The sequence below is a fragment of the Pantherophis guttatus genome, chromosome 2, assembly GCF_059756535.1.
Source record: "Pantherophis guttatus breed Tessera chromosome 2, ASM5975653v1, whole genome shotgun sequence".
NCBI lineage: Eukaryota > Metazoa > Chordata > Lepidosauria > Squamata > Colubridae > Pantherophis > Pantherophis guttatus.
Genome location: NC_142064.1, coordinates 271,343,834 through 271,415,922, shown reverse-complemented (window position 1 = coordinate 271,415,922; position 72,089 = coordinate 271,343,834). Strand labels below are relative to the sequence as shown.

The following is a 72,089-nucleotide window of genomic DNA, read 5'->3' as shown; positions in this document are numbered from 1 at the left end:
TAGAAATAGAGAAACACCCCCATAACATGAATAACAATAGCTGCAAGATCGGCATGGGCCCAATACTGGAAGATGGATGTCAGCCCACGCGAACTAGTAGTAATTCAGAAAATAATGAACTGTGCAGAATCAGATTGGTTTACTATGATACTGAAAGGGCGAGGGAACACAGATTACTATATATCTTGGAGTCAAGGGTGTAATTGGATGTCAAATCGAGCTGCAAATTGATGTATTTGATAAACATGTGTGGAAATTGGGATCGTAGAAACACCCAGGAGCATAGAAGAGTCCAAAGGCAGATGCATGAATAAATGTGATAAATGTATTTATTCATATAACAAAACATATTAACTATATACAAAGGCTGTCTTAATATCCATTAGGATAGGGGGCACACAGCGTGTGTGACTACCCCTATCAAAGATCGTGTCTCGTGGAGAACAAACGTAAAAGAGAACTTGGTGGAAAGGTTAGAGGGGGTTTTATACTCAGTGTAAGCCCCTCCTCTCCACATAGGCGTGGGGGCACTTTCTGCCTCCACTAGTGTCTGTATGATATATGTGCCAATGGCTTGCAAATACTTGACAGTTCCCCTCCTTGCGAGCCGATGGCATGCAAACATACAAATGCAATGCACAACAAATTTTACCCTGTGAGACATAACTTTTTACACAGATCTTTGTGCCTATCTGCTGGTAGAGGTTTTGTGAAAATATCAGCTGTTTGGTATTTGGTCTGACAATGTGATAAAGATATAAACCCCATCTCTACTAGTTGCCTAACATTTTGATAGCGGATATCAATATGTCTGGACCTTTTTCCCACCGCATAGGCTTTGGCAATGCCTATGGCCCCGGTGTTGTCTTCTATAATTTGGATGGGCAAAGTCGGTGGTGTCCAGATGCTAGAAATTAAGGGATCAAACCATATCAGGTCGTTCCCTGCCTCTGATAAGCATGCATATTCGGCCTCAGCGGTGGAGCACGAAACAAATTTCTGTTGCCCCACATGCCAATGGATGGGTGCCTCATTTAATAGTACCAAGAAGCCCGAAGTACTCCTACGTGTCTTGGTATCTCCGGCCCAGTCCGCATCCGCGAAGCATTTTAATTGGGCCTTGTCTCTATTCTCAGGTTCCAAGCGAAGCACGTAATCTGCTGTGGTCTTGAGATACCTTAATAGCTTTTTAATGGCCAACCAGTGGAACTGGGTAGGATGTTCTACTTGTCTAGATAGCAGGTTTACGGCCAGGGCAATATCTGGACGGCTCCAGTTACTTATATATAGTAATGAGCCGATCACTGACCTAAATAGAGTATTATTTTGGAACTCTGGGCTATCCTTGTGTGCCAATCCATAATAGTCGGTCTGCATTGGGATAGCCGTTGGCTTGCTATCTTCCATTTTACATTTCACCAAGAGTTCCTCTATCTTTTCCTTTTGGGAGAGAGCAAAACCTTTTGGTGTAGTGATGATTTGTACGCCTAGGTACTTGTCCACATATCCTAAAGACTTTAGAGTGAACTTTTTTTGTAGGGTCCTGGCAAATATAATACTTCCCCCCTTGTCAGGCCCTATATATAAAAGGTCATCGACATACACTAGGACTTTCTCCAGCCCCCCTTTGATATCCCTTGTGAAGGTACATTTATCAGCTGGAGATGGATGGAAACCCAGTGATTTGAGAGTTTTAGTCAGGCATTTGTACCACAGTCTGAGGGTACAAACTTTTCTTCAGAAGCCAGGTGTGGCCTTCCTGCCGTTGAAATCCAGGGGCACCTCTGACGTAAATTTCTTGTTTTAGATGTGCGTGTAAATAAGCAGTTTGCACATCAAATTGAAAAATGTGTTCCCCATGTGCTGCTGCGGTGACCAAAGCAGCCCTCACACTTTCCGCTCTCATGGTGGGGGAGTATGTTTCATCAAAGTCCTGCAAGTAGCGCTGTGCGTAGCCTTGTGCTACCAGCCGGGCCTTATAGAGGAGTTTGTTGTTGGGCATTGGCTTGACCTTGTAGACCCAACGGGTGCCAATTGCTTTCCTCTTTTTGGGGACTTCCATGGGGATGAAGACTTTCAATTTTTTGAGACTGTCCATTTCCCGTTCCATTGCCACCCTCCACCTGTGCTGTTCTTCCTCGGGAAGCTGGAGGACATCTGAGTACGTTTTGGGGGCCATGGTAACGCTGTTGACCGAGGCAACACAGCCAATGTCCAACCTTTTGGGTGGCACCCCTTTATTGGAGCGTTTTGACCGTCTGGGAAATTGCCACTCACCATCATCATTGTCATCCGGAGCATCCGTGTCAGAATTGGAGCTGCCGGATGTATCTTTCCAATCAAAATGGGGCAGGCCTCTGTCCCAGGCGCTGCGAAGATATGGTCGTTTAGGTGAGGCAGGAGGTGTGAAGTCACCCAGGGATTCCTTGTCTGAATCGTCAGAGTCAGGTAGGGATTTATCACCATCCTGATCTTCGCTGGTCATTTGTTTGGAGTTTGTTGGTTCATCCTCTTCAGGTGGTGCTGCTTGTTCAGTGTCGCTTCTAATAGGGGAATAACCGGGTTCATTGGAATGAATTTTTGACCAATTTGTCCCCTCCTCAAAGGAAGCTGATCTAGAGACAATGACAAGGTTATTTTTGTCTACAAACTTAGAGGCCTTGCTGCCGGTTGCATAACCTATTAATCTGAGCCTCCTTGATGCCTTGCCCCCCTTTCTTCTGAGGTGCTTGGGAATATGGACCCAGGCATAGGAACCGAAAATTCTCAAGTGTGAGAGGCTAGGTTTCCTTCCATGGACCAGGAAGTATGGGGTTTGGTTAATGGCACTACTCCACGTCCTGTTGACTAGATAATTAGCCATTTTGACCGCTTCTGCCCAAAAAACTTGGCTCATGTCAGTATCTGCAAGTAGGCAGTTCATGACATTCTGCAGTACGCCATTTCTCCTTTCTACAATGCCATTCTCAGATGGAGTTCGAGGGGATGGTTTAAAATGGAGGATACCTCTCTCCTTCATCCACTTTTCGAAAGTCTTGGATGTAAACTCAGTCCCCCTATCACTCTGCACCTGAGCGATGCACACCTTGTGTTGCGTTTGGATCTGGTTGTAAAGATATTTGAAGTTGGTAAAGACTTCAGTTTTGTCCTTTAAAATAAATATATGGCCATAACGAGAGTAATCATCTACTACCGTTAAAAAATAACGCCCCCTACCAAGGGAGGGTCTAAAAGGACCAACCAAATCCATGTGTACCAGCTGATAAGGGTACCTTGCACGACGGGAAGAGACCTGAGGTATAGCAGCAGTTTTAGATTTTGCTGCCTTACAGATGGCACATTCCAAATAGGTATTACAATTCTTTATCTTAAGCCCATCAGAAAAATCTTGCATTTTCTTAATAACCGGGAAGCTGGCATGGCCGAGCCTGCGGTGTAATATATGAGCACAATCCAAATGTAAAGGTTTACCCATGCATACTTTGTCAACCTTATGTATCTTTCCATTACAAGCCTTGGTCTGTTCAGTAATGAGAGTGGGCACTGGATTAATGGTCACTTTAGAGTTCCTCAGGGTTGGCTGAGGAGTTGTGACCTTAATGGGCTCAGCCTTAATGGCTTTGGATGTCCTAGGAGCTGGTTTAAAAGCTTCATTGGTTTTAGGTCCAGGGTCCTTGAGTTTGGACAACCTGGGCGCTGGCACAGAAGCTTTCTGCTCTATCTGGGCATTAGCTCCCTGAGCCCTCTTGTTAGGTTTCTTGTGCCTTTTGACCTTTGCTCTTGGGGAAAAATAAGGCAAATTGTTGATTTTTACAATATTGCCAACAACACCCCCATTTTCGAAAACATAACCTCCACCCTTCTCAAAAACCAGTTTTACATTTTTATCCTCAGTCAATTTTAAGATGCTTAAAAGGTTGTTCTTGACTGAGGGAACATACAGTGCCTCTGTGACATCTCCTATACCAGGCACATTGATCACGCCTTCCCCAGTTACCTCTGCCTTGTCTCCAGTGGCAACTTTTACTGAGGACTTGAGTGGGTGTAAAACCTTAAATCATTGCTTTGTGTTGGCTATATGCATTGATGCACCTGAATCAAGAAGCCACAGCCCCTCAGCATCCTTTACCTGGGAGGTGTGATTGTCACTAGTGACACTACAGAATTGGTATCCTTTATGACCACCTCCCCCTCTTCCACGGCCTCTTTTATTTTTATTGTGCTTAAGTCCGGCCGTGTTGGCCCTAGAGCGAGGGCACTCCCTTTTAAAGTGACCTTGTATGCCACAGTCAAAGCAGGTGGGAAGGGTATTAATCCTTTCACTTGTGTCCTGGCGCCTCCTCTGAGGCCTAGGCCTGTGATATGCCTCCTTCATTTCTTGTTGTTCCTCATCTCTGCGCCTTAAATCTTCCTCAATAAAGCGGCCAGAAAAGTATTCTATATTTCTTTGTTCCCTAGAAACCCCTTCTAGAGAAATAATAAAGGGACTCCAGGATTTGTCTAGGGAGTTCAACATCACACTAATTAAAGTGGATTCAGAAACAGGCTCCCCCCTCTGTATAAGCTCATCCCTCATGGCTTTAAGCGTTGCCAAATGTTCCCCCATTTTGACACCAGGTTTGAGTTTATAGTTGTGGAAAATTCTTGACAATCTGCTGGTTGCAGCCATATTGTCACTATGGAACAAATTATATAGGGCAGTCCAAACTTCCTGAACTGTGAGGCCGTCTGAAAGACTGGCATAAAGAGCTGTGTCTATAGAACTTAACAGGGTTGTGTAAGCTCTTTTATGCAGGAACTCAATTTCAGGGCTCCAAGGTAAAGGGGGTGGTTTTTTGATCATGTCCAGAGTATTTTCTCTTAAGAGAATTATCTGAATCTCTTTACACCATTTTTTAAAATTCTGACCACTTAAATGTAATTTTTAAAAATAATTTGGCAAAGTTACAAAATTATTGCCATTAAACTGCATGGGGAGTTGTTCAAATGGCTGAAAAGAGCCTGTTGTGAATGGCATTGGGATCCCTAAGCCTGGGATCGATTGCTTAGGTCTGGCTCCTTTTTGTAGTCCTTCTGTAGTTTGAAGCAACTGGGCACGTGCAGGAAATGGAGCATGCTCAAAAGCCTTTTCTTGTTGGAGCTCCGATCTCCCTCTCTGAGCTCTGAAGTCAGGTCTGGCTGGAGCTTCAGCATAGGCCCGAACATCGGCTGTGTGGTGGAGAAACCTTGGAGGAGTGGGAAGAAGGCCTGGAGATCTTTCTGGAGACTGGAGGCCCCTCAGATGAGGCCCATGGGCTGGATAGGCCTTGAAATGTCTCTGGATCTCCTCTTCTCCATCAGAGGAGCAGGATTGCAGCTCCGGATCATCCCAGTAGGACCGGAAAGGTGCGGAGGCCTCAGCCTGGGCCTCCGTGGAGCATTCAGTGAATGGTGAGCGCCTCTGCAGTGGGGGGTGGGAGGCTGCAGGTCCATCTGGGTTCCTCCGGAGGTGGGAGGTTGGATTTGGGGCCCTCCTTAAGTGGGCAGCTGGGTCTGGGGCCTCGGGGCGGCCGGTGGGTGGTTGCTCCATAAGTTCCAGGGCAGTGACCAGGGCCTCTATGGCCTCTTTGATGTTTGCCTTGGCAGGCGGGGCCTGGCAAGGGGCTTGTGGGTTCGGAGTGGTCCTCTGGGCTGCTGGAATGCTGAACTGACTGGCTGGCGTTGTAGGCCTGGGCTGTGGAGCTGGGGATGGCCTGGCTCGTGGTTCTGGCAAAGTGCCCAGGGGAGCAGCCATCTTGGAGTAAGTTGCCTCCGGAAGTGGCCTGGTGGCCATTTTGTTTGGCGGGAAACTGGGTGGGGGGGGAGTCTCTCTGGCGGCAGGCGCCATCTTGGAGAGATCAGGCAGGGGAGTCCTTACCGGGATGGCAGGCATCTCTGGTGCTGCCTCCTCAGGCCTCTTTCTGGCTGCTGCCCTTGTCTTCAGGAGGGAGGCGAGCGCTGCTCGGCAATCCTCTTCTGACATCTCAGCCACTTGCCTGTCCAGGCTTTCATCTGGTCCTTCTGCCCCCTCTTTGTCAGTGCTGAAGAAGCCTTCTCCAACATCGCTTGGCTCAGCCCCTGGGATCTCTTGCTGCATCTGGGTGGCCTCTGGCTGCCAGGGTGTAGCAGGATGGAAACCCCCTTCAATGTTTTCCATCGTTGCTTCAGACTGGGGCTGCTGTGAAGTTCTCCTCCGTTGAAGGCCTCTGGTCACAACAGGGGAGCTTCTCTCACAGGTTATTTTGGAGGGCATCTCGCCTTTTCAACAGCTCCTGGAGTGGAGTTCTGCTACCATTCCCTCTGCTACCATTCTGTGGAAATTGGGATCGTAGAAACACCCAGGAGCATAGAAGAGTCCAAAGGCAGATGCATGAATAAATGTGATAAATGTATTTATTCATATAACAAAACATATTAACTATATACAAAGGCTGTCTTGATATCCATTAGGATAGGGAGCACACAGCGTGTGTGACTACCCCTATCAAAGATCGTGTCTCATGGAGAACAAACGTAAAAGAGAGCTTGGTGGAAAGGTTAGAGGGGGTTTTATACTCAGTGTAAGCCCCTCCTCTCCATATAGGCGTGGGGGCACTTTCTGCCTCCACTAGTGTCTGTATGATATATGTGCCAATGGCTTGCAAATACTTGACAACATGTCACTTGGTATATCTAATAGGCTTTACTTGGCTAACCTATATATGTAATGGGACAATTTTATTCCTTTCTCTTGTTGTGATGTAGACGGCTATAGATTTAATGCTTGTTTCATGTATAATATATATAAAAAAATCCAAACCCATCCCATAGATGAAATACAACCACCATCCAGAAGCCAGACACGGCAGCATCACCAGCTGCTGCACCCCCCCCCTCCGATCCCCACACAAAGCAAAGTGACACACACCATGAACACATGACAAGTCCTCAAACTTGAAGCCAAACCTAAGCCCGGGATGCTGCATCACAGCCATCTGCTCAGGATATCACATCACAGAACTCAGAATGCCACAACACTAAAGCTCAGGATGCTACAACACAGCCAACTACCCAGGATGTTGCAGCACAATACTCAGGACATCATAACAATAGAGCTCAGGATACTACATAAGCCATTACCCAGGTCGTTAAAACACAAAAGACTAATAGGCACACAGCCAGGGCCTCACCCACACAGGATGCGACGAAACAGCTGACTGCAAACATCAACTCCATTAACTAATCAAGATGTAACAACACAGCCAACCAACCCACTTACAGCAACAAAGCCAGAACTCCCCACCTCCCCACCAGTATTAATAGAGAGACGGCAGCTCCGAGCACGCTTTGCTCACACAAGCACGAAGCCAAAAGCACCAGCCTGAAAATGACAAGTGAGACCTCATCGAAATGTCGCCAAGATACTCTCAATCTTACATGGGAAAAGACCCATACACACCAAAACTTGCATACACGACAAACCATTTTATACCAAATTTACATTTTGCTGATAAAGAAATGAAGGGAGACTAGTATAGATCTATTTCAAGCTTTTTAGCTTTCATCAGCTAGTCATCAGCTAGCGGCTGCTTGAGGGCTCCTGGATTGGAGCTGAAAGGGCAAAGGATATACTGGTTGTATCAGCAGTTTTTAAAATATATATAATGTTATACATCCTAATTATGACCATTTTTCTCTTAATCATACAGTATAGTCCGTAGAAAAAAAAGAAACTTGATATTATATAACATACATAAATCTTGTTTGCATAGTTATAACATAATTCTCTATACATTTAGCACTTTTATATATTTTAATTTGCAGTTATGTACAGTCTAATAATAATATTGCTTCCAAATATATTCTTCTATATAGTTTTATACCTGCATTCGTTTCTATCTTATTGACCCTCTTTCATCATTAATTTTCTAAACTTTGCATCTATTATCTAGCCAATAGGCCCCATATTTTAGTAATAGGCTGTTTCTCCTTTGTCTTTAATTTCCATCGTTAACCTGTCCATTTTGGCACATTCTAATATTTTCTTTATTACCATTTCCTCTGTCGGTATACTTCCGTTTTTCCAATTTTGTGCATATGTAATTCTGTTGCCACTGTTATTACATGTAACATTAAATATTGAATTACTCTTTTTTTTACATTTGGCCTCCAGCATTGCTGAATGGCAAATTATACCTTGCCTATGTTGTCACACACCACTACAATTATTTTACTTCATGTATTTTATTTCATGTGCTTTGAGCTTTTCTTTCTTCAGATTATAGAATTTGATTATATAATAATTATTAAATTATTATATTTCCAGGACTGAGTTGTACAAACTGATGCTGTGTCTTCTACAACAAGGAGACATTTTCTGACAGTGTGAACAATCAGCCAATGGAACAGCTTGCCTTCAGAAGTTGTGGGAACTTCATCTATAGCTATGTAGGACATCTCAGGGAGGAGGGGGACACTCATGGATAAGCAACAGATAATGTAAGCAAATATATTTGTAGGTAATGGATTTCCCTTCTCCTGCCCTTCTGCCATCTGCTTATCTTCAAGAGAACTAACGGGAGAAATAAAACAAGAAAACAAGAAAATGTGGGCTAGTTGGGAATCCCAGATGTTGGAAAGAAAACATCCGCCATTGGTACCTGAAGGACAAATCTATGCAGATTGTCCTGAGAAGAAAACAGGCTGCAGCTCAATAAGCCAAATTCTTATATCTCTGTACATCAGCTTGTTTAGATGATTCCATTTGTGTAAAAATCTCTTTCCTTATATTCTGTAGCTTCACCATTTCCTGAAGAATCCTCAGATCTACAACAACACCATAGAAGGAATGTATTTGGATAGAAATGGAGATTTGATGGCTGACTTTGACATTGTGAACTGGGTGTTGTTTCCTAATAAGTCGACCACCAGAGTGAAATTTGGGAGTCTAGACAGAGAAGGAACCATTGGAGTCAAATTCAGCATCAACAAGGAAGCCATCACGAGCCCTCAGTGGCTCAATCAGGTAGAGGAAGAGGTGTCCCATCTTTTTACCGTGTTTCCCTGAAAATAAGACATTCCCTGATAATAAGTCCATTCAGGTTTTTGAGCGCATGCACTAGAATAAGCCCCCCGCCCAAAAAAATAAGCCCTCCAAAAAAATATTTAAGCACATGCGCAGACAGTCCTCACCATTTCCTCTAGTTAGGGTTAGGGAGACAGAGCTGGAAATCAGCAAGAGGAGCCTCGTCTTGCTCCACACACCCCAAAATAATAAGACCTCCCCAAAAATAAGGCCAAGCGCTGATTTCAGGGTTCAAAAAATATAAGACAGGGTCTTATTTTGGGGGAAACACAGTAGTTTTGTCCATCATCTCAATCAGTGTACTCCACCATCCCAAACTATATGTAAGACCGACTGCCTTCAAATTCATGCTTCAGAATTATATTCTTTCATTTATAACAAGCAAAGGAAAAGATGCTTTATGACTTATACAGTAGAAGACTTTGGTCTGGGGACATTGAGGAAAAAAATGTGGAGATGGAGGGAAATGGAAGCCTGATTTAAGAGGAGGGGAGAAGTAAAATCAATTGAGTTACACATGTTCGCTCAAAACAGTAAAGTGCAGATAGAGCCCCTCCCAAAGTCCAATACATCACCAAGCCAATCTCGAAGTGTAAAGATACTATGAGATACTCAGGCTGAGGAGGTGTTAAATGCCGGTCTCCAAGGCAACGCTGCTGCTCTTCTCTGGAGACGAGATAAACTATGGGACCTGACAATCCCATTCCAACACTGTAATTCATTTCATAACTATCAGTTTTGCAGATGCTTCTGAATGCAAATTTTACTCACTTTCAGCCCTTGCCTCACTCCCACTGTGTGGAGCCTTGTCAGCCTGGATATTTCAAGGTGGTCCAGGAAGGAAAACCAATCTGTTGCTACAACTGCGTCCCTTGTGCAGAAGGGAGCATTTCCACCCAAGAAGGTGGGTGAATGGGAATCAAAACAGTTCTTGGGATAGGAGCAAAGGTTCCTGCAGATCTTTTCTAAGAAGATATTTCTAATTTGGGTATTGGAGTGGGAGGGAGTATTAATTGCCATCTCCTCCATTCCAGGATGGACTCAGGATAGACACATTTCTGCCTAACCATCTTCCTCCAAAGTATTCAAGGAGTAGGCAAGCATGATCTTTTTTTCCTGTGGAGTAGCTATTTGGGGGAATACATTGCTACCAGAGAGGAACCTCTCCTCATTATGGCGATTAGCGAGAAAGGTCAAACCAGACAACTTTATCTGCCCCTTTTTAATCATTAACCATTGGGATTTGGTGGGACAAAATGAAAGCAAAAATAGTTGAACAATATTGTTATTGAATTTCAATTTTATCCTCCAATTAATGGGTAGTGAGACAAATCAAACACCATTTTGGAAAACCAGAATATTCCAACCTTGTCAAATTAGACAAATTAGACATTCCAACCTTGTCTATTAGAAACCTTCCTACATGATGTAGATCAGGGGTGACAAACTCAAGGCCCATGGTAAATATTACATTTGTCCTCTATAGATGCAGACCACTGCACCAGATGTCCAGACAATCAGTATCAGAACAAGCATCGAGATCAATGTATTCTCAAAATTGTCACTTTTTTGTCCTATCAAGAATATTTGGGAATTATTCTTACTTTCTTTGCCCTATTCCTGATCTTAACCACAGTTTTAGTCTTGGGAATCTTCATTAAATTCCAAGAAACTCCAATTGTCAAAGCCAACAACCAGGACCTCTCCTATATCCTCCTGGTCTCCCTTCTTCTTTGCTTCTTGACTTCCTTTCTCTTCATTGGACGGCCAAGGAGAACCACCTGCCTTCTCCGACAAACAATTTTCAGCATCATCTTTTCAATTGCCGTGTCTTCCGTCTTGGCCAAAACAGTCATGGTGGTGCTGGCCTTCCTGGCCACAAAGCCAGGAAACAGAGTGAGAGGGTGGCTGGGCAAGAGTCTGACCAACACCATCATCATTTCTTGTTCCAGTGTCCAGGTTGTCATTTGTTTCACCTGGTTAGGAGTCTTTCCTTCATTCCCTGATTCTGACATGTATTCCCAGCCTAGAGAGATTGTTCTGCAGTGCAATGAAGGCTCTGTCACTATGTTTTATGTTGCCCTTGGTTACATGGGTTTTCAGGCTGCCATTTGCTTCGTAGTGGCCTTCCTGGCCAGGAATCTACCTGGGTCCTTCAACGAAGCCAAGCTGATCACCTTCAGCATGCTGGTCTTTTGCAGTGTCTGGATCTCCTTTGTGCCTACCTACCTCAGCACCAAAGGGAAATTCACGGTTGCTGTGCAGGTCTTCTCCATCTTGGCTTCCAGTGCTGGGCTGCTGGGTTGCATCTTCATCCCTAAGTGTTACATCATTTTGCTGAGGCCAGATCTGAATACAAAGGAACAACTGATGTTCAAAAGTGAAGTAAAAAAGTGATGCTGATGGATGTTCTGGGGATATAATTCCCACCCAATATAATTCTCACCCATTGGGTACTTTTCAGGAGAAAACACTATCAGGCTGCTTTTTGAAGTGATCTCCTGCTTAAGCCTAATTTCCATGTTTTTATGTTTCTGTGTCTGGTAGTATTATTTAGCATTTTGGGCTTCATTATTAGCCTTTAAGTGAGGATGTTAATTGAATTTTAGTCTGGCAGTGTTAACCTCCTTTCAGATTTTAGGAAAGCATGTTTTTCTTCTGTTTTTTGATGGGAAAAAGCAGCCTTTTCAACAACTGAATCTTAGTCAGTGTATTCTGAAAGTAATTGAATACACTTGCAAGTTTTAAGTAAGATACTAATCCATCTTGGAAAGAGCATGATGTAACCCATAAATTTACCTCATGTGGAAAGTAATTTCTAGTCAATATTTTCTATTGTTCACTTGTCAAATGTAATAAATGTCTTTCATTCTTTCATTGGTTTATTTCTGATGTATCACATGTACCAAATGTTTGTAACATTTGTTTCTGTACCCTATTAAAAGACTTGGACTTCCCCCATTCCATAAATGCTTTTCACTGTGCCTGCGATTTGTGTTTTTGGGTAGGGCTGAACCAGTGGTGGGATTCAAAATTTTTTACTACCAGTTCTGTGGATGTGGCTTGGTGGGCGTGGCTTGGTGGGCATGGCAGGGGAAGGATAGTGTAAAATCTCCATTCCCTCCCCACTCCAGGGGAAGGTTACTGCAAAATCCCCATTTCCTCCCGATCAGCTGGGACTCAGGAGGCAGAGAATAGATGGGGGCGGGGCCAGTCAGAGGTGGTATTTACTGGTTCTCCAAACTACTCAAAATTTCCCCTACTGGTTCTCCAGAACCGGTCAGAACCTGCTGAAACCCACCTCTGGGGTGAACAGCTTACTTTTACAAAAGGAAAAAGTGTTTTTTTAATCTCTCAGATTCAGAGAAATAAGGCCAAACAATTGGGGAAAATAAAGCTGCAACATAAATGGTCATCACCTTTCTTTTTAATCCAAAGGACATTAATTCACTAATAAAATATTTATAATTATTAAGATCTACCAAACAGGTAGAAGAAAGTATTTTTTCCCCTATAATCTGTCCTGTCTAACAATCAAAACTATAGATCAGAAGTTCATTTCTTTTTATTTGTGGGGTTCTTGGTGCTCCCTATGCGTGCTTGTTTTTTTGCAGATGTTTCATGTCCCAAATTAAGTAATATACAATAGAATACTTTATTGGCCAAGTGTGATTGGACACTCAAGGAATTTGTCTTAGGTGCATAGGCTCTCAGTGTACATAAGGAGAATAAAATACATTCATCAAGAATAAAAAGATCCAACACTTAGTGATAGTCAAGGTTACTAATAAGCTATCAAATTGTACTAGGAAACAAATAAAAACAATATAAATTGAAAGATACATGAGACATGGTTATAGTAATAAGTGGGAAAAGATAAATACTAGTAAGGAAGAGAATAATAATAGTAATACATTATTTGACAATGTTGTGGGAATTAGTTGTTAAGCAGAGTGATGGCATCCGGGGGGAGGAAAACATCATCAGGGCTGATAACTATCATGAGTGACTAACAATGATGATGTTATTAGTTTGGGTCATGAAACATCTGCAAGAAAGCAAGAAAGCTCAGAGGGAACCAAGGATCCCTCATTTCAATCCTGAACAACAAATATTCTCTATTGGCATTTTTTTTTATGAAGAAATGTATAAGAGGCTTCTAGTTATCAATTAATGTAGATCATTTCCTTTCTCTAATCAAAGAAGTTAATTTATCCATTTCAGGTATTCTACCAAATTCACCAGCCATTCCTCCAGAGTGGGTTGAGTGGGGGGGAGCCTTATCAGCAGAGAGTTGATACTAATAGACCCCACAATGGAACTAAGAGGCCAGGATTGTGTGGGAGATGGTGGTATGATGTTCCTGCTTGCAAAGAGAAGGGTGACAGGAGAGATTATGTAAGCAAAGCAATGAATTGACCAAGAAACCCTGATTGGCAGGATAGGAAATATGTAATTGAACGGATGGCTAAGCACTGAAGATACCTACACATTTTTTTTTTCCAAAATGAAATTGGAAAAGAGAATCTATTGCACAAGAAAGGAAATTTTTGGAAACATTCCAAATCTATGGATTCATGGATGGTATGCAAGGCCCAATAAAACACATTGAGGATGGAGATAATAATAAAATATTTACTTCTGACCAAAAAAAAGATGGTCAGGAATATTTTACGCCTCAAGCACAACAGCTCCCAAACCAACAAGTTTTACATACATTTTTGCAACAAGATACAAAGTAAAAACAAAGCTTTAAATTGTACAGCCTTCAGCCATAAAGTGATAAAGTAGGCATAATTCAGGATTCCCAGAATGCAAGATTCCCAGTCAATGATATGCTTGCCCTGCCTTTAACTCTATATCTACACTAATTTCATGTAGTTACAAAACAAAAAGGCAACTGAACATCCCATCTACATCAACTTCAGTCAGTCAGTCAGTCAGTCAGTCAGTCAGTCAGTCAGTCAGTCAGTCAGTCAGTCAGTTAGAATGCAGTTGTCAATTGTCCCATTGGGTTAGGCAGCAAAAGAAACTCCTGGGACATTTTTTTTACCAAGAGTATGCCATATTTTTTGGCATACTTACCTTTTTGGCATATTTACCTTAGTTTTTGGGAAGGAAAATAGAAAAAAAAAATCTTCCTCTGCCTACCAGGTATTCATCTGGCTAGCGTCCTTAGCCTGGTCAGCTTTAGCACACGTTAGTTCGCTGGTTGTGAGTGTGCACTGGGGCTGATAAACAGCTTAAAAAGCACAGCTGATTGTTAGAGGGAGCTCCAGTTAGTAAAGCAGGTGAAGCGTGGAAGCAGTAAGACAAGGCAGTAGCTTTGGCAAAATGGGTTGCCATTTTGGGCTCCGCGCCTCGCATTTTCAGCCTCCAAATGCTCCATTTGAGAGCCGTTCATGGCTGCGGGGATCGTAAAAAGGACATCACTGCCCATCGATACCCGAAAACATGGCTGTTCACCGCCCTGAGTCCTTCGGGAGTAGGGCGGTATACAAATTTAATAAAATGACAAAATGACAAAAATGTGCAGAAGCCAAAAATGGGGCATGCTGAAGCCTAAAACACGATGCACAGAGGCCGAAAACACAATGTGCACAGGCAGCGATCAGTGGCGATGTGTTTTAGCAATCCCTACAGCCTTGAATGGCTCTCAAACGGAGTGTTTGGAGGCTGAAAATAAGAGCCATTGTCTGTGGCAATCTCTGCAGCCAGGAAGAGGACGTGCTGAGGCTGAAGGGTGGGACTGGCTGGTGGGTGGGGCTACATTTGCAGTATAAGACGCACCCAAGTTATCAGCCTCTTTTCGGGGGGGGGAAGTGCATCTTATACACCGAAAAATAAGGTAACTTTACTGAAGATTCCATGTAGGTACAGGAGAAAAGCCAGTTCTAATGATTTCCTGTCAAAATAGCATAGGAAAACTTTCCCTTGCCCCCCTGGACCTCCCATTGTCCATTGTCCACCATGCATTTGCACTTTCTTTGTTTTGGGAACAGTCTGTCTGCCTGGGACTTCCCCGGTTGTTGACCCTTGAGATATTGGATCTGTCTCAGACTTCCAGTTGACACACTTGCATTCCAAATTTCCTTCCCAAGCCTCCCTTAGATTCCAAGGCCTTCCCTTCCCCCTCCTGTTATAGTTGTCTGGTTGCAAGCAAGGCCAGATCCGGAAGATGAAACTCAAATATTTTGGTCACCTAATGAGAAGGAAGGACTCACTGGAGAAGAGCCTAATGCTGGGAACGATTGAGGGCAAAAGGAGAAATGGATGACAGAGAACGAGGTGGCTAGATGGAGTCACTGAAGCAGTAGGGGTGAACTTAAATGGACTCCAGAGGATGGTAGAGGACAGGAAGACCTGGAGGAACATTGTCCCTGGGGTCACGATGGGTCACTTCACAACTAACAACAAAAAAACAAGACTGCGGAGCAAGTCAACCATGACAGCAGTATTGCAGGCTAACTCACTGCTCATTCAGCAGGAGTTCGATCCTGACTGGCTCAAGGATGACTCAGCCTTGCATCCTTCTGAGGTCAGTAAAAGGATTATTTGGAGCAAGATGGTGACTCTGTAAACCATGTTTCAGAAAAAAACTTTTTTTCCTGCCTCTGAAAGCCTCCACAAGAGTTTCAGAAAAAAAAGCCTCTGAAGCTCTGTTTGGGGGCTTCTTTTCTGAAGCTGCTTGGGGGCTTCTTTTCTGAAGCTTTGTTTCTGATGCTTTTTTCAGCCTCTGAAACCTCCATTTGAGAAGGGACGGGGCTACGTTCGGAGTATAAGAAGAACCCAGATTTTCACTCTCTTTTTTGGTGGAAAAAGGTGTGCCTTATACTCCAAAAAATACTGTACATAAATAAATAAAACAGGAGATCCTGACTGTTAGCTTTCAGTAAGTGAGTTTTTGGGAATTAAATGATTCCCAAGATTAAGCCTTTTACCAAAAATAGAAACAAGGCAAAGGGAAACTACAACGATCCCCAAATTTTTTTGATAGCAGAGGTTCAATCTTAGCTATGCTGTCATCTCAATTGATGTTTAAAGGGTGATCCACAGGAAATTTGTTGTATTTTTCAGTATTTGAAAAGAGCAAAATAGCATTTACCATAAAGCAGATGTCAGGATTCCAACCGATGCCCTAATTAAATGATGAGCCTCGAGCCAAGCTTCAAAAGAAATCCAATTATTTATTAGGAGCTTCACGTCAGCACGTTCCAAGTGAAGCCAACTCTTACCCCACGTAATTTACGTTCCAGCTCTGACCCTGTTTTCCCCCTCCCCCCAAGGTGTGTCATCAGTCACATTCTCCATCGAAGCAATTTTGCGGGTTGTAGATATCACTCCTCTCTGGCCACTGTGGATAAACACGGAGACAGCCTTAACAGAGATATGGCTGGAATGTGCTTTTGTTTTGACTGACATACTGCCTCACCGCAGCTACAGAGTTAGTTTTCCCATCCCCCTTGCCAATGGCAACTCAAGAGCAGGCCAGAGATGCTTTCTGAGTTGACAGCAGATTTTTCTTCCATGAGATTCACTGTTGGAGTGAAACTTTTGATGGAGTGGATGAAAGTGGACAAAGATACCTACAGGAAAGAAGGGGAGGGGAGGAAAGAGGAGGGGAGGGGAGTGAAGGGAAGGGAAGGGAAGGAAAGGAAAGGAAAGGAAAGGAAAGGAAAGGAAAGGAAAGGAAAGGAAAGGAAAGGAAAGGAAAGGAAAGGAAAGGAAAGGAAAGGAAAGGATGAGGTTTTATTGGAATCTCCTTTCCTGGATGGAACCATTTCTAGGGACAATCAAAATTCATGATTTGCAGGAGATATTTATGGAAGCAAAGTATTTAAGACTCAGGGTGAAATGCTACTCATTAGATTTTCATTTTGGCAGAGGGGTACAGATAGACTTTTCTACCTGTTGGATCAGTATGAAAGAACCAGAGATGTCTCATGTTGAGCATCTCTGTTTGAAGTTATATAGCAAGGGAGAAATTTCTTAGAAACTATTTGACTCTTTTCTTTGACTCTTCCAGGTAGAAAAAGGAGTGGATGGATGGATGGATGGATGGATGGACAGACGGACATATGGATATCTATTTGATTTGTATGCATTCAATTTCAGACAGATGCAGAGGACTTCCGGTTTTCTAGCCTTCGGCGACGACGGTGCCTTTTTAAGGACCGCCAGCCCCGCCGCCTGTAGAGCCGCCTCGCGATCGAGAAGCGGCTCGAAAACTCCGAAATCCAGAGGATTGAAGGAGGAGAGATAGCAGGGCACAGGTTGAGCCCCTGTAAGCCCCCAGGGAATCACTTCTGGGGAGGAAACAGGCGCGGCTCCCTCCCAACCTGTTGAGACTCCGGACGGCGTGGGACGATTCTGCCTTCAGCAGAACAAGCCGGCTGCAGCAAACATTTAAATTGAATGAAACCAACCTCAACAAGCAGCGGAAATATTAACTTGAACCCTGAAACTTGGAAATCGCAAGTATTAGCGCTTTGTTGACTTTTTAATTTAAGAGAAAATACGAGCGAGTGAAAGTGATTTGAAAAAATATGGCGCCCAGCACTAGAGTTAACGAGCTAGCGAGAGTGGATTTGTGAAGTCATCTTGCTTTGCTACATAGTTGCTACAAAGTTGCTCCGCTTGTAATAAAGAGAAACAAGAGAAGAGGGGGAAAAAAACTCTTTCTTTAAAATCTGAATTTGCTTTACTCCAGTTTCTACTTGATTAAACCTGGGGGATTTTTTTAGAGGTCTCTGTGGAGGTGGAAAAGGAAAAGGGACTTCCCTTTTCAGAAAATTTAGCTTACGTGGCAGGATGGCCTCAAAGAAGCAGGAAGGAAAGGCAGCAGGGGGGGATCCCCCACACACAAACATGAAACGCAGCTTCCCCCTGCTTAACAGACACAGACTCAGAAAAAAGATTTTGACTTTGAAAATTTAAAAGAATTTATTTCTCAGGCTTTGGATGACAAATTTCAAAAATCACACCAAGAAATAGATGATAAACTTCAAAAATCCCAACAGGAAATTATGCAGGAAATTAATGAAATTAAAGATATGGTGAAACAGGATTATGGCAAGGTGACTAAAAAAATATCGGATGTGGCGCCTGGCCTCGCAGAAGTTATTATTAAAGTGGATTCCAAAGTGGAAGATTTTAAATCAGAAGTCAATGTTAAGATTAAGGACAATGATCATAAAATTTTTGATGTTGATGAAAAAGTGCAGAGAGTTGAAAATGAAATTGTTATGTTGCAATTCAGGGCCATGGAATTTGCTATAAGGCTCAGAGGAATTAGAGAGGATGACCGGCAGGATTTGAGACAGATTTGTGCTGATGCCCTGGCTGTGTTATTAAAAATCAATCCTGAAGTGTTTTTTTACAAAATAGACAAAATTTACAGAGTGAATTCTTGGGTGGCCAGACAAAGACAATTGCCTAGAGATGTGGTGATATATTTTACAGACAGAACAATGAGAAATGACATCCTGCAAAAATCTTTTCTTTCTTCTGTGCAAGTGGGGGGAGCTGAAATTGGAGTTTTTAAAGAATTGCCACCTAAGATGCTGAAAGCCAGAAAAGATTTTGGTTTTCTAGTAAATGAATTGAAAAAACAAGATATACCATTTCGGTGGGATGCCCCAACTGGTATAATTTTGAAATACAATGGAGAAAGACATCGGTTGAATACTGTTGAGAAGGCGGAGTATTTTTATTCTGCTAATTTTAAAGAAAGAACACCATCTCTACGTACATCCACAGTGTTGGAGATTAAGGAGAGTGATAAGAAGCAACCCCAGCAAGAGATGCAAGAACAGTCAAAGCAGGTGGACTCAGAGGACATGCAAGGTGCTGTAGGAGGTTTTCTGGAGGAGCCCCTGCTAGAATCTTCTCCAATCCTGGACCCGGTCCGGATGGTTGAAGTCAAAGACCAGCGTATAACTCGTGCAAAATCTAAGCAACTTAAAGAAAAGCAACAACAGGAAAGACAATACAAAAAGGGAGCTAAGAGTACTGTACAAGAGACTGAAGCATGGGGGGAGCGAAACCGAAGATTATGGAAGACATTCGGTTATTCTGCTCGTTGCTTCAAAAAGATAAAGATGACAATTAAGTGCTTATCTTGGAACGTGAATGGGTTGAATTCATTACAGAAAAGGAAGAAGTTATTTGCATATTTGAGACAATTTAATAATGATATAATTTGCCTACAAGAAACCCACATTAGAACTCAAGATCAAAAATATTTGATAAACTCTAAATTAGGAACACTTTTTGTGGCTTCAACTTTGCAAAAAAAGAATGGTGTGGTTATTTATGTAAATAAAAGACTGACAGCTAAACTTATAGAAGCAGATGAAGATGGCAGGTTTTTAGCAATTGAATTGTTTACAGTGAACGGCCAAATTCTTTTGATTGGAATTTATGCTCCCAACCAACAACAGGATCATTTTTATAAAATGTTGCATACTAAAATACTGCAATGGGACTACAGATCTATTTTAATTATGGGAGATTGGAATGGAGTAATTGATTCTAAATTAGATAAAAAGAGCACGGCGAAATCCAGGATTAGACTACCACAGACTTTTTTTGATATGAAAGAGGACTTGGAATTAAAAGATATTTGGAGAATACATAATCCAAAAGAACTGGACTATACTTTTTTTTCTGATAGACACAGATCCTTCTCTAGGATTGACTTTATTTTGTTGTCAGATGATCTACTTGTTAAGACAAAAAGAACAAAGATTTTTCCAAGAACTTTGACTGACCATAGCCCAGTATGGATAGAATTTGAGATGGGTAAAATTGAAAGACGATCATGGAGATTAAATGAAAATTTATTCAGATATGAAAAAAATATAATAGAACTTAAGAAGCATTTGAAAAAAAATTTTGAAATGAATTTGAATAAGGGTACCCCACTTGAAATTGTGTGGGATGCGAGCAAAGCTTATATGAGAGGGGTACTCATTTACATGAATTCTGAACATAGACTGAATCGACAAAAGAAGAGATCTGAATTGGAAGTAGAAATAAAGAATAAAGAACAGCTACTTATTAAAAATCCAACAAATGAAAAAATACGTGGTGCTATAAAACTTTTGAAAGATCAATTTCAAATGCTTATGGCGAAACAAGTTGCAACAAATTTACAATATGCGAGGCATAATACATTTTGTAATGCCAATAAACCGGGCAGATGGTTGGCTTATACACTAAGGAAGAAGCAGAGTATACGGACTATTGGTAGTATTGATATTGGAGGGAAAAAAAATCTTTCAACAAAAATTAATTAAAGAAGCTTTTGTAGACTATTATACTAAACTATATGCCAAAGATGATGTGCAGAATGGACTTACAGAAAAATACTTAGATAATAAAAGAGTCACAAAAATTACTAATCAACAAAAGGAAAGAATGAATTATCCTATAACAGAGGAGGAGATAATAGTAGCAATTAAACAATTAAAAACAGCTAAAGCTCCTGGAACGGATGGTTTGACAGCAGTGTATTATAAAACTTTGCAAGCAGAAATGGTGGAACAACTTGGAGATTTATTTTGCAATATTCAACAAGGGGGTAAAATACCCCCATCATGGACAACAGCTTATATTTCTTTGATACCAAAAGAACAAGTAGATCCTAAAAAACCGGAGAATTATCGACCAATATCTCTTCTGAATACTGATTATAAAATTTATGCAAAAGTACTAGCCAACAGGTTGATGCCAGTAATTCAAGAGATGATTCATGATGATCAAGCAGGATTTATCGAGGGCAGATATATGAAGGACAATGTAAGGCAAGTAATAGATTTATTGGAATATCTTGAGAAGAATAAACAGATCCCTGCAGTGCTGGTCTTTCTGGATGCAGAGAAGGCCTTTGATAGAGTGGATTGGAATTTTCTACTAAAGACTTTAAAAAAGATGGACTTTGGGGATCAATTTATACAGGCGGTTTCAGCAATTTACCAAGAGCAAAAGGCACAGATTATTATTAATGGAAGTTTGACAACAGAGTTTAAAATTGAAAAAGGAACAAGACAGGGATGTCCGTTATCCCCATTGTTATTTATGTCAGATGTAAATGCCTTATTCTATAATGTGTAAATAGTATATGAATGGGATATCAGGGGTTAACTTATCATTCTATTCTTAATGTATTCATATTTCACCACTCCCTCATATAGCTCCACCCACTGTATATATAAGGAGCCACCTTCACCCTTTTCCTTGCTTCTATCTGTGAATATTCAGTGAATATAGAATGCCTATTGTAAATAAAAGGAAGTATATTTAAACCTTTAACTCTTACTATTATTATTGAGTCTGATCCTAAAAATATTGCAACAAGCTGGTAGCAGAGGATGGTTAATTGACTCAATAAAAACTTAAAAATGTCTAAGAAAGATAGGCCCAACACCAGGGCCTACAGCAAAGAAATAGAAACAGAACAAGAAATAATCAACGAATCCACAAACGCAATTTCGAGAGAATCCGAAGAATACATCACTGAAGACGAAGAAATAAGAGATGAAAATGATGACCAGGAAGAAATCGAAATAGAGAATAACGAACTCAGGTCAGAGATATTAAAACTATTAAAAAGCCACTCGGGGGGTTTTTATACAAAGAGGTTCTTTTTACAGATGCGGGCAGATGGCAGTTGAAGAATTTGCAGACACTGTTGGACGAAGGGATTAATTTAACTTGGTTACAATATAATCAATTACAATTGAGATGGAAAGAGGACCAAAAAACTGGTATTATGTTGCATGAGGAAGAATTGGTTAGACATATAAGAGAGAAAGGTCCAATGCATATTAAAAGGCTTTATAATGTTTTGCTAGAAAGGGATTCAGAAACTGAATTAGTTAAAGACTGTATGATTAAGTGGGCACAAAATTTTGAAGAACCAGTGAAGTTGGAAACATGGGAAAAAATTTGGGTCCAGAATGTTAAATTTACACAGTCGCAGAATTTGAGGGAAAATTTTTACAAAATGTTTTATAGATGGCATCTAGACCCTAAGAAATTGTCGTGTATGTATCCTAATGTTCAGCCAAAATGTTGGAGGTGTGATTGTACAGATGCTACATATTTTCATATTTGGTGGACCTGTAAGAAAGTTAAGGCTTTTTGGATAAAAATTTGGTGGGTTATGCAGAATGTTTTGAAGAAAAAAATTCAATTTTCTCCACAATTGTTCTTATTGGGTATAGCTAAGGGTTTTACAGTGGATGAAACAAAGTTGATTTTGTATATGATTACAGCAGCGAGATTGTTGATAGGTAAATATTGGAAAAATGCAGCTTTGCCCACCGTTCAAGAATGGACTTTGAAGATGGCCAGTTTCGCTGAGATGGCGAAGATTTCAGCATATTTAAAAGACCGCTCACAAGAGACTTATGAATGTGAATGGAAAAAATGGATAGATTATGTGCAGAACAAATATCAAACTAGGAAGTATCAAATAGCTTTTTATTGATAGTATTATATTACATTAAGATAGAAATATTTGAACTATGTGAAGATGAAAAATGATATGGGGGTTGGGGGGGTTTAAAGTTCAAGGGGTTTTTTTTTATATAAAGGGGATAATGATGGGGAACACTCTATGGAAGTCCGGGGGGGAGGGGAGGGATAGGGGGGGTTAGGGAGGATGGGATGGGGAGTTTGGGGTGGGTTAGGGGGGTGAAAACGGGGTGAAAATGTAATTGTAAAACTTTTACAATAAAAAAAAAAAAAAACTATTAAAAAGCCAGAAGAATGATGAAAGCCTCATCGCGAACCTCCAAGAAATGCTAAAGAACAGTGGAGCAGCGAGAGAGAAAAACATCACTAATGAGAAATCTAAAGACACAAAAATAGTGAGTAATACGACTGCAGAGAAAGTCATTACGAAGAAGAAAAAATGTGCTCCGGCGCGAAATTTTGAATGGCAGCCATCTTGGTTTCAACAGACCTCCGAGATGAGCGAAGCAGAGCCAATCAAAATGCTCAGTTCAAAATTTCTGGCGCGAAAAACGTTATCAGACAACGAAAATGAAAAAGAGGATTCAAACTCATCGGAAGAGTCAGAAACAGAAAGTGAAGATGACCCAACAAGATCCCAAGTAAAGTCAGCAATGAAAACGCTTTTTGCTGCATTTGGGCCAAAACTAAAAATTACCAAAGAGCCACCGAAGAAGCGAGCGAGCAAGCCGACACCTCAAGACCTGCCCGCTCCCATCCTGACTTCGAGAGCGACGACGCCCGAACCCAGAGAGCCTTGTCGATTCCGTCCTACACCACAGACCGAGGCAGATGCCAACGCCCCCAAAAGAAAAAGAAGAGCAGCCGCCGTCGTCAGAACTCCCAAGGCCGAACCAGAGACCGACTCGTCTGAAGAGGAGCGGAGCGAGCGAGCCGCAGTGGAGAGAACCTTCCACGACGACGCCGAAGAAGAAATGAACAACGCGCATGCGCGAAACTATGCAGACGGTCCGGGAAGACATGAACTGGCGAGAGAACCGCGCAGACTCGTTGCGAGCATCCCCATGCCGTTTTGCAATTTTCTACACTTGCGAGACCACGGACTACCTCAGGTTGTAAGTAATGGACAAAATAATGTGGGAAACTTACCCAGCGACTTCCCAAAACTAAGGGTTGATGGCATTAATTTGCAAGAATGGTATCAACAGCTCCAGGTTATATTTATGAAAGAAAATTTACTATTTTTTATCACTAGTCCCCCAAAAAGACCTTGGACTTTAAAAATAGATTGTTTACACCATAGGGCATTTTTCTTAATAATATCTAGTGTGTCTCCTGCAATGTATCATAGCATCAAACCAAACCTAACTGTTTCAGAAATTATTCAATGCATGTTTAATTTGTTTCACAGCGACAGTGTAGCCACCACCACAAGAATGTCTAAGGATTTCTTTTCATCTAGGGTGAAACCAGGGGTTTCTATAAGTGAGCATTTGATATCTTTAAACAAAATAAGAGCTGAACTGCATTTGAGGGGGGAGGTGATTTCAGACCAAACAATGAAAAGTGTTATTATCAATTCACTTGATTCATCATGGGATAGTTTTATGTCACATTTAGACACTATCAATCTAGGATATTTATCCATAGAAAGTCTATCCAACAAATTGATAGCAGAAGACAATTCAAGAAAAAATCGTACTAGCAATCACACAGAGCACAAACCTTTTAGGAAAGTAGCTTTCCAAGACAAATATAATGAAACACTTAAATGTCACAATTATGGATCCAGGGAACACAATAGAAGAGATTGTCCCAAAATTTCAAAGGAAAGACATAGGTCAGAATATAGGAACAAATATAATTATAGACAGTCTTCCATAGATAAACATAGATATAGAAGCCCACCAAATTACAGAGAAAATAGAGGGGGCAGAGAAAATTCAAAGGATAGAAAATCTGGTTCACTGAATGGACTAAATAAACAAGACAACGCTAAAATACAACAAAATGAGAACAACAATTGGCTTATTGATTCTGGAGCAACTAATCACACCACTAATAACAAAAATATATTGTCTTCATTTACAGAAGATAAATTTGTAATAAAGGTAGCTAACCAAGAAAAGGTTCAAGTATTAGGCAGAGGGAACGTAACCTTGCCTGGTCTAGGAAAAATAGAGGGGGTATTATTAATACCTGAAATACCTCATAACATACTAAGTGCCATAAAACTAAGTAGAGACTCTGACATTAATATAGTTTTCTCAAAGGGAAAAGCGACTTTAGAGAAGAATAAAATAAATGTAGGCACTGTGATGATTAAAGGAGGCCTACCTTATCTGATAACAAAGGAAGAATGGTTGCATAACATTGATTCAAATATAGAAGATTGTATTGAAGCAGATGATGAAAATATTAGCAACAGTGACAATGATGAATATAAAATATCTCATGATCATGCAGATGCACACAAAGAAAAAAAACCAAAAATAGGTAAGCCAATTCATGATGAGTGTGCTCACATCTTACATAGGAAGTTAGGACATGCCAGTTTTCCTGTAGTGCAAAAAATGATTGAACACGCAGAAGGTGTCAAAATAAAAAATTGTGAAAACTATTTGGAATGCTCAGTATGTAAATCTACAAAACTAAAAACTAGTCCCAGGCCAAGAAAATCTACTAGAACAACTAACAAAATTTTTGACTTAGTACACATGGACCAAGTTGGCCCATTAACTCCATCAATCACTTATAGAAAACGTTACTTCCTGACAATAGTAGACGATTATAGCCGCTATGGGTTTGTTTACACATTAAAACACAAAGATGAAACCTTTCAAAAATTTAAGGAATTTTACAAACGCATAGAAACACAACACAATATCAGAATAAAACAAATTATGACAGATAGGGGATGTGAATTCATGTCCAAAGAATTCTCCCAATGGTTAAAGGATAGAGGAATGCTACATTACACGTCCAGTCCATTTTCTGCGTTCCAGAACGGGATTGTAGAGAGGAAAAATTCCACTTTACAAACCATGATTAGGTGCACATTGGAGGATGCTGGCTTAAGCAAACAATTTTGGTCAGAAGCCTTACATTATTCAAATTACACACAAAATAGAACCTGGTCCAGTATTGTAAATAAGACACCATATGAAGTAATGTATAATAGGAAACCAAAATTAGCACACATGCACATATTTGGAGTCACTGCAGACGTACACATACCTAAACAGTTGAGAAGGAAGGGAGAAAACGTATCCAGAAGACTCAGATTTATGGGATATGAAACTGGCACCAAAGGGTACAGATTCATTGATAATAATAACAAATTTATAGTTTCCAGAACAGCTGTGTTCCATGAACAGGCCAACTGGTCTAAATTACATCTTAATGAAATATTTCCAAATAAATGCAAAGATACAAAATCTCATGAGGAAGGGACCATAGAAAAACAAAATATCAACAAATATAAAACCAAAACCAAAACTTGGACAAATAGCCAACACAAAATAAAGACAGACACACTAACAAAAAAGGAAGCAAGATATTTGCATGATAACAATAGCAAATCTGAAAGAGCCATTAGGAACAACAGAAATCAAACACCAAATAAATACAGAGATTACATAATGCATATGGATGGTGAACCGATAACACCTAATACATATGAGGAAGTGTTAAAACTTCCTCATGAAGAAAAAGAAAAATGGGAACTTGCTATGAAGAAAGAGATGGAAAGTTTACAAGGATTAAATGTATTTACACCTGCAATTGCACCTAAAGATAAAACAATTATTGGTACCAGGTGGATATATAAAATTAAGAACTTAGAAGGAGGCAATACTCTATACAAAGCTAGATTAGTTGCACAAGGTTATGCACAGAAATATCCGGAGGACTATACTGAAACGTATTCCCCCACAGTAAGAACTGAGAGTGTCAAAACAGCTCTAGTGGTAGCATCAGCACTCAACCTTGATGTATTTCAATATGACATACAGACTGCGTATCTACACGCGAAACTAGATAAGGAAATATATGTAAGAGCACCTCACAGTCAGTACACCAACAAAAATGAAATTTGGCTGTTAAACAAAAGTTTATACGGATTAAAACAATCAGGTAAAAGATGGTATGATTGTTTAGTAAAAGTACTTAAGACCATGGATTTCAATGCTACCACTGCTGATAACTGTTTCTTTGTCAAAAAGGGTGATGATTACACTGAATTTGTGTTGATTTATGTAGATGACATTTTGTATATAGGAAAACACAAAGAGAGAAGAGAAACTTTTGTAAATAAGTTAAATGAACATTTCTCGTTGAAATCTCTAGGTAAAGTGAACAAATATCTTGGTGTCCAAATTAATAAGACTAGAAAGGGATTCAAACTTACTCAGAGAGATAAGATTATAGAACTTTTAAATAAATGCAATTTAAACAATGCCAAACCTTGTGATACTCCTATGCAAACTGATTTTCTTAGAAATACTGATGAATCTTCTCCTGAATTCAAAGATAACACATTTTATAGATCAATCATAGGTTCACTTCTTTATATATCTAATTGGACTAGACCAGATATCGCCTTACCACTCAATTTATTATCCAGACACATCAGCAAACCAACAATGTATCACTGGGAAGCTGTTAAAAGGATTTTAAGATATCTGAAATGTACACTAGATTTTTGCTTAGTATTAGAACCTAGTGATAATAAAGAACCAAAGCTTACATGTTACGCAGATGCGGACTGGGCTGGCGACACATCATGCAGAAAAAGTACATCTGGTTATATTTTTTTCTTGAATGACTGTCCAGTTTACTGGTATACTGGTAAACAAGAACTAGTAGCCACTTCAACGACAGAAGCGGAATATGTTTGTTTATCCAAAGCTGCAAATAACCTTGTATGGTTTAATGATTTAATTTCAGATGTTTGGAAAAAACCTGCTTTGCCTTTTGTTATGCATGAAGACAATAAAGCAGCCATTGAAATATCTAGATCCGACGCCATTGGACAAAGGTCCAGGCATATAGATATAAAATTTAAACATGTGAGACAATTATCTCAGGATGGATTTATTAAAGCAGTGCATTGTGATACTTCAGAACAATTAGCTGACATATTGACAAAGCCTTTACCTTCTAAACAGCACAAATATTTAACTTCTAAATTGTATGTCTTGTATTGTCCTGAATCTGAATGTAATTGGTGTTGCATAACGAATCGGCATTTAGAGGGGGATTTGTCAGATGTAAATGCCTTATTCTATAATGTGTAAATAGTATATGAATGGGATATCAGGGGTTAACTTATCCTTCTATTCTTAATGTATTCATATTTCACCACTCCCTCATATAGCTCCACCCACTGTATATATAAGGAGCCACCTTCACCCTTTTCCTTGCTTCTATCTGTGAATATTCAGTGAATATAGAATGCCTAATATAAATAAAAGGAAGTATATTTAAACCTTTAACTCTTACTATTATTATTGAGTCTGATCCTAAAAATATTGCAACAATTTATTTTAACACTAGAAGTCTTATTAAATACAATACGGGACTCTAATATCTTGAAAGATATAATGATAAGGCAAGAGGACTACAGAATAAAGGCATTTGCAGACGATCTGGTTGTTACCCTAACACAGCCAATGGAATCAATAATCCAGATGAATGACATTATACAAGACTATGGTAAAGTTTCAGGTTTTAGACTGAATCACAAAAAAACAAAGATGATAGTTAAAAATATGACACAAGATCAAAAACATGAGCTTGAAAGGAGGGCAGGTTTTGATATTGTACCAAAGGTAAAATATCTAGGAGTTCAGGTTGCAGAATCAAATATGAAACTGTTTCAAAATAATTATGAGGTGTTGTGGCGAGATGTGCAGAAAGATATGGAGACATGGAAAAAACTGCAGCTGTCTCTACTTGGAAGAATAGCAGCAGTTAAGATGAACATTTTGCCAAGATTTCTTTTTCTGTTTCAAATGATTCCGGTGCTTAAAAGCGATAAACAATTGAAAGAGTGGCAAAGTGGAGTGAATAAGTTTGTCTGGAATGAGAAAAAACTGAGAGTGAAATTGAAAATTATGCAAGATGTTCCAGAAAGGGGAGGTCTTAAACTTCCAAACCTACAATTATACTATGAAGCAGCAGCTTTGACTCAAGCAAGCGATTGGTTTGGAAGGAAAAAGACTGGAATATTGAATATAGAAAGTTTTGATCTTGAATTTGGATGGCAAGCCTACTTATTTTATGAGAACAAAGTGGACAAAGTATTTAAAAGCCATATACTTAGAGACTCTTTGATGAGGGTTTGGAAGAAGCACCGACTTAAATGGGATTACAAAATACCGCTATGGCTGGATCTTGGTCATATTATGTGGAATACAAATATAATGTCACTCGGGGGGGTTTTATATAAAGAGGTTCTTTTTACAGATGCGGGCAGATGGCAGTTGAAGACATTAGAGACACTGTTGGATGAAGGGATTAACTTAACTTGGTTACAATATAATCAACTCCAACTCAGATGGAAAGAGGACCAAAAAATTGGTATTATGTTGCATGAGGAAGAATTGGTTAGACATATAAAAGAGAAAGGTCCAATGCATATTAAAAGGCTTTATAATGTTTTGTTAGAAAGGGATTCAGAAACTGAATTGGTTAAAGATTGTATGATTAAGTGGGCACAAAATTTTGAAGAACCAGTGATGTTGGAAACATGGGAAAAAATTTGGGTTCAGAATGTTAAATTTACACAGTCGCAGAATTTGAGGGAAAATTTCTATAAAATGTTTTATAGATGGCATTTAGACCCCAAAAAACTGTTGTGTATGTACCCTAATGTTCAGCCAAAATGTTGGAGATGTGATAGTTTAGATGCTACATATTATCATGTTTGGTGGACTTGTAGGAAAGTTAAGGCTTTCTGGATAAAAATTTGGTGGGTCATGCAGAATGTTTTGAAGAAAAAAATTCAATTTTCTCCACAATTGTTTTTATTGGGTATAGTTAAGGGTTCTACACTGGGTGAAATAAAATTGATATTGTACATGATAACAGCAGCGAGATTGTTGATAGGTAAATACTGGAAAAATGAAGCTTTGCCCACTATCGAGGAATGGACTTTGAAGATGGCCAGTTTTGCAGAGATGGCGAAGATTTCAGCATATTTAAAAGACTGTTCACAAGAGACTTATGAATGGGAATGGAAAAAGTGGATAGATTATGTTCAGAACAAATATCAAACCAGGAAGTATCAAATAGTCTTTATCTGAAAATGTTATATTAAGATAGAAATATTTTAATGTAATGAAGATGAAAAACTACAAGGGGGAGGGAGGGGTTCAAGTTTTATACAAAGGTTTTTTTTTTCTTGATCTGAGCATATTGTGTGGAAGTCTGGGGGGAGGGGAGGGTTAGGGAGGGCTGGGGAGGATGAGGTTGGGAGGTTTGGGGTGGGTTGAGGGGGGGGAAAGGGGTGAAAATGTAATTGTAAAACTTTTGCAATAAAAAAATAAAATTCAGACAGATGCACAGCAGCTCACAATAAAAAAATTAAGTATACACCCTAAAACATAACTGTCTGAATAATAAGGAATGCACAGTAAGTCTACGGCCACATCAGCATCATAATATTCAAAAGTCCACAGTAAGAAAACAGTAAATTCATCACTCAAAAGCACAACTTTATAAAATAAACCAGTCACATATAATAGCATAAAAGAAAAACAACTGGAAATCAACCCAGCAGAATGATTGGGGTCCCAAATGCCCACAGAACAATTTGGTTGTGGATGCTTTCTGGGAATCCACTACATTGAGTTACATCGGGACTTTTTCAGTTGGATCCCAGTTCACCCTGCAGGGAGGACTTTGCAAAACTCCTACTTCCCCAGCTAATTATTAGAATGATAGTGATTTCTTTCTTGCCTTCTTGCTAAATGTCAAGGGATTCTTTTTCCCTCTGGAAATTGTCTGAAGGAAGTCAACAGACTCAGCAGCAAGACATTCAGCATCATGAAAGTTAGTGTATAAGTTGTCTTGTTACCCTGGAAAGCTGGACTGAGCTTCATGGACACCAGGAACTCTGCTTCTGCATTCGTCCATCATTGTGGAAATTCTCTCTGGACTTATTATATTAAAAAAGTCAGTCTTGCAGCAATCTGCTTTCAACGTCTCCAAATGCTTCTGCTCTCCTGATTCTGATATCAGATGCAAGGCAGGGGATTCCTTTGGCTAACCCAGAAATGAACCCACTGCTTCTGCTTCTGATGGAGCTTTTGTTACCCCAGGCAGCCTCTGGGATGCTCGGTACCAAGTGCTTCTTGACTTTGGGAAGGGATGCAAGAGACCCACTCAATCATTACAGGCCAGGAGATCATCTCATCGGTGGGCTCTTCTCTGCAACAAATATTCTACAATCTGAGCTGCAGAATTTCAGTTTGAGTCCTTCTAAAAAGGTTCATCAGTAAGTCTCATGATGTTGATTGATGTTATGTTACGTTGCCTTTGAGGAAAAATGGGGACGGAGGAAGGCAGTGAGGTTTTATTTTATTTTATTTTTTTTATTTTATTTAGTTTGTCAAATATGTACGAGAAAAGTGGTATACATATAGACATGAACACAGGAGATGAGTACAAATAAATGGGGATGGTAGGACAGGGATGGTAGGCACACTGGTGCGCTTATGCATGCCCCTGTACAGACTTCTTAGGAATGGAGTGAGGTCCACGGTAGACAATTTAAGGTTAAAGGTTTGAGGGTTTGTGGAAGTAACCACAGAGTCTGGTAGTGCATTCCAGGCATTGTCCACTCTGTCGCTGAAGTCGTATTTTTTGCAATCCTGCTTGGAGCAGTTTACCTTAAGTTTGTATCTATTGTTTGCCTGTGTATTATTGAGGTTGAAGCTGAAGTAGTCATTGACAGGTAGCAGACAATTTTGTTTACTATGCTTAGGTCAGACCGGCGTAGTTCTAGATTGTCCAAGCCCAAAATTTCAAGCCTGGTGGCATAAGATATTCTGTTGTAAGTAGAGGACTGGAGGACCCTTCTCGTGAAATACCTCTGGACTCACTCAATTGTAATAATGTCCGATATACAGTGTGGATTCCAGGCAGACAAGATGTATTCGAGAATTGGTCTGGCAAAGTTTTGTATGCCCTAGTTAACAATTCGATGTTAATAAGAAGTTTCGCAAAATTAGGTTAACAACTCTGTTCTGTCCCCGTCGCACGCAGACACACAAACAGACAGCCAGGATTTAATGAATCAAACAGTCAGGAATTCCTTTAAGATAACAGTCTTGGCAGCAAACCATGAACTACCTGCCAAGAGATTTTACTCACTAAGGGAGGTTTTTTTCTCCTCAGTCCGATATACCAAATTAATTCCTCAAAGCAAAGAATTGTCAAAGTCCAGTCTGAAGAAATCCAAAAAGAGATTCTAACAGGGTTCTAGAAACATGATATGACTTCCGAGCTTTTCAATTTGTCCGTCACAAGGCCTGAATAGCTGACACACACCCTTTTATCCCTTGTGGGGTGTGGTCCAGTGACTGGGCTCAATCTCTGGCCCGGCCACGCCTCTTTCTCTGCTGTGCACGCTTATCTTTCAGACGCTGTCTGGGATCCAGCCAATACTCATCCCCCTCGCTCTCTATCTGCAGCTGCTCCGAAGTGCCTTGCTCCTGGCATATTTCTTGGCCTTTGGAAGAAACTTGAGGCATTGCCAGAGAGGAGGGTCCTGGAGAGGGAGGCCTTGCCAAATCCTCTCCTTCACCTTCTGAGTCCTCTCCCTCTGTTAGGACAGGCTTGGGGGTTGAAGTCACAACAAACTCTTAATGCCTTTTTGGCAATGCTGTTACAGTGAGCTTAGATCGTTTGAGATGACTACTCCTAGGTCCTTAACAGAGTGAAGTTAATTAGTTAGTTAGATTGACAGTCACATCTGTATACAAACAGCATGAAGTGGAACACATTCAGCAGATGAAACTAAAGCAAGCTTTAATGCTCAGCACTCTTGTCCAACTGATCTCTACATGGACAACTTGCTTTCATCTTTCAAGGTGATTAGCTTGGGAGGTCATGGTTATGGTCTCAGCATGGCCATAAAGGAAAGGACAGGAGGCTCTAATTCAGTGGTTCTCAATCTTCCTAATGCCGCGACCCTTTAATACAGTTCCTCAGGTTGTGGTGACCCCCAACCATAAAATTATTCCTAAAACCATTGAAAATATGTGTTTTCCGATGGTCTTAGGTGACCCCTGTGAAAGGGTCGTTTGACCCCCAAAGGAGTCGCGAGCCACAGGTTGAGAACCACTGTTCTAATTGGTCAGTCCCTGTTAGGTGTTTTGTGCCAGCCATGGCAGTTTCTTAAAAGGCCACCAGATGGGAGCAAAGAGGGACTTTTGATCCCACTGGTGGGTCAAGGGTCTCCAGCTCCTGCAGCCTCATTGGTATGGGAGGAGCCATGGGCCCCTATAAGAACCCAGGCACAGGGACTGTTTTCCCTTCTCTTGTTCTAACTTCCTATAGGAATGATCCATGGGCTCAATCCAGGCATGGATGCTTCCATGCCACGGAACCCATTTTACTCTACTCTACTTTACTTCTAAATAAAAACTTAATTTGATTGCATCCTTGCATGCTGCCTTTTCTTGAAAGCACCCTCAATGAACCATCGATCTTTGTGAGATCCCTCACAAAGTGGGAGCAGAGGATGGTTTGAGGCAATGCTTCCAAGCCAGCAGAAGCAAGATGTCTGGAGGTTCCAGCAAGAACCCTTAAGAGATGGATGGCAGGAGATCCCCAATTGTGACCAGAAGTCTTCAATCAAGGATGGCAACCCTGCATCCAGTCCCTGATGCGAGCTTCAATCCAGAGGAGGGTACAGATGATCTCTATGCCCCCAGAGGACCCAGCGGAACACAAGGGACCCCTTCGCATACTTCCCTGCAGCTGCAAGCCACAGAGAAAGGCATGGAAGGCCAGCAGTCCACCCAGGACTGCCAGGACACCGGGGAGGCGGCCTGGGACCAGACCACCCCCAGTGTAGACCAGCTCACTGGCGAAGAATGCAGAGAGCTGCTACAAATGCTCCTAGCAGCCTGAGGGACGCCAGGAGCCCAGCCATGTGGGACACCAGTGCAGGGTGCCTCTGGACACTGGGTAAGTCTTTCCCCAGCATCCAGGAGGCCCCCCAACATGGTGCCGGCCACTCTGGGGGCCCCTGGGGCCCCAGAGCTTTTGGCGGGAAAATTCCCGCCAAATCGCAACCTGCAGCTTCCAGGTCCAACCGGAAGCAACATGGCGGCCCCCAGGCTACCTATTCCAGCGAGGCTTGGTGGGCCTCAGCTAGGCCACGAGGCCCAGCAACCGATGGCAGCCAGCCAAAGCAGCATGCAAACTGCTCACCCCACCTCCACAGGCAAGCCTCGAAGTCTGCCCAGCCACACCTGCTGCAGCAGGCATTAGGGCCACAATCCAAGTCCTGGTCGCGGCCCTGGAGGCCACGATGACCGCGACCTCAAGCTCGGGGGCAGCTAGCCTCCCTCACTACCTCCTGAAGAACAACGGGGGGGCATCCAGTCCGGAGCCCCCCAGCCATGACCCACGCCTCCAGAGAGTCCCAGAAGAACCCCTGGGGTCTCCAGCCTTCCCAACACCCCCACTGTCAGGATATGGTATAAGCCTAACAAGTTGTCCAGGCAATATATGTGTTCTATCACTTTAAATGTATTCTGTAACTTTAAGATGTAATGCTGAGTAATTGTACTGATGAGTCATTGTAATTGACTGCTAACTGACTGCTGACTGCAATTATTCTAATTGTACTGTTGAGTCGTTGCACTGCTGACTTCACTTATCCTAAGTGGATAATTACTAGTGTAAACTGTATATAAGGAGAGAGCCGAGCTATAGTCATTCTTGCTTGACTTGCTGCTTGACTTGTTGGTTGGAACTGTTACTGTCATGTGTGAAGAAGTGGATGGATCTGCTACCATCGTGATTTATTACCAGCATTGAATTGCTGTTTATTACCTACTACTGTCTGTATGGTAAGAGGATAACTGTAACTCTGTAACTTCGGACTGATTTGAATAGCTAAAGACTTGGATTCACTAAAAGACTATGCAATTGTTTTTCACTACAAAGTAAAAGCTTTGTTAAACCAGTTTGTATGTATGGTATTCATTGCTCTCAGTACCGTTTCTCTGTGCACTTACTCTGCTGGTTGGTAACACAACAATATCCTTAACACCCACCAAGGCAATGGAGGACTCACCTCGATGACTTCAGGGGGCCTCCAGCTGAGCCTCCCACCTCCCAAGATGGCTGCCTCCTCCAGAGTCTTCAGGCCCAGCGGTGGGCCCCTCCAGCTGATCCTCAGCATTTTTGGGCTTTTCCGGCCCCATCCTGCAGCCTTCGCCTCCTGGTAAGTGTTCCAGTACCAGGGGTTTTCCAGAAGACTCTTCAGAGCTCCACAGGCCTGAGCCCAGGCCTGGCCCTGAAGCACAGAGAGAGAGGTCCGCTCCCCTTGGCTCCTGGGCTGGAATGAATTCTGAGCATGCTCAGTTGGCCCCATCTGAAAAGGAGAAAAATAATCAGAGAAAAATACCTACACTTGCCAGCAGAGGGGTCCCTCTCCCATTTACTTCAATGGAATCATCCCAAAGGTACCAAGGACAGCAGAATGGACAGGTATTTTTTGCTCCTGTTTATTCCTTTTCTTCAGTACTCCCGAATAGCTTTCAAAAACTACATCTGGGGAGTGAAAATTTTAACATATAGAATAAAGAGATACAGGAATGTCTCTTAAAAGAGGGGACCCTAGAAATGGTTCTAGACACCCCCCCACCTTTCCCTTGGGAGCCTCAAGAAGAGTGGTACCACAGGAAAGCCTATACCACTCTACTGAACTCACTGGATGCTAAATTGTACCCCAGCATTCCAGATGGGCTCACAGCTGGTGAGATTTGGGGGTTGTTATATAGCCTATTCAATAGTGATAACTTGGGCTCTACCACAAGACTCACAACAGAGTTCTATAACACCAAGCTGAAATTTGGGGCGTGTGCAGCCTGATTGCGGATGCTGGGGTTGCGGAATCGTACTGGGCGAAGGCGGTACACTATGCCAACTACACCCTGAACAGCACCTGGAGCAGCATTGTGAACCAGACCCCATATTTTCTGGTCCATGGTAGGAAGCCAAGTTTGGGACACTTGCGTGTGTTTGGCTCCTACGCTTGGGTGCACATCCCCAAGCAGCTGCGGAAGAAGGGGAGATCCATCTCCCAAAGACTAAGGTTCTTGGACTATGCCCCTGGCTCCAAGACCTACCGGTTCCTGGGAGAAGGGAGCAGGACTGTGACCTCCCAATCTGCCTCCTTCGAAGAGGACTCCAATTGGACCCAGATCCACTCAAATGATCTGGGCCCATACATCAACTGGCACAGCAAAGCCACACCAACCATGACACTGCCTGAGACAACCACAGACCCTGCCACTGACGAGAGCGAGGAACAGGATGAAGAGGTCAGCCTACCTGGTCCAGATGGGGAGGATGAGCCATCCAGTCCTGAGGGGGAAGACACGCCATCTTCACCTGACTCTTCACTTCCAGCGACGCTTCAGAGGCCCATGATACCCAACGCCTGGGACCGAGGGCCTCCACATCCTGGTCGTGAACAGCCAGTCGGCAAGGAACCTGCAGAAGAAAAGGGCGGCGAGTGGCAGGAGGTCAGGAAAAAAAAAAGAGCCTTGGTAGTATAGTGGTCTAAGGCACCCTGTTATTAAGCTGGTTATTAAGACCAGCTACTGCAATTACTGCAGGTTCGAATCTCGCCAAGGCTCAAGGTTGACTCAGCCTTCCATCCTTTCTAAGGTAGGTAAATTGAGGACCCAGTTGTGGGGGCAATAAGCTGACTTTGTATAAATATACAAAAGAATGAAGGCTATTGCTTAGCGCATTGTAAGCCACCCTGAGTCTCCGGAGAAGGGCGGCATATAAATCAATTTTTTTTTTAAAAAAAGGTCAAAGCGGTCCAACAAGGGGGTCCCACCAAAGAGAATTGACATTGGGCACATCACATCCATCAACAGCATTGTGGTCACCCCAAAGACTTTCTCTGACATCCAAGAGCTGCCCATTGAAGAACAGGAAAAGTGGCAGCTCGCGATGGAACAGGAAATGGAGAGCCTGAGAAAGCTCAAGGTCTTCACCCCCTTCAAGGAGAAGGTCGTTGGCAAAAATTTGTTTCTTGCTCCACGGCCAAGGCAGAATATGCCAGCCTATCAGACACTGCAAATGACTTGATTTGGTTCAATGCTCTGATAACGAGCATCTGGGCACCTCCTACTCTGCCCATCCACATTCAGGAAGATAACATGGCCGCAATTGGAATCTCTGGGGCATACGCGGTGGGGTCTAGGTCCCACCACATAGACATCCGCTACAAGAATATCAGGCAGCTTGTCAGAATGGGGCTTATACATATCAAACACTGTAATACAACCAATCAGTTAACTGACCTATTCACAAAACCTGTGCCCATTGACCGACACAACCTTCTGTGTAAGCGTTTGTGTTTGGTCCTGTAAACAACATATCTGCATGTCTATGACACCTGCTCGCCCTCTCACTCATATTCGCCGTCACCTGTCATTGGCTGGCAAGAAGGGGAATTGTTAGGTGTTTTGTGCCAGCCATGGCACAAAAGGTCCTTAAAAGTTCCTTAAAAGGCCACCAGATGGGAGCAAAGAGGGACTTTTGATCCCACTGGTGGGTCAAGGGGCTCCAGCTCCCGCAGCCTCATTGGTAAGGGAGGAGCCATGGGCCCCTATAAGAACCCCTGCACAGGGACTGTTTTCCCAGCTCTTGTTCTAACTTCCTACAGGAATGATCCATGGGCTCAATCCAGGCATGGATGTTTCCATGCCAGGGAACCCATTTTACTCTACTCTACTTTACTTCTAAATAAAGACTTAATTTGATTGCATCCTTCCGTGCTGCCTTTTCTTGAAAGCACCCTCAATAAACCATCGATCTTTGTGAGATCCCTCACAGTCCCAATTCAGAGAAAAGGCTGATTTCTTTTCTGAGTCTTTCCTAGAAGATAGCTCTCTATCAGAGTCTCCTTTGGATGAGATGGGTGGCACATAAATCTATTATTATTATTATTATTATTATTATTATTATTATTATTATTATTATTATTATTATTATTATTATTATTATTATTATTATTATTATTATTATTATTATTATTATTATTATTATCTGGTGTTGCTACAGTAGCCAGGAAACTATAATGCTATTACAGAGTAGTAGTTTGGCATGCCTTGTAAATCTAATAAATTGAATGAATAAATTTTCCAGAAAGATAGAACCCACAATTCCAAAGACATCAGCAGTCAGCTCCTGGGTGCCTCCAGTCTTTCTCCCAAATTCTCTGCTATTGTTTTCTTCAATGATCCATGGATTTCTCCAAATTCGCCACAGCTAGTGGTTGATTCCCTGATGTGGACATGGGCATCTTCAGATGCTCCTTCTTGACTCACCTCTGGTTCCACTGATACCAAAGTGCTTTGAGCAGGCCCTCTGTTTTCTCTATCCACTCTCTCAAGCAAACAGGGATCGAGACCATTTACTCAAGAGAAAATGGGAAACCTGGTACTTCTGTTCAATTCTTAAATGCTTTCTTTTCTGCCCCAACTTCATTCACACATTCAGCCTAATACACACCCATACATGCACACTTTAAAAATATAACACATGCATAATGGCCCTTTGATGGAATCTCAAATCCTGGTTCCTACATGGTGAGGTCCATGCAGATTTCTGAGCTACATTTTCAGACATGGTTTGCCAAAATCTTTTCCTGGGATGTTTTTTGACTTCTCAAACTGAGGTTGAGCGAATAGTGCAACTGACAACAGTGCCCAGATTGTCTGGAGTTTGTCTGTTTTGACTTTCAAATAATCTGAGTAGAGAAGAGGAACTTTGGGGACAAAAACCTGTGCAGTCACAATAGCACATATGAAATGCATTAACAGAAGAACAGAGTTGGATGGGAAGAACTTGGAGGTCTTCTAGTCTAATCCCCATGCACAAGCAGGAGACCCTATACCCGTGATGGTGAACCTATGGCACGCGTGCCACAGGTGGTACACAGAGCCGTATCTGTGGGCATGTGACCATTGCCCTAGCTCAGCTCCAGCACGCATGCACGTGCCAGCCAGCTGATTTTCAGGCCTTCTGGGCCCACTGGAAATTGGGAAACGGGCTGTTTCTGGCCTCGGGAGGGCCTCCAAGAGGTAGGGGAGGCTGTTTTTACCCTCCCCAGGCTCCTAGAAAGCCTCTGGAGCCTGGGGAGAGCAAAAAACAGGCCTTGAGGGCCCACCATGCCATCATGTGCCAAAAGCAGGGGGAGCATTGGGAGGGTCGTACACACATGCATAGAGAGCAGGGTGAATTGAATTATGGGTGTGGGCACGCACACATGCGCCCCTGCGGTTCTCCTCCCGTTTTTGGCACCCGACAGCAAAAAGGTTAGCCATCACTGCCCTATAGCATTCCAGACAAATGGCTGTCCAATCACTTCTTAAAAACCTCCAGTGATGGAGCATCCACAACTTCGGGAAGGAAGCCCTTCCACCAGTTAATTGCTTTCACTGTCAGGAAATTTCTCCTTAGTTCTAGGTTGGTGATTTCACTGAATGTAACATCATGGCAAAATCCATGTATCTTTTCAGGAAAATAGGTGTGATGTACTGGAAAATTCTGTCCTTCCTTTTTGCCATTCAGGAAATCAACAAAGATCCTCTTCTCTTGCCCAACCTCACCCTGGGTTATAACCTCCATGACAACTTTCGAGACAGAATAATGACTTTGGATGGTCTGTTGGATTTGCTTTTGACTGGAGAGGCCAATGTTCCCAACTACAGCTGCGGAAGGAAGAGAAACATGCTGGTTCTACTGGAAGAGACCAACTCTGATATATCCATCCTTATGGCTGCCATGTTGGGCATCTACAAAATCCCACAGGTATAGAGCCAGTGAATGGCTGCAAGTTTATTCCAGAGCAGTTAAGGAGATTTTCTCCTTAGAAATGTTAATTAAGCATGGATTAAGATGAAGAATTAATCTTTATGTCATCTTTTAGTCTCCCAGAGAGACAAGAACAAATATTGATACAACCATAATTAACAGTTATAAATTGAGTACAAATATTAATTAGTAATATTTCATGTTGCTCAGATCTTGCACTATGCAGGCTCTAAGGAAGCATCAGCTTTTCAGAAAATGAGATCTGGATTTCTTCTTAACATCCATTGTTGACAGTTACGTTTTCTGCATTTCTGATCCCCTATTAAATCCACCAAGGTAGGCTGGAATCTTCCAGCCACTACCTAAACCCTGACATTATCTTTTCAGGATCTAATAGGTCTTCTTCTTCTGCCATATCCGTCATTGGACGTTGGTGATCATGTTGCCAATCCTATTTTTCTCAACAGCCACATGAAAAAGTGCTGCTGAGTTTTGTCCAAACCAGTCCGTTAGGTTTTGAAGCCACAATGTTCTTCTTCTGCCTGGACCTCGTTTGCCTTCAATCTTTCCCTGGAGGTTTAAGTGAAGGATGCCATATTTTCCTGGGTGTCGCATTATGTGTCCAAAATATTCTAACTTTCGCTGTTTAATGGCTTTGATGATTTTCTTTGGCTTTCCCAGGCGGCTTATCACCTCCTTATTTGTGATTTTTGTTAACCCAGTTTATACGTAACAGCCGTCTGTAAATCTACATTTCAAATGCTTCTCGTTTCTTCAACTGTCAGAGACGAACTCTCTACTCCATAGAGCAGGATAGTAAAAACCCCAAATAAAACATAAATCTCCTTTTCCCCCCCTCCAGATCAGCTACACGTTTATTTCACCGATCCTGAGTGATAAAACTCAGTTACCTTTTTTCTACCGGACCGTCCCCAAAGAAGGTGCTCAAAACCTGGGGATTGTTAAACTGCTGCTGTATTTTCGATGGACATTCATTGGTGTCTTTGCTGCAGACACTGATAACGGAGAACATTTCATTAGGACCTTCGTTCCTTTGCTGGCTCAGAATGGCATCTGTGTTGTTTTTTCACAAATCGTATTATTAAAAGATGAGAACTTCCAGCATCTGATTTCTGTTTTCAACCTGTGGGCCCAGATCAATGTATTTGTTTATTACTCAGAGTTTACATTCATCGAGGGAGTCATTATCCTAGAACACATGTTAAATTCCTTGCAAAAGCCTATTGAAGGGAAAGTTTGGATCACAACCGCTTTGTGGGATCTCACCATTGAATTATCTTATAATACTGTCTCTTTCAGATACACCCATATCATTTTTTCTTTTCTTATTCAGACCAGCCAAATGACCAAATTTGACAATTTCAAGGATTTCTATCTTTTTATCGAAGCATTTATGACTAAGAAATTTCACTGTTCATATGGGAAGCCTGCCTTGTCTGTGAAAGGCTGGACAAGGTGTACAGAGAAAGAGAACTTGGAGACTCTACCTCAGCAGGAGATTGAAAAGACCTTCTCTCTAGATAGCTCCTTAACTTACAATGCCATCCAGATTGTGGCACATGCCTTAAATGTGGTCAATTCACCCCGATCCCAGAGGACAAGGATGGAGAGAAAAAACAAGGTGGAAGTTGAAAACATTCAACCATGGCAGGTATTTCCTTATCAGTTCCGTGTATGTTGCTAAGGGTGACATCGAGATGGTGAACATCGTGAAACACTCTTTGAGAAATGTCATATACATTGAGAAAAAAATATCTTTTATGAATCATTTTCTTTCATAAGATCCCTTGTCCTCCTCTTTCTTTCTTTTTTTCTTTCTTTTTTTTTTTTTGGTTTTAAAAAACAAACTTCATTAGATTTAAAAAATATAAAATTATATAAAACATTCACAACCTTAAAATACAATCAACAGTATCAACAAACAACAAGTATATATAATGTAAATAAGTACAAATATACACAGTGACTTATTTCCTTTTTTCCCTTGATGACGGTGTATAATTATTACTTTTAATTTCTTACTAAATTTTGACTTTACCTTCTTTTCCATTAGTTTATCCACTCATACCAACTGTTCCATACCTTAAAATACTGTGAGTCTTCCTTATCTTTCAATTTCAACGTTAGTCTATCCATTTCTGCACATGTATAAATTTTTTGAATTATTTGCTGCTCTGTTGGCAATTGATCTGTTTTCCAGACTTGTGCTAGGGCTAACCTAGCTGCCGTAATTATATGTAATATTAGGTACTTTTTTCCTTTTCTAATGTTTTGTTTAAGCATTCCTAACAAAAAGATTTCTGGTTCTAACTCAATATCCTCCGCAATTATTTCTGATATCCAAATTTTTATTTTTATCCAATATTTCTTAATTTTTGGGCAAAGCCACCAGACATGATAGAAGGTTCCCTGTGCTTGCTTACATTTCCAACACGTTGGATTAAGATTTGCATACATCTTCGCCAATCTTGCAGGGGCTAGATACCATCTGTACCACATCTTGTAGTGGTTCTCCTTATATGCTACCGATTTTGTTATTTTATAGTTGGTTTCCCATACCCTTTCCCATTCTTCCAATTGTATGTTTTTACCAATATTCCTTGCCCAGGCTATCATTTGTCCTTTGACTAGATTTTCTGCTAGGTCGAATTCTAATAAGTATTTGTAAATCTTTGAAATCAAATTTCCATCTTTAGCTCCTAATAATTTGTCTAGTCGGTTGGGATTTATTTCAATTCGTCCTTCCTCACTATCTTTATTATATCTAGTTTGTATTTGTAGGTAGGGCCACCAATCTATTTCTATACCTTATTCCCTGAGCTCCTGCCATGTTTTTAATTTTCCAGGGGATCCAATAATTCTTTATATCTTATTAATTTATGGGGGGCTAATGTGTTGGGGTGCATTGCCGCCTCCAATGCAGATATCCAGCCGGAACCTTCATGTAGTGTTTATTTTTAATTTCAAACCAAGTACCAATCAGTGAATTTCTTATTATGTGATTTTTAAAACATTTATATGTTTTGTTCCTGGCATTCCACAAGAAGGAATGCCACCCCTTTAATAAATCATGGCCTCCCAATTTTAATAGTCTATAATTATCCAAATTGACCCACTCCTTAATCCATGTTAGACTCGCTGCCTTATAGTATTTTTCCCACGCTGGTAGGCCAAAACCCCCTCTAGTTCTATCATCCTGTAATATATTTAAATTTATTCTTGGTTTTTTTTCCCTCCCATACAAATTTTGATGTTATTTTATTCAGATTTGTAAAGAAGTTTTGTCTAATTTAACCGGGATAGTTTGAAATAAGTAAAGGAGCCTCGGGAGTATATTCATCTGGTTGGCCCCCACGGAAAGGGCTCTTAACTTGGGTGTCCTCCTGGATTCACGGCTGTCTTTAGAAGAGCACTTGACAGCCGTGACCGGGAGGATTTTTCATCAGGTCCGCCTGATCCGCCAGTTGCGTCCCTTTCTGGATCCGCACTCGTTATGCACGGTCACTCATGCCCTCGTTACCTCCCGTCTGGACTATTGTAACGCTCTCTACATGGGGCTCCCCTTGAGGAGCACTCGGAGGCTCCAACTGGCGCAGAGTGCGGCCGCGCGGATGGTGATGGGAGCGACGTGGCGCTCCCATGTAACGCCTCTCCTGCGCGAGCTGCACTGGCTCCAGGTGGTCTTCCGAGTGCGCTTCAAGGTTTTGGTTATCACCTTCAGAGCGCTCCATGGCTTAGGACCTGGCTATTTGCAGGACCGCCTGCTACCACCAATAGCCTCCCACCGGCCAGTACGCTCCCATAGAGAGGGGCTCCTCCAGGTGCCGTCGGCCAAACAATGTCGACTGGCGGCCCCCAGGGGGAGAGCCTTCTCTGTGGGGGCACCTACTATCTGGAACAAGCTCACCCCCTAGATACGGAGGATTCCGGATCTGCATACCTTCCATCGCGCGCTCAAGACGTTCCTATTCCATCAAGCTGGCCTGACCTAAACTTTTCCTCTTTTTAAATGGGAATTTTAAATTTGGTTTTAAATTATTGGGGTTTTAAAATGGTTCAGCCAAATTTATGTAATTTGTTTTATCTCCATTTTAAATTTTGTATTTATATGCTTTATTTTATGGCGGTTCACCGCCCTGAGTCCTTCGGGAGTAGGGCGGTATACAAATTTAATAAAATGAAAATGAAATGAAATGAAAAATCGCCCCAATTCTTCCTAGCAATGATAGTTTTAGTTTCCCCCATCTTTCTAAGTCATTTTTAATTTGTTGTATTAACTCTCCTTAATTATTATCTTTTATAGCCACATTCCTAGTTGTCAAATTAATACCTAGATATTTGTATCCTCTTAACTGCTTTTAATCCTGATTGTTTTTCTAACTCTTCTATTTGTTTTGCTGTAAAATTTTTAGTTAATATTTTGGTCTTATCTTTATTGACTTTTAAGCCTGCCACTTTACCAAATTTCTCTATTTCTTCTATTAATTTTAATTCTGTTTCTAGTGGATCTTCTATGAAGAATACAAGGTCATCAGCGAACGCTTGGACCTTGTACTCTTCTCCTTTAACCTTGAGTCCTTTTATATTTTTATTGAGTCTAATTCTTCTAAGTAAATTTTCTAGAGTTAGAATAAAAAGTAGTGGTGAAAGTGGGCACCCTTGTCGTACTCCTCTACTTATTTCAAAAAAATTTGTTAGTTCCCCATTGACTAAAATCCTTGCTCTCTGTTTTGTATATATGGAAACTATCATCTTTTCGAATTTCTCCCCAAATTTCATATTCTTTATTTGTTGTGTCATGAATCTCCAGTTGACCCGATCAAATGCCTTTTGTGCATCCAGAAAAATCAGGGCTACCTGTTTTTCTGGATGCACCTTATATTATTCTATTACATTGATCACAGTTCTTATGTTGTTTTTAATTTGTCTTGCCGGCAGGAATCCATTCTGGTCCGAATGTATTCTAAGGTTTAGTATTATCTTTAATCTGTTTGCCATCAAGTTCATAAAAATCTTATAATTGGAATTTAGTAAAGAAATTGGCCTATAATTTTTTATCTTTGTTGTATCTGCCCCTTCCTTCAGGATTAGCGAGATATATGCCTCCCTCCAAGAGTCTGGCAGGTTTGCCTCTCTCAGTGCCTCATTGTAAACCTCCAATAATATCCAATTTAGTGATTCCCCTAATCCTTTATATAATTCTATTGGTAACCCATCTGTTCTCAGAGTTTTATTGTTTTTTTGTTTCCTAATTGTTGCCTGTAGTTCCTCTATAGTAATCTCTCTATTGAATATCTCTTCCTCTTCTTCAGGTACCACTGGCATTCCCTCCTCTTTTTAATATTGATCTATTTCCTCTGTTGGCACCTTATCCTGTGTGTATAAATCTTGAAAAAATTGGGTTACTATCTCTTTCTTCTTTTCTAGATTCTGACATAACTTACCCTCTTTATCCTGCAGTTGATGAATATATATATATATATATATATATATATATATATATATATATATATATGTATGTATGTATGTATGTATGTATGTATGTATGTATGTATGTATGTATGTATATATATATATATATATATATATATATATGTATATGTATATGTATATATATATGTATGTATTTGTTTTCGTATTTGTCGATTTTCATGGGTACAGGTATGCAAGTCTTGGCGTATTCAGGTCTTTTCATATATATATATATTTGGTTTCTGAGGTTTTCGCGGGTGTTTCTATGTATCTTTGGTTATTCGGGTATTCTCCTGCGTAAAATTGAAAGTGTCTTGGCGATGTTTCGACGAAGTCTCATTTGTCATCTTCAGGCTCTTTTATATATAAAAGAGGCGATAGACATCACGATCTCTGGAATGTTTAAAAGTTTAAAAAAATTTATTTTAAAACTTGTGCTAAGCTTTCGTCAGCCCCTACCGACTTCGTCAGCATACAAAATCCCCATTGAGGAGCTGCTTGCTTTGATGTGATGCTGATCAATTTAGTCATTGCGCGTGTAACAGGCCCACACCCTTGCCTTCTCCCTGTAATTATCTTTTTTTTCTGCCTTAGTCATTTTTTATTTAAAATAAAAAAATTTAAACTTTTAAACGTTCCGGAGATCGTGATGTCTATCGCCTCTTCTATAACTATACCTGGAACTCTCATCTTTAGGACAATTCTTTATATATATATATAAAGTGTTTTTTTATAGAGACACCTGGTCTACCCCAACATGGGGGAGGGGGCATTCTGCTCCCTTTTGCCTTTCAGCCCTCAATCAGTTGCATTCACGACAAACCATTTTATACCAAATTTATATTTTGCTGATAAAGAAATGAAGGGAGACTAGTATAGATCTATTTCAAGATTTTTAGCTTTCATCAGCTAGCCATACCATTACGAACTTGGATTCCTGCATGTTAGGCAGTTGAATTAAACTTCTGAGCCACAACTTCTATATATTAATTATAACAAATTTATATTTTTGCTGATAAAGAAATAAAGGGAGACTAGCTGATGAGAACTAAATAGCTTGAAATAGATCTATACTAGTCTATCTTTTAAAAATATAAATTTGGTATAAAATGGTTTGTCGTGAACGCGGCTGCTTGAGGGCTTCTGGATTGGAGCTGAAAGGCGAAAGGATATACTGGTTGTATCAGTACCTTTTTAAATATATATAATGTTATACATCCTAACTACGACCATTTTTCTCTTAATCATACAGTATAGTCCGTAGAAAAAAAAGCAACTTGATATTATATAATATACTTATATCTATTGTTTCCATAGTTATAACATAATTCTCTATACATTTAGCACTCTTATATATTTTAATTTGCAGTTATGTACAGTCAAATTATAATATTGCTTGCAATACATATTCTTCTATATAGTTTTATACCTGTATTTGTTTCTCGCTTACTGACCCTCTTTCATCATTAATTTTCTAAGCTTTGCATCTATTATCTAGCCAATAGGCCCCATATTAAGTAATACGCTGTTTCTCCTTTGTCTTTAATTTCCATCGTTAACCTGTCCATGTTGGCACATTCTAATATTTTCTTTATTACCATTTCTTCTGTTGGTATACCTCCATTTTTCCAATTTTGTCCATACGTAATTCCGTTGCCGCTCTTATTACATGTAACATTACATATTGAATTACTCTTTCTTTTTACCTTTGGCCTCCAGCATTGCTGAATGGCAAATTATACCTTGGCTATGTTGTCACACACCACGACAATTATTTTATTCCATGAATTTTATTTCATGTGCTTTGAGCTTTTCTTTCTTCAGATTCAAGAATTTGATGCTTGTAGAAAGGGATTTTGGATTATCTCCCAATTTAATATAATGTAACACAACATTGTATTTAATATTAAAATTATCAGTGTATATTCTTGTAAAATCACCTGAAGAGTGATCAATATTCAAGCTTTCCCTCAGAATCAGTGTTCAAGCTTTCTTCAGATAACGAGGAGATGGAAGAGTCAATTATAAATATTGATATTTGCTTCCCAATTTCCGAAAGCCAATTCATAACACAGGAAGTTTATAAGAAGAGATTAGACCATTTGTCTGAAGTAGTGTAGGGTTTCCTGCCTAAGCAGGGGGTTGGACTAGAAGACCTCCAAGGTCCCTTCCAACTTTGTTAAATTATTATTATAATTATTAAATTATTATATTTCTAGGACTGAGTTGTACAAACTGATGCTGTGTCTTCTACAATAAGGAGACATTTTCTGACAGTGTGAACAATCAACAAATGGAACAACTTGCCTTCAGAAGTTGTGGGAACTTCATCATTGGAAGCCTTCAAGAAGAGATTGGACTGCCATTTGTCAAAAATGGTGTAGGGTCTCCTGCTTGGGCAGGGGGTTGGACTACATGACCTACAAGGTCCCTTCCAACTCTGTTAATCTATCTCTCTTGTGGAATCAAAACACAGGACCCAAAAGAAATAATCAAGGCTCACTGCGGTGTTTCTTATTCAATGTGCACAGGAGAAACTCTCCAAATAATGTTAAGATAAATCTCTGTAGACAAAACGATGTATCTATAGCTATGCAGGACATCTCAGGGAGGAGGGGGACACTCATGGATAAGCAACAGATAATGTAAGCAAATATATTTGTAGGTAATGGATTTCCCTTCTCCTGCCCTTCTGCCATCTGCTTATCTTCAAGAGAACTAACGGGAGAAATAAAACAAGAAAACAAGAAAATGTGGGCTAGTTGGGAATCCCAGATGTTGGAAAGAAAACATCCGCCATTGGTACCTGAAGGACAAATCTATGCAGATTGTCCTGAGAAGAAAACAGGCTGCAGCTCAATAAGCCAAATTCTTATATCTCTGTACATCAGCTTGTTTAGATGATTCCATTTGTGTAAAAATCTCTTTCCTTATATTCTGTAGCTTCACCATTTCCTGAAGAATCCTGAGATCTACAACAACACCATAGAAGGAATGTATTTGGATAGAAATGGAGATTTGATGGCTGACTTTGACATTGTGAACTGGGTGTTGTTTCCTAATAAGTCGACCACCAGAGTGAAATTTGGGAGTCTAGACAGAGAAGGAACCATTGGAGTCAAATTCAGCATCAACAAGGAAGCCATCACGAGCCCTCAGTGGCTCAATCAGGTAGAGGAAGAGGTGTCCCATCTCTTTAGTTTTGTCCGTCATCTCAATCAGTATTCCCCTCCATCCCAAACAATATGTAAATCTGACTGCCTTCAAATTCATGCTTCAGAATTATATTCTTTCATTTATAACCAGCAAAGGAAAAGATGCTTCACGACTTATACAATAGAAGACTTTGATCTGTGGAAAAAAAATGTGGGGATGGAGGGAAATGGAAGCAGGATTTAAGAGGAGGGGAGAATTAAAATCAATTGAGTTACACATGTTCATTTGGACATGTATACATTCAAGAATTTGACCTTATTTGGTAGAATATTGAAGAATTTCAGAATTCTAATTTCTCCTCCATATGATCTGTTTTTCCTTAAGTTTCTCTGGCAGCCTTCCAGAGACAGTCCTCCAAAATGAAAGCATATCTGACTATCATGCTTCCAATTTCCACAGTAACTTTCTAGAAAATTCTCTGGAGTGGCCACCACCACATTGCCCAGAGGAGAAACAGAATGGTCCACTTCTAGTCCATTTTGCACATACCTCTTTTGTTGGTCCCTGTAAGGTCCTGCCTCTCCAGTCCTCTCAAGAAAGCAGTACTCATGAAACAAAAGCCATTTCAAAAGGAAACTTTTATTGGAAGATTGTCATAGCAAGAGATCTAGGCAGGAATTAAGTTTCCTGCTCAAAACAGTAAAGTGCAGACAGAGCCCCTCCCAAAGCCCAATACATCACCAAGGTGATAAATGCCGGTCTCCAAGGCAACGCTGCTGCTCTTCTCTGGAGACGAGATAAGCTATGGGACCTGACAATCCCATTCCAACACTATAATTCATTTCATAACTAATCAGTTTTGCAGATGCTTCTGAATGCAAATTTTATTCGCTTTCAGCCCTTGCCTCACTCCCAGTGTGTGGAGCCTTGTCAACCTGGCTATTTCAAGGTGGTCCAGGAAGGAAAACCAATCTGTTGCTACAACTGCGTCCCTTGTGCAGAAGGGAGCATTTCCACCCAAGAAGGTGGGTGAATGGGAATCAAAACAGCCCTTGGGATAGGAGGCAAAGGTTCCTGCAGATCTTTTCTAAGAAGATATTTCTAATATCTTCTCAGTATTGGGGGGGGGAGGGATTATTAATTTAACTATCAGAATTAATTTCACCAAGGATACAACAATAATATAAGCTGGGAGAATTCATTGGAAGGAGAGGTTAAGTGTAGAAGAAGTCAAGCAGCTATCAAGAAGCATATGTGACTTTGTGAAGGATCAGTTGAAGTGACATGAAGCAGCCCGTTGTTTCACCATGACAAACAGAATGATGTTGCTTCTACAATATGAAGCTCTCCATTGAGATAAATTAATCTCCAATGTCAGGGTTCCAAGTAACACCCCCAATGAAAGAAAACTCCAAGGCTTGACTTTCCCCAAAGTTACATGTTATTGAAGATGTCATATTGGCACATCTGGGAAAACCCAAATCTGAAAGCTTCCAGGTTTTCCTCACCCAAAGGAAAGTTCAAGTCCCTGCCCAACACCCACAAGTCGGTCAAACGGCCCAATCCAAACACCATGCTGACTGGAAATGCCTCCTGGGTCTAAACCTCCAGGTGCAGGGCAAGATGTCCTTGACTTTCTGAGAAAGGAATGTTATTATGACTACCGGTATATATCACCCATGCTCCATACAATCCCCCCATCACAGTTTCCCACAGTAGTAAATGTGGCAAGCCTGAAGATGCAATGAAAAAGATGGCTTCCAGGCCTGACAGCCAGCTCATACACTACCTAATCAATAATCTTGCCATCTCCTCCATTCCAGGGTGGACTCGGGATAGACACATTTCTGCCTAAGCAACTTCCTCCAAAGTATCCAAGGAGTAGGCAAGCATGATCTGTGTTCCCTGTGGAGCAGCTATTTGGGGGAATACATTGCTAACGGAGAGGAACCTCTCCTCATTATGGTGATTAGATAGAAATGTCAAACCAGACAACTTTATCTGCCCCTTTTTAATCAATAACCATTTGGATTTGGTGGGACAAAATGAAAGCAAAAATAGTTGAACAATATTATCATTAAATTTCAATGTTATCTTCCAATTAATGGGTAAAGGGACAAATCAAACTCCATTTTGGAAACCAGAATATTCCAACCTTTTCAAATTGGCTAGTCCTAGTCCATTAGAAACCTTCCTACATGATGTAGATCAGGGGTGTCAAACTCAAGGCCCATGGTAAATATTACATTTGTCCTCTATAGATGCAGACCACTGCACCAGATGTCCAGACAATCAGTATCAGAACAAGCATCGAGATCAATGTATCCTCAAAACTGTCACTTTTTTGTCCCATCAAGAGTATTTGGGAATTATTCTTACTTTCTTTACCGTATTCCTGATCTTAACCACAGTTTTAGTCTTGGGAATCTTCATTAAATTCCAAGAAACTCCAATTGTCAAAGCCAACAACCGGGACCTCTCCTATATCCTCCTGGTCTCCCTTCTTCTTTGCTTCTTGACTTCCTTTCTCTTCATTGGACGGCCAAGGAGAACCACCTGCCTTCTCCGACAAACAATTTTCAGCATCATCTTCTCCATTGCCGTGTCTTCCGTCTTGGCCAAAACAATCATGGTGGTGCTGGCCTTCCTGGCCACAAAGCCAGGAAACAGAGTGAGAGGGTGGCTGGGCAAGAGTCTGACCAACACCATCATCATTTCTTCTTCCAGTGTCCAGGTTGTCGTTTGTTTCACCTGGTTAGGAGTCTTTCCTTCATTCCCTGATTCTGACATGTATTCCCAGCCTAGAGAGATTGTTCTGCAGTGCAATGAAGGCTCTGTCACTATGTTTTATGTTGCCCTTGGTTACATGGGTTTTCAGGCTGCCATTTGCTTCATAGTGGCCTTCCTGGCCAGGAATCTACCTGGGTCCTTCAACGAAGCCAAGCTGATCACCTTCAGCATGCTGGTCTTTTGCAGTGTCTGGATCTCCTTTGTGCCTACCTATCTCAGCACCAAAGGGAAATTCACGGTTGCTGTGCAGGTCTTCTCCATCTTGGCTTCCAGTGCTGGGCTGCTGGGTTGCATCTTCATCCCTAAGTGTTACATCATTTTGCTGAGGCCAGATCTGAATACAAAGGAACAACTGATGTTCAAAAGTGAAGTAAAAAAGTGATGCTGATGGATGTTCTGGGGATATAATTCCCACCCAATCAGGGGTGGATTCTAAAATTTTTTACTACCGGTTTTGTGGGCATGGCTTATTTTGTGGGCGTGGCTTGATTGTCATGTGACAGTTATTTAGGATTTAGCAGAGGTACAGGCTTTTAACTGCTTGCAGAGCTGTACCGATCTAACCATTTATTTTTGCAGGCATTGATCTACTCATATATTTTTGCAGGCACCGGTCTACTCATTTGTTTTTTTTTAACACTGATCAGCTGTAGGGCAGCCCTTTGAAGCCCCGCGGCAAGAGTTTAAACAGTTTTTTTCCCTCTAGCCATTAGCTGGGACCCAGGAGGCAGCAATAGATTGAGGGTAGGGCCAAATAAAAGGTAAGAATAACGCGGGGGGTGGGGGGGCGGAGTGGGTGGGGGTGGCAGAACCGGTTCGGTGACATCATATTGTCACTGCTACTGGCTCGGCAGAACCGGGCAGAACCGGGAGGAACCCACCACTGCACCCAATATAATTGTCACCCATTCGGTACTTTTCAGGAGAAAACACTATCAGGCTGCTTTTTGAAGTGATCTTCTGCTTAAGCCTAATTTCCATGTTTTTATGTTTCTGTGTCTGGTAGTATTATTTAGCATTTTGGGCTTCATTATTAGCCTTTAAGTGAGGATGTTATTTGAATTTTAGTCAAGCAGTGTTGACCTCCTTTCAGATTTTAGGAAAGCATGTTTTTCTTCTGTTTTTTCATGGGGAAAAAACAGCCTTTTCAACAACTGAATCTTAGTCAGTGTATTCTGAAAGTAATTTATTTATTTATTTATCAAATAAATACACTTGAATACACTTGCAAGTTTTAAGTAAGATACTAATCCATCTTGGAAAGAGCATGATGTAACCCATAAATTTACTACATGTGGAAAGTAATCTCTAATCAATGTTTTCTATTGTTCACTTGTCAAATGTAATAAATGTCTTTCATTCTTTCACTGGTTTATTTCTGATGTATCACATGTACCAAATGTTTGTAACATTTGTTTCTGTACCCTATTAAAAGACTTGAACTTCCCCCATTCCATAAATGCTTTTCACTGTCCCTGTGATTTGCGTTTTTGGGTAGGGCTGAACCAGTGGTGGGATTCAAAATTTTTGACTACCGGTTCTGTGGGTGTGGCTTGGTGGGCGTGGCTTGGTGGGCATGGCCGTGGAAGGATACTGTAAAATCTCCATTTCCTCCTGATTAGCTGGGACTCAGGAGGCAGAGAATAGAGGGGGGCGGGGCCAGTCAGAGGTGGTATTTACTGGTTCTCCAAACTACTGAAAATTTCCCCTACTGGCTCTCCAGAACTGGTCAGAACCTGCTGAAACCCACCTCTGGGGTGAACATCTTATTATTACAAAAGGAAAAATTGTTTTTAATCTCTCAGATTCAGAGAAATAAGGCCAAACAATTGGGGAAAATAAAGCTGCAACATAAATGATCATCACCTTTTTTTTTTTTATCCAAGGGACATTCATTCACTAATAAAATATTTATAATTATTACGATCTACCAAACAGGTAGAAGAAAGTATTTTTTTTCCTATAATCTATTCTGTCTAACGATCAAAACTGTAGATCAGAAGTTCATTTCTTTTTACTTCTGGGCTCATTGGTGCTCCCTATGTGGGCTTCTTTTCTTGCAGATGGTTCATGTCCCAAACTAGGTAAAATAGATTAGAATTCTTTATTGGCCAAGTGTGATTGGACACTCAAGGAATTTGTCTTTGGTGCATATGCATTCAGTGTACATAAGGAGAATAAAATACATTCATCAAGAATAAAAAGATACAACACTTAGTGATAGTCAAGGTTATTATTAAGCTATCAAATTGTACTAGGAAACAAATAAAAACAATATAAATTGAAAGATACAAGCAACATGGTTATAGTAATAAGTGGGAAGAGATAAATACTAGTAAGGAAGAGAAGAATAATAGTAATACATTATTTGACAGTGTTGTGGGAATTAGTTGTTAAGCAGAGTGATGGCATTCGGGGGGAGGGAAACATCATCAGGGCTGATAACTATCATGAGTGACTAACAATGATGATGTTATTAGTTTGGGTCATGAAACATCTGCAAGAAAGCAAGAAATCTCAGAGGGAACCAACGATCCCTCATTTCAATCCTGAACAACAAATATTCTTTATTGACATTTTTTTTATGAAGAAATGTATAAGAGGCTTCTAGTTATCAATTAATGTAGATCATTTCCTTTCTCTAATCAAAGAAGTTAATTTATCCGTTTTAGCTATTCTACCAAATTCACCAGCCATTCCTCCATAGTGGGTTGAGTGGGGGGGAGCCTTATCAGCAGAGACTTGAGACTAATAGACCCCACAATGGAACTAAGAGGCCAGAAATGTGTGGGAGATGGTAGTATGATGTTCCTGCTTGCAAAGAGAAAGGTGACAGGAGAGATTATGTAAGCAAAGCAATGAATTGACCAGGAAACCCTGATTGGCCGGATAGGAAATATTTGATTGAAAGGGGAAAGGATGGCTAAACACTGAAGATACCTACACATTTTTTTTTCCAAAATGAAATTGGAAAAGAGAATCTATTGCACAAGAAAGGAAATTTTTGGAAACATTCCAAATCTCTGGATTCAGAGCTGGTATGGAAGGCCCAATAAAACACACTGAGGATGGAGATAATAATAAAATATTTACTTCTGACCAAAAAAAGATGTTCAGGAATATTTTACGCCTCAAGCACAACAGCTCTCAAACCAACAAGTTTTACATACATTTTTGCAACAAGATACAAAGTAAAAACAAAGCTTTAAATTGTACAGCCTTCAGCCATAAAGTGATAAAGTAGGCATAATTCAGGATTCCCAGAATCCAAGATTCCCAGTCAATGATATGCTTGCCCTGCCTTTAACTCTATATCTACACTAATTTCATGTAGTTACAAAACAAAAAGGCAACTGAACATCCCATCTACATCAGCTTCAGTCAGTCAGTCTGTCAGTCAGTCAGTCAGTCAGTCAGTTAGAATGCAGTTGTCAATTGTCCCATTGGGTTAGACAGCAAAAGAAACTCCCGGGACATTTTTTTACCAAGAGTATACCATATTTTTTGTAGTATAAAATGCTCCGGAGTATAAGAGGCACCTTAGTTTTTGGGAAGGAAAATAGGGAAAAAAAATTCTGCCTCTGCCTACCAGGTATTCATCTGGCTAGCCTCCTTAGCCTGGTCAGCTTTAGCACACATTAGTTGGCTGGTTGTGAGTGCGCACTGGGGCTGATAAACAGCTTAAGAAGCACAGCTGATTGTCAGAGGGAGCTCCACTTAGTAAAGCAGATGAAGTGTGGAAGCAGTAAGACAAGGCAGTAGCTTTGGCAAAATGGATTGCCATTTTGGGCTCCGCGCCTTGCATTTTCAGCCTCCAAACACTCCATTTGAGAGTTGTTCATGGCTGCGGGGACCGTAAAAAGCACATCACCGCCCATCGCTACCCAAAAACATGAGGTGCAAAAGCCAAAAATGGGGCATGCTGAAGCCTAAAACATGATGCACAGAGGCCGAAAACACAATGTGCACAGGCAGCGATCAGCGGCGATGTTTTTTGACAATCCCTGCAGCCTTGAACGGCTCTCAAACGGAGCATTTGGAGGCTGAAAATGAGAGCCATTGTCTCTGGGAATCTCTGCAGCCAGGAAGAGGATGTGGTGAGGCTGAAGGGTGAGGGCCGGCTGGTGGGTGGGGCTACATTCGGAGTATGAGACACACCCAAGTTATCAGCCTCTTTGGGGGGGGAGTGCATCTTATACTGCGCAAAATAAGGTAACTTTACTGAAGATTCCATGTAGGTACAGGAAAAAAACCAGTTCTAATGATTTCCTGTCAAAATAGCATAGGAAAACTTTCCCTTTCCCCCTGGATCTCCCATTGTCCATTGTCCACCATGCATTTGCACTTTCTTTGTTTTGGGAACAGTCTGTCTGCCTCGGACTTCCCCAGCTGGTGACCTTGAGATATTGGATCTGTCTGAGACTTCCAGTTGACACACTTGCATTCCAAATTTCCTTCCCAAGCCTCCCTTAGATTCCAAGGCCTTTCCTTCCCCCTCCTGTTATAGTTGTCTGGTTGCAAGCAAGGCCAGATCCTGAAGATGAAACTCAAATACTTTGGCCACCTAATGAGAAGGAAGGACTCACTGGAGAAGAGCCTAATGCTGGGAACGATTGAGGGCAAAAGGAGAAATGGATGACAGAGAACGAGGTGGCTAGATGGAGTCACTGAAGCAGTAGGAGGGAGCTTAAATGGACTCCAGAGGATGGTAGAGGACAGGAAGACCTGGAGGAACATTGTCCATGGGGTCACGATGGGTCAGACACGACTTCACAACTAACAACAAAAAAGCAAGACTGTGTAGCGAGTCAAGCATGACAGCAGTATTGCAGACTAACTCATTGCTCATTCAGAAGGAGTTCGATCCTGACTGGCTCAAGGATGACTCAGCCTTGCATCCTTCTGAGGTCGGTAAAAGGATTATTGGGAGCAAGATGGTGACTCTGTAAACCATGTTTCAGAAAAAACTTTTTTTCCTGCCTCTGAAAGCCTCCAAAACAGTTTCAGGAAAAAAAGCCTCTGAAGCTCTGTTTGGGGGCTTCTTTTCTGAAGCTGTTGAGGGGCTTCTTTTCTGAAGCTTCGTTTCTGATGCTTTTTTCAGCCTCTGAAACCTCCGTTTGAGAAGATTGGTGGGTCTACATTCAGAGTATAAGAAGAACCCAGAATTTCACCCTCTTTTTTGGTGGAAAAAGGTGTGCCTTATACTCCAAAAAATACGGTACATAAATAAATAAAATAGAGGAGATCCTGACTATTGGCTTTCAGTAAGTGAGTTTTTGGAAACGAAATGATTCCCAAGATTAAGCCTCTTACCAAAAATAGAAACAAGGCAAAGGGAAACTACAATGATCCCCAAATTTTCTTCATAGCAGAGATTCAATCTTAGCTATGCTGTCATCTCAGTTGATGTTTGAAGGGTGAACCACAGGAAATTTGATGTAAAGAGCAAAATGACATTTACCATAAAGCAGATGTCAGGATTCCAACCGATGCCCTAATTAAAACCTGAGCCTCCAGCCAAGCTTCAAAAGAAATCCAATTATTTATTAGGAGCTTCATGTCAGCACGTTCCAAGTGAAGCCAACTCTGACACCACGTAATTTACGTTCCAGCTCTGACCCTGTTTTCCCCCTCCCCCCAAGTTGTGTCATCAGTCACATTCTCCATCAAAGCAATTTTGCGCATTGTAGAGATCACTCCTCTCTGGCCACTGTAGATAAACATGGAGACAGCCTTAACAGAGACATGGCTGGAATGTGCTTTTGTTTTGACTGACATGCTGCCTCACCGCAGAGCAGGCCAGAGATGCTTTCTGAGTTGACAGCAGATTCTTCTTCCATCAGATTCACTGTTGGAGTGAAACGTTTGATGGAGTGGATGAAAGTGGACAAAGATACCTACAGGAAAGAAGGGAAGGAGAGGAAAGAGGAGTGGAGTGGAGTGGAGTGGAGTGGAGTGGAGGGAAGGGAAGGGAAGGGAAGGGAAGGGAAGGGAAGGGAAGGGAAGGGAAGAAAAGGATTTTCTTGGAATCTCCTTTCGTGGATGGAACCATTTCTAGGACAATCATAATTAATGATTTGCAGGAGATATTTATGGAAGCAAAGTATTTAAGACTCAGGGTGAAATGCTACTCATTAGATTTTCATTTTGGCAGAGGGGTACAGATAGACTTTTATCCCTTTTGGATCAGTATGAAAGAACCAGAGATGTCTCATATTGAGCATCTCTGTTTGAGGTTATATAGCAAGGGAGAAATTTCTTATAAACTCTTTGACTCTTTTCTTTGACACTTCGAGGTAGAAAAGGGACATGTTACATGAATGGATGTATGTATGTGTGGGTGGGTGGGTGGGTGGATGGATGGATGGACGGACATCTGGACATCTATTTGATTTGTATGCATTCAATTCCAGACAGATGTACAGCAGTTCACAATAAAAAAATAAAGTATCCACCCTAAAACATAACGTTCTGAATAATAAGGAATGCACAGTAAGTCTAAGACCACATCAGCATCATAATGTTCAAAAGTCCACAGTAAGAAAACAGTAACTTCATCACGTCAAAAGGACAACTTTATAAAATAAACCAGTCACATATAATAGCATAAAAGAAAAACAACTGGAAATCAACCCAGCAGAATGATTGGGGTCCCAAATGCCCACAGAACAATTTGGTTGTGGATGCTTTCTGGGAATCCACTACATTGAGTTACATTGGGACTTTTTCAGTTGGATCCCAGTTCACCCTGCAGGGAGGACTTTGCAAAACTCCTACTTCCCCAGCTAATTATTAGAATGATAGTGATTTCTTTCTTGCCTTCTTGCTAAATGTCAAGGGATTCTTTTTCCCTCTGGAAATTGTCTGAAGGAGGTCAACAGACTCAGCAGCAACACATTCAGCATCAGGAAAGTTACTGTATAAGTTGTCTTGTCACCCTGGAAAGCTGGACTGAGCTTCATGGACACCAGGAGCTCTGCTTCTGCATTGGTCCAGTTTCCATCATTGGGGAAGTTCTCTCTGGACTTCATATTATATTAGAAAAGTCAGTCTTGCTGCAATCTGCTTTCAACGTCTCCAAATGTTTCTGCTCTACTGATTCTGATATCAGATGCAAGGCAGGGGATTCCTTTGGCTAACCCAGAAATGAACCCACTGCTTCTGCTTCTGATGGAGCTTTTATTACCCCAGGCAGCCTGTGGGATGCTCGGCACCAAGTGCTTCTTAACTTTGGAAAGGGATGCAAGAGACCCACTCAATCATTACAGGCCAGGAGATCATATCATCAGTGGGCTCTTCTCTGCAACAAATATTCTAGAACCTGAGCTGCAGAATTTCAGTTTGAGTCCTTCTAAAAAGGTTCATCAGTAAGTCTCATGAAGTTGATTGATGTTATGTTACGATTCCTTTGAAGAAAAATGGGGATGGAGGAAGGCAGTGAAATTTTATTTTATTTTATTTTATTTTTATTTAGTTTGTCAAACATGTTCGAGAAAAGAGGTATAAGTATAGTACAGAGTCAGGTAGTGCATTCCAGGCATTGACCACTCTGTTGCTGAAGTCATATTTTCTGCAATCCAGTTTGGAGCAGTTTACCTTAAGTTTGTATCTATTGTTTCCCTGTGTATTATTGTGGTTGAAGCTGAAGTAGTCATTGACAGGTAGGACGTTGTAGCGGACAATTTTGTTGACTATGCTTAGGTCAGACCATAGTCGGCGTAGTTCTAGGTTGTCCAAGCCCAAAATTTCAAGCCTGGTCGCATAAGGTATTCTGTTGTGAGCAGAGGAGTGGAGGACTCTTCTCATGAAATACCTCTGGACTCGCTCAATTGTATTAATGTCCAATATACAGTGTGGATTCCAGGCAGACGAGCTGTATTCGAGAATTGGTCTGGCAAAGGTTTTGTATGCCCTAGTTAACAATTCGGTGTTAATAAGAAGTTTCACAAAATTAGGTTAACAACTCTTAATGCCTTTTTGGCAATGCTGTTACAGTGAGCTCTAGGGCATAGATCATTTGGATGTGTACTCCTAGGTCCTTAACAGAGTGAGGTTAGTTAGTTACTTAGATCAACAGTCACATCTGTATACAAACAGCATGAAGTGGAACACATTCAGCAGATGAAACAAAAGCAAGCTTTAATGCTCAGCACCCTGGTCCAACTGATCTCTACATGGACAACTTGCTTTCATCTTTCAAGCTGATTAGCTTGGGAAGTCATGGTTATGGTCTCAGCATGGCCATCAAAGAAAAGGACAGGAGGCTGTAATTGGTCAGTCCCAATTCAGAGAAAAGGCTGATTTCTTTTCTGAGTCTTTCGTAGAAGATAGCTCTCTATCAGAGTCTCCTTTGGATAAGATGCGCGGCACGTAAATCTAATATTATTATTAGCATCTGGTGTTGCTACAGTAGCCAGGAAACTACAATGCTATTGCAGAGTAGTAGTTTGACATGCCTCATAAATCGAATAAATTAAATGAATAAATTTTCCAGAAAGATAGAACCCGCAATTCCAAAGACATCAGCAGTCAGCTCCTGGGTGCCTCCAGTCTTTCTCCCAAATTCTGTGCTATTGTTTTCTTCAATGATCCATGGATTTCTCCAAACTCGCCTCATCTAGATGTTGATTCCCTGATGTGGACATGGGCATCTTCAGATGCTCCTTCTTGACTCACCTCTGGTTCCACTGATACCAAAGTGCTTTGAGCAGGCCCTCTGTTTTCTCTATCCACTCTCTCAAGCAAACAGGGATTGAGACCATTTACTCATGAGAAAATGGGAAAGCTGGTGCTTCTGTTCAATTCTTAAATGCTTTCTTTTCTGCCCCAACTTCATTCACACATTCAGTCTCATACACACCCATACATGCACATTTTAAAAATGTAATACATGCATAATGGCCCTTTGATGGAATCTCAAATCCTGGTTCCTACATGGTGAGGTCCATGCAGATTTCTGAGCTACATTTTCAGACATGGTTTGCCAAAATCTTTTCCTGGGATGTTTTTTGACTTCTCAAACTGAGGTTGAGCGAATAGTGCAAGTGACAACAGTGCCCAGATTGTCTGGAGTTTGTCTGTTTTGACTTTCAAATAATCTAAGTAGAGAAGAGGAACTTTGGGGACAAAAACCTGTGCAGTCACAATAGCACATATGAAATGCATTAACAGAATAACAGAGTTGGATGGGAAGACCTTGGAGGACTTCTAGTCTAATCCCCTGCACAAGCTGGAGACCCTATACCATTCCAGACAAATGGCTGTCCAATCACTTCTTAAAAACCTCCAGTGATGGAGCATCCACAACTTGGGGAAGGAAGCCCTTCCACCAGTTAATTGCTTTCACTGTCAGGAAATTTCTCCTTAGTTCTAGGTTGGTGATTTCACCGAATGTAACATCATGGCAAAATCCATGTATCTTTTCAGGAAAGCAAATATGATGTACTGGAAAATTCTGTCCTTCCTTTTTGCCATTCAGGAAATCAACAAAGATCCTCTTCTCTTGCCCAACCTCACCCTGGGTTATAACCTCCATGACAACTTTCGAGACAGAATGTTGACATTGGATGGTCTGTTGGATTTGCTTTCGACTGGAGAGGCCAATGTTCCCAACTACAGCTGCGGAAGGAAGAGAAACATGCTGGTTCTGCTGGAAGAGACCAACTCTGATATATCCATCCTTATGGCTGCCATATTGGGCATCTACAAAATCCCACAGGTATAGAGCCAGTGAATGGCTTCAAGTTTATTCCAGAGCAGTTCAAAAAGATATTCTCCTTAGAAATGTTAATTAAGCATGGATTAAGGTGAAGAAGTAATCTTTATGTCATCTTTCAGTCTCCCAGAGAGACAAGAACAAATATTGATACTGTACAACCATAAATTTACAACCAACAGTTATAAATTGAGAATAAATATTAACTTGTAATATTTCATGTTGTTCAGATCTTGCACTATGCAGGCTCTGAGGAAGCATCATCGTTTTAGAAAATGAGATCTGGATTTCTCCTTATCATCCATTGTTACATTTTCTGCATTTCTGATCCCCTATTAAATCCACCAAGGTAGGCTGGAATCTTCCAGCCACTACCTAAGCTTTGACATTATCTTTTCAGGATCTAATAGGTCTTCTACTTCTGCCATATCCGTCATCGGATTTGGTGATCATGTTGGCAAATCCTATTTTTTCAACAGCCACATGAAAAAGTGCTGCTGAGTTTTGTCCACACCAGTCCATTAGGTTTTGAAGCCACGATGTTCTTCTTCTGCCTGGACCTCGTTTGCCTTCAATCTTTCCTTGGAGGATTAAGTGAAGGATGATTTATTTTTCTGGGTGTCGCATCACATGTCCAAAATATTCTAACGTTCACTTTTTAATGGCTTTGATGATTTCCCTTGGCTTTCCCAGGTGGCTTATCACCTCCTCATTTGTGATTTTTGTTAACCCAGTTTATACGTAAAAGCCGTCTGTAAATCTACATTTTAAATGCTTCTCATTTCTTCAAGTGGTTTTCTGTCAGAAACCAACTCTCTACTCCATAGAGCAGAATAGTAAAAACCCCAAATAAAACATAAATCTCCTTTTTTTTCACTCCAGATCAGCTACACTTATATTTCACCGATCCTGAGTGATAAAACTCAGTTACCTTTTTTCTACCGGACCGTCCCCAAAGAAGGTGCTCAAAACCTGGGGATTGTTAAACTCCTGCTGTATTTTCGATGGACATTCATTGGCGTCTTTGCTGCAGACACTGATAATGGAGAACATTTCATTAGGACCTTCGTTCCTGTGCTGGCTCAGAATGGCATCTGTGTTGTTTTTTCACAAATCATATTATTAAAAGATGAGAACTTCAAGCATCTGATTTCTGTTTTCAACCTGTGGGCCCAAATCAATGTATTTGTTTATTACTCAGAGTTTACATTCATCGAGGGAGCCTTCTTCCTAGAAGACATATTAAATTCCTTGCGAAAGCCTATTGAAGGGATAGTTTGGATCACAACCGCTTTGTGGGATCTCACCATTGAATTATCATATAATAGTTTCTCTTTCAGATACACCCATATCATTTTTTCTTTTCTTATCCAGACCAGCCAAAGGACCAAATTTGACGATTTCATAGATTTCTATCTCTTTCTCAAAGCATTTATGACTAAGAAATTTCACTGTTCATATGGGAAGTCTACCTTGTCTGTGAAAGGCTGGACAAGGTGTACAGAGAAAGAGAACTTGGAGACTCTACCTCAGCAGAAGATTGAAAAGACCTTCTCTCTAGATAGCTCCTTAACTTACAATGCCATCCAGATTGTGGCACATGCCTTAAATGTGGTCAATTCACCCCGATCCCAGAGGACAGGGATGGAGAGAAAAGACAAGGTGGAAGTTGAAAACATTCAACCGTGGCAGGTATTTCCTTATCGGTTCCATGTATGTTGCTAAGGGCGACATCTAGATGATGAACATCATGAAACACTCTTTGAGAAATGTCATATACATTGAGAAAAAAATACCTTTTATGAATCATTTTCTTTCATAAGATCCCTTGCCCTCCTCTTTCATATATATATAGAGCCTGATGGTAGCACAGCAGACTAAAGCCTGTTATTAACATTGAGCTGCCTGCAATTACTGTAAATTAGAATCTCACCAGGCTCAAGGTTGACTCAGCCCTCCATCCTTTCTAAGGTTGGTCAAATGAGGACCCAGATTGTAGGGGGCATATATATACACACACACACACACACATAGAAACATACATACATACATACATACATACATACATACATACATATAAAATGTTTTTCTATCGAGGCACCTGGTCTACCCCAACATATGGGAGGGGGCATTCTGCTCCCTTTTGCCTATCAGCTCCAATCCAGGAGCCCTCAAGCAGTCGCATTCATGACAAACCATTTTATACCAAATTTATATTTTGCTGATAAAGAAATAAAGGGAGACTAGTATAGATCTATTTCAAGCTTTTTAGCTTTCATCAGCTATTATCAGAATAAACCTTCTGAGCCACAAGCTATATATATTAAATATACAAAATTTATATTTTTTCTGATAAAGAAATAAAGGGAGAGTAGCTGATGAGAGCTAAATAGCTTGAAATAGATCTATAGTAGTCCACCTTTTAAAAATATAAATTTGATATAAAATGGTTTGTCGTGAATATGGCTGCTTGAGGGCTCCTTGATTGGAGCTGAAAGGAGAAAGGATATATTGGTTGTATCTGCACCTTTATAAATATATATAATGTTATAGATCCTAATTACAACCATTTTTCTCTTAATCATACAGTATAGTCCGTAGGAAAAAAAAAGAAACTTGATATTATATATCATACTTATATCTATTGTTTCCATAGTTATAACATAATTCTCTATACAGTTAGCACTCTATATATTTTAATTTGCAGTTATGTACAGTCTAATAATAATATTGCTTGCAATATATATTCTTCTATATAGTTTTATACCTGTATTCGTTTCTAGCTTATTGACCCTCTTTCATCATTAATTTTCTAAGTTTTGCATCTATTATCTAGCCAATAGGCCCCATATTAAGTAATACTTTGTTTCTCCTTTGTCTTTTTTTTATTATTATTATTTGATTTATATGCCGCCCTTCTCCGGAGACTCAGGGCAGCTTACAATGCGTTAAGCAATAGCCTTCATACTTTTTGTATATTTATACAAAGTCAGCTTATTGCCCCCACAAACTGGGTCCTCAATTTACCTACCTTAGAAAGGATGGAAGGCTGAATCAACCTTGAGCCTGGCGGGATTCGATCTTACTTTAATTGCAAGACAGCTGGTGTTAAATTACAGAACTCTGTCTGTTGAGCTATTCAGGCTCCCTTTAATTTCCATCGTTAACCTGTCAATGTTGGCACATTCTAATATTTTCTTTATTACCATTTCCTCTGTTGGTATACTTCCGTTTTTCCAATTTTGTGCATACGTAATTCTGTTGCTGCTGTTATTACATGTAACATTAAATATTGAATTACTCTTTCTTTTTACATTTGGCCTCCAGCATTGCTGAATGGCAAATTATACTTTGCCTATGTTGTCACACACAACTACAGTTATTTTACTTCATGTATTTTACTTCATGTGCTTTGAGCTTTTCTTTCTTCAGATTCTAGAATTTGATGCTTGTGGAAAGGGATTTTGGATTAATTCCCAATTTATCATAATGTAACACTATATTGTATTTAATATTAACAATTATCAGTGTATAATCTTGTAAAATCACCTGAAGAGTGCCAGAATCAATATTCAAGCTTTCCCTCAGAATCAGTGTTCAACCTTTTTCAGATAACGAGCAGATGGAAGAGTCAATTATAAATATTGATATTTGCTTCCCAATTTCCGAAAGCCAATTCATAACACAGGAAGTTTATAAGAAGAGATTAACGAACCATTTGTCTGAAGTAGTGTAGGGTATCCTGCCTCAACAGGGGGATGGACTAGAAGACCTCCAAGGTCCCTTCCAACTTTGTTAAATTATTATTATAATTATTAAATTATTATATTTCTAGGACTGAGTTGTATGAACTGATGCAGTGTCTTCTACAATAAGGAGACATTTTCTGACAGTGTGAACCATCAACCAATGGAACAGCTTTCCTTCAAAAGTTGTGGGAACTTCATCATTGGAAGCCTTCAAGAAGAGATTGGACTGCCATTTGTCAGAAATGGTGTAGGGTCTCCTGCTTGGGCAGGGGGTTGGACTAGATGACCTAAAAGGTCCCTTCCAACTCTGTTAATCTATCTTTCTTGTGGAATCAAAACACAGGACTCTAAATAATTAAGGCTCACTGCGGTGTTTGTTATTCAATGTGCACAGGAGAAACTCTCCAAATAATGTTAAGATAAATCTCTGTAGACAAAACGATGTATCTATAACTATGCAGGACATCTCAGGGAGGAGGGGAAAACTCATGGATAAGCAACAGATAAAGTAAGCAAATATATTTGTAGGTAATGGATTTCCCTTCTCCTGCCCTTCTGCCATCTGCTTATCATTAAGAGAACTAAGGGGAGAAATAAAACAAGAAAACAAGAAAATATGGGCTAGTTGGGAATGCCAGATGTTGGAAAGAAAACATCCGCCATTGGTACCTGCAGGACAAATCTATGCAGATTGTCCTGAGAAGAAAACAAGCTGAAGCTCAATAAGCCAAATTCTTATATCTCTGTACATCAACTTGTTTAGAGGATTCCAGTTGTGTAAAAACCTCTTTCCTTATATTCTGTAGCTTCACCATTTCCTGAAGAATCCTCAGATCTACAACAACACCATAGAAGGAATGTATTTGGATAGAAATGGAGATTTGATGGCTGACTTTGACATTGTGAACTGGGTGTTGTTTCCTAATAAGTCGACCACCAGAGTGAAATTTGGGAGTCTAGACAGAGAAGGAACCATTGGAGTCAAATTCAGCATCAACAAGGAAGCTATCATGAGCCCTCAGTGGCTCAATCAGGTAGAGGAAGAGGTGTCCCATCTCTTCACCCTGTTTCGCTGAAAATAAGACATTCCCTGATAATAAGTCCAATCAGGTTTTTGAGCGCATGCACTAAAATAAGTCCCCCCCCCCAAAAAATTAAGCCCTCCCTAAAAATATTTAAGCGCTTCCCCAGCCAGTCCCCACCATTTCCTCTAGTTAGGGTTAGGGAGACAGAGCTGGAAATCAGCAAGAGGAGCCTCGTCTTGCTCCACACACCCCAAAATAATAAGACCTCCCCAAAAATAAGGCCAAGCACTGATTTCAGGGTTCAAAAAATATAAGACAGGGTCTTATTTTGGGGGAAACACAGTAGTTTTGTCCATCATCTCAATCAGTGTACTCCACCATCCCAAACTATATATAAGACCGACTGCCTTCAAATTCATGCTTCAGAATTATATTCTTTCATTTATAACCGGCAAAGGAAAAGATGCTTTATGACTTATCCAGTAGAAGACTTTGGTCTGGGGACATAGAGGGAAAAAATGTGGAGATGGAGGGAAATGGAAGCAGGATTTAAGAGGAAGGGAGAAGTAAAATCAATTGAGTTACACATGTTCATTTGGACAGGGATACATTCAAGAATTTGACCTTATTTGGTAGAAGAAAAGTGCAAAACCCATCATGCTGAACAAATCCAGAATTCTCATTTCTCCTCCATATGATCTGTTTTTCCAAAAGTTTCTCTGACAGCCTTCCAGGGACAATCCTCCAAAATGGAAGCATGTCTGACTATCATGCTTCCAGTTTCAAGAGTAACTTTCTAGAAAATTCTCTGGAGTGGCCACCACAACATGGCCCAGAGGAGAAACAGAATGGTCCCCTTCTAGTCCATTTTGCACATACCTCTTTTGTTGGTCCCTGTAAGGTCCTGCCTCTCCAGTCCTCTCAAGAAAGCAGTACTCATGAAACAAAAGCCATTTCAAAAGGAAACTTTTATTGGAAGATTGTGATAGCAAGAGATCTAGGCAGGAATTAAGTTTCCCACTCAAAACAGTAAAGTGCAGACAGAGCCCCTCCCAAAGCCCAATACATCACCAAGCCAATCTCGAAGTGTAAAGATATTATGAGATACTCAGGCTGAGGAGGTGATAAATGCCGGTCTCCAAGGCAATGCTGCTGCTCTTCTCTGGAGACGAGATAAACTATGGGACCTGACAATCCCATTCCAACACTGTAATTCATTTCATAACTAATCAGTTTTGCAGATGCTTCTGAATGCAAATTCTGTTCACTTTCAGCCCTTGCCTCACTCCCAGTGTGTGGAGCCTTGTCAACCTGGCTATTTCAAGGTGGTCCAGGAAGGAAAACCAATCTGTTGCTACAACTGCGTCCCTTGTGCAGAAGGGAGCATTTCCACCCAAGAAGGTGGGTGAATGGGAATCAAAACAGCCCTTGGGATAGGAGCAAAGGTTCCTGCAGATCTTTTCTAAGTATTGGGTGGGGGGAGTATTAATTTAACTATCAGAATTAATTTCACCAAGGATATAACAATAATATGAGCTGGGAGAATTCATTGGAAGGAGAGGTTAAGTGTAGAAGACGCCAAGCAGCTATCAAGAAGCATATGTGACTTTGTGAAGGATCAGTTGAAGTGATATGAAGCAGCCCGTTGTTTCACCATGACAAACAGAATGATGTTGCTTCTACAGCTTCTACAGCTTCTACAGTATTGAGATAAATTAATCTCCAATGTCAGAGTTCCAAGTAACACCCCCAATGAAAGAAAACTCCGAGACTTGACTTTCCTCAAAGTTCCATTTTATTGAAGATGTCATATTGGCACATCTGGGAAAACCCAAATCTGAAAGCTTCCAGGTTTTCCCCACCCAAAGGAAAGTTCAAGTCCCAAAACCCACAAGTCCATCACATGGCCCAATCCAAACACCATGCTGACTGGAGATGCCTCCCAGTTCTAACCCTCCAGATACAGGGGAAGATGTCCTTGACTTTCTGAGAAAGCAATGTTATTATGACTACCGGTATGTATCACCCATGCTCCATACAATCCCCCCATTACAGTTTCCCACAGTAGTAAATGTGGCAGGCCTGAAGATGCACCAAAAAAGATGGCTTCCAGGCCTGACAGCCAACTCACACAGGACCTAGTCAGTAATCTTGCCAAATCCTCCATTCCAGGGTGGACTCGGGATAGACCCATTTCTGCCTAACCATCTTCCTCCAAAGTATCCAAGGAGTAGACAAGCATGATCTGTGTTTCCTGTGGAGTACCTATTTGGGGGAATACATTGCTACCAGAGAGGAACCTCTCCTCATTATGGTGATTAGAGAGAAAACCAGACAATTTTATCTGCCCCTTTTTAATCATTAACCATTGGGATTTGGTGGGACAAAATGAAAGCAAAAATAGTTGAACAATATTGTTATTGAATTTCAATTTTATCCTCCAATTAATGGGTAATGGGACAAATCAAACTCCATTTTGGAAAACTAGAATATTCCAACCTTGTCAAATTGGCTAGTCCTAGTCCATTAGAAACCTTCCTACATGATGTAGATCAGGGGTGTCAAACTCAAGGCCCATCGGTTGCATCTAACCTGTGATGTGGTCGGATCCGGCCCATGGGGCCGTCCTAGTCTATCCAATGAGAAGAGGAAAGGCCAGGCCAGCGTGGCTTCGGCCCAATCTACCCAATGGAAAGAGGAAAGATCGGGCCAGCGTGGCTTCAGACTCGTCTACCCAATGTGAATAGGAAACATGCTAGCAGTTTGGGGAGTGGTGTCAAGTGGGCCACACCCACCCAGTTGACCACACCCACCCAGTCAGCCACGCCTGATCCCCCCCCAGGTCAACCTTAGCCCTGATGCAGTCCTCAATGAAATTAAGTTTGACACCCCTGATGTAGATGGTTGTCCCTTCTCCCCTTTTCCTTCCTAGAATGTGGGCTTCCTGATTTCAAAATCTAACTCCCATCCTATACATTCATGGTAAATATTACATTTGTCCTCTATAGATGCAGACCACTGCACCAGATGTCCAGACAATCAGTATCAGAACAAGCATCGAGATCAATGTATCCTCAAAACTGTCACTTTTTTGTCCCATCAAGAGTATTTGGGAATTATTCTTACTTTCTTTGCCCTATTCCTGATCTTAACCACAGTTTTAGTCTTGGGAATCTTCATTAAATTCCAAGAAACTCCAATTGTCAAAGCCAACAACCGGGACCTCTCCTATATCCTCCTGGTCTCCCTTCTTCTTTGCTTCTTGACTTCCTTTCTCTTCATTGGTCGGCCAAGGAGATCCACCTGCCTTCTCCGACAAACAATTTTCAGCATCATCTTCTCAATTGCCGTCTCTTCCGTCTTGGCCAAAACAGTCATGGTGGTGCTGGCCTTCCTGGCCACAAAGCCAGGAAACAGAGTGAGAGGGTGGCTGGGCAAGAGTCTGACCAACACCATCATCATTTCTTGTTCCAGTGTCCAAGTGGTCATTTGTTTCACCTGGTTAGGAGTCTTTCCTTCATTCCCTGATTCTGACACGTATTCCCAGCCTAGAGAGATTGTTCTGCAGTGCAATGAAGGCTCTGTCACTATGTTTTATGTTGCCCTTGGTTACATGGGTTTTCAGGCTGCCATTTGCTTCATAGTGGCCTTCCTGGCCAGGAATCTACCTGGGTCCTTCAACGAAGCCAAGCTGATCACCTTCAGCATGCTGGTCTTTTGCAGTGTCTGGATCTCCTTTGTGCCTACCTATCTCAGCACCAAAGGGAAATTCGTGGTTGCTGTGCAGGTCTTCTCCATCTTGGCTTCTAGTGCTGGGCTGCTGGGTTGCATCTTCATCCCTAAGTGTTACATCATTTTGCTGAGGCCAGATCTGAATACAAAGGAACAACTGATGTTCAAAAGTGAAGTAAAAAAGTGATGCTGATGGATGTTCTGGGGATATAATTCCCACCTAATATAATTCTCACCCATTGGGTACTTTTCAGGAGAATACACTATTAGGCTGCTTTTTGAAGTGATCTCCTGCTTAAGCCTAATTTCCCTGTTTTTATGTTTCTGTGTCTGGTAGTATTATTTAGCATTTTGGGCTTCATTATTAGCCTTTAAGTGAGGATGTTATTAGAATTTTAGTCTGGCAGTGTTGACCTCCTTTCAGATTTTAGGAAAACATGCTTTTCTTCTGTTTTTTCATGGGGAAAAAACCAGCCTTTTCAAAACTGAATCGTAGTCAGTGTATTCTGAAAGTAATTGAATACACTTGCAAGTTTTAAGTCAGATACTAATCCATCTTGGAAAGAGCATGATGTAACCCATAAATTTACCACATGTGGAAAGTAATCTCTAATCAATATTTTCTATTGTTTTGTTTTATTTTATTTTATATCCAATTTATATACCACCCTTCTCCTTGAGGACTCAGGGCGGTGTACAGCCAAATAAAAACATAAATTACAAACATTAAAATAGTATTAAAAGGATATATATAAATTTGGCCCTGTAATTTAAAAAAAATAACAAACCAATTTAAAACATTTAAAAAAGTTAAGCCAGCCCGGCTTGCTGAAAAAAGAAGGTTTTATGGGCATGGCGGAAGGCACTGAGGTCTTGGATTCTCCTTATCTCTGGGGACAGTTGGTTCCAGAGGGTGGGCGCCCCCACAGAGAAGGCCCTCCCCCTGGGGGTCACTAGCCTACATTGTTTGATTGATGGCACACCGAGGAGGCCCTCTCTGTGGGAGCGCACAGGTTGATCGGAGGCCGTCGTTAGTAGCAGGCGGTCTCGAAGATATCTAGGTCCTATGCCATGGAGCACTTTAAAGGTGATAACCAACACCTTGAAGCATACCCAGAAGACCACTGGAAGCCAGTGCAGCTCACGCAGGAGAGGTGTTGTATGGGAGCGTCATGCAGCTCCCATAACTACCCGCATGGCCGCATTCTGGACCAGTTGGAGCCTCTGGGTGCCCCTCAAGGGGAGCCCCATGTAGAGAGCATTGCAGTAGTCCAGGTGAGAGGTGACGAGGGCATGAGTGACTGTTCACAGGGCATCCCGATCAAGAAAGGGCCGCAACTGGCGTATCAGGCGAACCTGACGAAAAGTCCCTCTGGCCACAGCGGTCAGATGTTCCTCCAAAGGCAGCTGTGTATCCAGAAGGACACCCAGATTGCGGGCCCTCTCTGAGGGGGCCAAAGACTCGCCCCCAATAGTCAGAGATGGAGTCATCTGACTATATCGGGATGCCGGGAACCACAGCCACTCAGTCTTGGAAGGGTTGAGTTTGAGCCGGTTTCTCCCCATCCAGATCCGCACAGCCTCCAGGCACCGGGACATTACTTCAACGGCATCGTTGGGGTGGCCAGGGATGTACAGGTGGGTGTCATCAGCGTACTGCGTGGTACTTCACCCCAAAACCACGGATGATCTCACCCAGCGGCTTCACATAAATGTTGAACAGAAGGAGCGAGAGAACCGACCCCTGAGGCACTCCACATATGAGGGGCCTCGAGGTCGACCTCTGCCCCCCTGCCAACACAAACTGTGACCGGTCGGAGAGAAAGGAGGAGAACCACCGTAGCACGGTGCCCCCCGTCCCCAACTCTTCCAACCAGTGCAGCATGATACCATGGTCGATGGTATCAAAAGCCGCTGAGAGGTCTAACAGGGCCAGAACAGAGAAGCAACCTCTGTCCCGAGCCCTCCAGAGATCATCTACCAACGCGACCAATACCGTTTCAGTGCTGTGCCCGGGCCTGAAACCTGACTGGAATGGATCTAGATAAGACGTTTCCTCCAGGCACTGCGGAAACTGTCGTGCGACCACACTCTCAACAACCTTCGCCACAGAGCGAAGGTTGGAGACAGGACAATAGTTGGCTAATACTGCCAGATCCAGGGAAGGCTTCTTGAGGAGACACCTCACCACTGCCTCTTTCAAGGCCGTGGGGAAGTGACCCTCACTCAGCCAAGCGTTAATAATTCCCTGGAGCCAGCCTCGTGTAACCTCCCGGGAAGCCAGTACTAACCAGGAGGGACATGGGTCCAGTAAACATGTGGCCACACTAAGTCTCCCCAGAATCCTGTCCATGTCATCAGTGGTCACAGAGTCAAACTCTTCCCAGATAACATTCTCAAGACTATTCCTCGTCACCTTGCCCGAATCTACCCAGTCAGAGTCCAACTCCCCCTGGATCTGAGCGATTTTGTCACACAGATATTGTCCGAAATCCTCAGCCCTGCCTTCCAGGGGCTCCTCCCGCGCTCCCGGGTGAAGCAGGGAGCGGGTCACCCTAAACAGGGCCGCCAGATGATTCTCTGATGACACAATAAGAGCGGAAAAGTAATTAAACTATGCCGCTTTTATCGCCACTAGGTAGGTCTTAATATGCGACCTTACCAGTGTTCGGTCAGATTCAGTGAGACTGGCCCTCCATCTGCTCTCCAGGCGTCTTTTCCGGTGCTTCATCTCCCTCAGCTCCTCGGTAAACCAAGGAGCCGCAAGGGATCGGCACTAGGTC

The 72,089-nt window shown here is 41.3% G+C and overlaps 3 protein-coding genes across 3 annotated transcripts; all 3 read left to right on the top strand.

The window, feature by feature from the left end:
- The first annotated feature begins 8,799 nt into the window (after nt 1-8,799).
- On the top strand, nt 8,800-11,688 carry LOC132711858 (vomeronasal type-2 receptor 26-like). Its single transcript, XM_060691707.2, has 3 exons — nt 8,800-9,022; nt 9,860-9,986; nt 10,569-11,688. The coding sequence occupies exons 1-3, from the start codon at nt 8,846-8,848 to the stop codon at nt 11,477-11,479; spliced, it is 1,215 nt and encodes a 404-aa protein (XP_060547690.2). The 5' UTR covers nt 8,800-8,845; the 3' UTR covers nt 11,480-11,688.
- A 23,196-nt stretch (nt 11,689-34,884) lies between these two features.
- LOC148115895 (vomeronasal type-2 receptor 26-like) lies at nt 34,885-51,477 on the top strand. Its single transcript, XM_087885274.1, has 7 exons — nt 34,885-35,030; nt 35,676-36,336; nt 39,299-39,643; nt 40,509-41,318; nt 48,083-48,310; nt 49,194-49,320; nt 50,557-51,477. Exons 1-7 carry the CDS (start codon nt 34,885-34,887, stop codon nt 51,465-51,467), a joined length of 3,228 nt encoding a protein of 1,075 aa, XP_087741400.1. The 3' UTR covers nt 51,468-51,477.
- Nucleotides 51,478-60,485: 9,008 nt separating this feature from the next.
- Nucleotides 60,486-69,494, top strand: LOC148115894 (vomeronasal type-2 receptor 26-like). Its single transcript, XM_087885273.1, has 5 exons — nt 60,486-60,803; nt 61,683-61,982; nt 65,356-65,583; nt 66,849-66,975; nt 68,583-69,494. The coding sequence occupies exons 1-5, from the start codon at nt 60,486-60,488 to the stop codon at nt 69,491-69,493; spliced, it is 1,884 nt and encodes a 627-aa protein (XP_087741399.1). The 3' UTR covers nt 69,494.
- Nucleotides 69,495-72,089: the final 2,595 nt, after the last annotated feature.

Coding starts and splice junctions, on each gene's coding strand:
- LOC132711858 (XM_060691707.2), top strand. CDS start 8,846: ATGTATTTGGATAGAAATGGAGATTTGATGGCTGACTTTGACATTGTG. Junction 9,023..9,859: donor GCCCTCAGTGGCTCAATCAG/GTAGAGGAAGAG, acceptor ACTCACTTTCAG/CCCTTGCCTCACTCCCACTG. Junction 9,987..10,568: donor GAGCATTTCCACCCAAGAAG/GTGGGTGAATGG, acceptor TGTCCTCTATAG/ATGCAGACCACTGCACCAGA.
- LOC148115895 (XM_087885274.1), top strand. CDS start 34,885: ATGACTTCAGGGGGCCTCCAGCTGAGCCTCCCACCTCCCAAGATGGCT. Junction 35,031..35,675: donor CCTGCAGCCTTCGCCTCCTG/GTAAGTGTTCCA, acceptor GGGCGTGTGCAG/CCTGATTGCGGATGCTGGGG. Junction 41,319..48,082: donor AAAACATTCAACCATGGCAG/GTATTTCCTTAT, acceptor TATATTCTGTAG/CTTCACCATTTCCTGAAGAA.
- LOC148115894 (XM_087885273.1), top strand. CDS start 60,486: ATGGCAAAATCCATGTATCTTTTCAGGAAAGCAAATATGATGTACTGG. Junction 61,983..65,355: donor ACCTGTGGGCCCAAATCAAT/GTATTTGTTTAT, acceptor TATATTCTGTAG/CTTCACCATTTCCTGAAGAA. Junction 66,976..68,582: donor GAGCATTTCCACCCAAGAAG/GTGGGTGAATGG, acceptor TGTCCTCTATAG/ATGCAGACCACTGCACCAGA.